The sequence below is a fragment of the Saccopteryx leptura genome, chromosome 1 (genome assembly GCF_036850995.1).
Source record: "Saccopteryx leptura isolate mSacLep1 chromosome 1, mSacLep1_pri_phased_curated, whole genome shotgun sequence".
Classification (NCBI taxonomy): Eukaryota; Metazoa; Chordata; class Mammalia; order Chiroptera; family Emballonuridae; genus Saccopteryx; species Saccopteryx leptura.
This window is the reverse complement of record NC_089503.1, coordinates 386,431,947-386,497,275: the sequence shown is the minus strand read 5'-3', so window position 1 is coordinate 386,497,275 and position 65,329 is coordinate 386,431,947. Positions and strand designations below refer to the sequence as shown.

The 65,329-nt window shown below is 60.9% G+C and overlaps 5 protein-coding genes and 1 non-coding gene across 16 annotated transcripts; 3 read left to right on the top strand and 3 right to left on the bottom strand.

Moving 5' to 3' along the window:
• Window positions 1–8,170: 8,170 nt before the first annotated feature.
• Window positions 8,171–43,999, bottom strand: COL11A2 (collagen type XI alpha 2 chain). 4 transcript variants are annotated; one of them, XM_066359681.1, is made up of 67 exons: window positions 43,964–43,999; window positions 42,615–42,761; window positions 39,036–39,185; window positions 38,689–38,899; window positions 38,088–38,250; window positions 35,422–35,613; window positions 34,355–34,432; window positions 33,684–33,746; window positions 32,826–33,005; window positions 30,355–30,414; window positions 30,207–30,248; window positions 29,908–29,970; window positions 29,518–29,592; window positions 28,972–29,058; window positions 28,677–28,733; window positions 28,455–28,508; window positions 28,312–28,365; window positions 28,136–28,189; window positions 27,929–27,982; window positions 27,710–27,763; window positions 26,664–26,708; window positions 26,472–26,525; window positions 26,032–26,076; window positions 25,790–25,843; window positions 25,557–25,601; window positions 25,371–25,424; window positions 25,083–25,127; window positions 24,845–24,898; window positions 24,679–24,723; window positions 24,492–24,545; window positions 24,058–24,165; window positions 23,014–23,067; window positions 22,685–22,738; window positions 22,478–22,522; window positions 22,336–22,389; window positions 22,178–22,222; window positions 21,984–22,037; window positions 21,829–21,882; window positions 21,028–21,081; window positions 20,524–20,631; window positions 20,312–20,401; window positions 19,943–19,996; window positions 19,602–19,709; window positions 19,377–19,484; window positions 19,184–19,237; window positions 19,020–19,073; window positions 18,724–18,831; window positions 18,176–18,229; window positions 17,906–17,959; window positions 17,657–17,710; window positions 17,456–17,509; window positions 16,632–16,739; window positions 16,203–16,256; window positions 15,881–15,934; window positions 15,693–15,746; window positions 15,200–15,253; window positions 14,859–14,966; window positions 14,713–14,766; window positions 14,162–14,215; window positions 13,812–13,919; window positions 13,372–13,425; window positions 13,031–13,066; window positions 12,808–12,861; window positions 12,446–12,713; window positions 11,868–11,980; window positions 10,411–10,617; window positions 8,171–9,280 (listed from the first exon to the last, which is right to left on the bottom strand). In XM_066359681.1, exons 2-67 carry the CDS (start codon window positions 42,694–42,696, stop codon window positions 9,140–9,142), a joined length of 5,211 nt encoding a protein of 1,736 aa, XP_066215778.1. In that variant the 5' UTR covers window positions 42,697–42,761; window positions 43,964–43,999; the 3' UTR covers window positions 8,171–9,139. The 4 variants fall into 4 exon arrangements, with proteins under 4 accessions (XP_066215778.1, XP_066215776.1, XP_066215779.1 ...); XM_066359679.1 differs by lacking the exon at window positions 43,964–43,999 and adding an exon at window positions 43,051–43,169; XM_066359682.1 differs by lacking the exons at window positions 32,826–33,005; window positions 33,684–33,746; window positions 43,964–43,999 and adding an exon at window positions 43,051–43,169.
• On the bottom strand, window positions 17,075–17,149 carry TRNAT-CGU (transfer RNA threonine (anticodon CGU)). Its single transcript has one exon. It is a non-coding gene; the product is annotated as a tRNA-Thr (tRNA).
• Window positions 44,000–44,095: 96 nt separating the features above from the next.
• Window positions 44,096–51,011, bottom strand: RXRB (retinoid X receptor beta). Of its 6 annotated transcripts, XR_010748148.1 has the most exons (12): window positions 50,575–51,011; window positions 49,634–49,875; window positions 48,975–49,131; window positions 48,449–48,628; window positions 47,986–48,063; window positions 46,942–47,114; window positions 46,421–46,550; window positions 46,101–46,233; window positions 45,895–45,998; window positions 45,445–45,550; window positions 44,274–45,340; window positions 44,096–44,207 (listed from the first exon to the last, which is right to left on the bottom strand). XR_010748148.1 is itself a non-coding variant. In XM_066359673.1 (11 exons), the coding sequence occupies exons 1-11, from the start codon at window positions 50,810–50,812 to the stop codon at window positions 45,193–45,195; spliced, it is 1,689 nt and encodes a 562-aa protein (XP_066215770.1). In that variant the 5' UTR covers window positions 50,813–51,011; the 3' UTR covers window positions 44,096–45,192. The 6 variants fall into 6 exon arrangements, 5 of the variants coding, with proteins under 5 accessions (XP_066215770.1, XP_066215771.1, XP_066215772.1 ...); XM_066359673.1 differs by having other exon boundaries at window positions 44,096–45,340; XM_066359674.1 differs by having other exon boundaries at window positions 44,096–45,340; window positions 45,895–45,986.
• A 126-nt stretch (window positions 51,012–51,137) lies between these two features.
• On the top strand, window positions 51,138–56,383 carry SLC39A7 (solute carrier family 39 member 7). Its single transcript, XM_066359678.1, has 8 exons — window positions 51,138–51,287; window positions 51,619–51,961; window positions 52,050–52,218; window positions 53,279–53,332; window positions 53,465–53,611; window positions 53,763–53,903; window positions 54,125–54,321; window positions 55,482–56,383. The coding sequence occupies exons 2-8, from the start codon at window positions 51,623–51,625 to the stop codon at window positions 55,752–55,754; spliced, it is 1,320 nt and encodes a 439-aa protein (XP_066215775.1). The 5' UTR covers window positions 51,138–51,287; window positions 51,619–51,622; the 3' UTR covers window positions 55,755–56,383.
• Window positions 56,384–56,576: 193 nt separating this feature from the next.
• HSD17B8 (hydroxysteroid 17-beta dehydrogenase 8) lies at window positions 56,577–58,808 on the top strand. 3 transcript variants are annotated; one of them, XM_066359672.1, is made up of 9 exons: window positions 56,577–56,652; window positions 56,842–57,059; window positions 57,161–57,277; window positions 57,392–57,484; window positions 57,566–57,651; window positions 57,765–57,849; window positions 58,086–58,128; window positions 58,359–58,424; window positions 58,624–58,808. In XM_066359672.1, exons 1-9 carry the CDS (start codon window positions 56,607–56,609, stop codon window positions 58,638–58,640), a joined length of 771 nt encoding a protein of 256 aa, XP_066215769.1. In that variant the 5' UTR covers window positions 56,577–56,606; the 3' UTR covers window positions 58,641–58,808. The 3 variants fall into 3 exon arrangements, with proteins under 3 accessions (XP_066215769.1, XP_066215768.1, XP_066215767.1); XM_066359671.1 differs by having other exon boundaries at window positions 58,350–58,424; XM_066359670.1 differs by lacking the exon at window positions 58,086–58,128 and having other exon boundaries at window positions 58,350–58,424.
• A 1,496-nt stretch (window positions 58,809–60,304) lies between these two features.
• RING1 (ring finger protein 1) lies at window positions 60,305–64,655 on the top strand. The gene is made up of 7 exons (XM_066359669.1): window positions 60,305–60,603; window positions 60,706–60,879; window positions 61,658–61,818; window positions 61,941–62,156; window positions 63,109–63,498; window positions 63,680–63,953; window positions 64,244–64,655. The coding sequence occupies exons 2-7, from the start codon at window positions 60,802–60,804 to the stop codon at window positions 64,343–64,345; spliced, it is 1,221 nt and encodes a 406-aa protein (XP_066215766.1). The 5' UTR covers window positions 60,305–60,603; window positions 60,706–60,801; the 3' UTR covers window positions 64,346–64,655.
• The last annotated feature ends 674 nt before the right edge of the window (window positions 64,656–65,329 follow it).

Below are 65,329 nucleotides of genomic sequence, written 5' to 3'. Positions count from 1 at the left end.
TACTCGACACATAGAAACAAACACAGGGAGGCACCTAAAGTGAGCAGAGAAGGACACATGTATCAAGTGAAAGGACAGATCAAACCTCAGGAGAAAGACCCGAACAAAATGGAGACAAGCAATCCATTAGATGCAGAGTTCCAAACGCTGGTGTAAGGCCTGACCTTTGTTGTGGAGAGAGGATAAAGCATCAACTTGGAACGCTGAGGTCACTGGCTCAAAACCCTGGGCTTGCCTGGTCAAGGCACATACGAGAAGCAACTACTATGAATTGATGCCTCCCACTCCTATCTCCCTTTCTCGCTCTACTTTCTTTAAAATCAATAAATGGCCTGACCTGTGGTGGTGCAGTGGGATAAAGCAACGACCTGAAACATTGAGGTCGCTTGTTCGAAAATCTGGGCTTGCCTGGTCAAGGCACACATGGGAGTTGATACTTCCTGCTCCTCCCCGCTTCTCTCTCTCTCTCTCTCTCTCTCTCTCTCTCTCTCTCCCTCCCTCCCTTTTTCCTTCCCTCTTTCTCTCTCTCTCCTCTCTGAAAATTGAATAAATAAATTCTTTTAAAAAATAAAATAAATGTAAAAAAAATCAATAAATGAAATCTTAAAAAAAACAACCCACTGGTGTAAGAATGCTAAGTGACCTTAGCAGAAGAATGGATGACATCAGTGAGAACTAAGAGAAAGAGATAGAAACCATAAGAAAGAACCAGTCAGAAATTAGGAATACAATAACTGAAAGGAGAAACACATTAGATTGAATCAACAGCAGATTAGAAGAAGCAGAGGATCAAATCAGATATTTGGAAGATAAAAAAGCAGAAAACACCCAATCAGAACAGCAAAAAAAAAAAAAATGCTTCTAAATTAATGAAGATAGTAGAAGGAACCTCTAGGACTACTTCAAGCATACCAACATTCACATCATTGGGGCACCAGATAGAGAAGGGAGAGGGAGAGCAAGGCATTGAAAACCTATTTGAAGAGATGAGGATTGAAAATTTTCCTAACCTGGAGAAGAAAATAGACATACAAGTCCAGAAGCACAAAGAATCCCAAACAAGATAAACTCAAAGAGGTCCACTCCAAGACACAGCACAGTTAAAATGCTGAAGGTTAACAATAAAGAAAAAAATCTTAAAAGCAGCAAGAGAGCCTGACCAGGCGGTGGTGCAGTGGATAGAGCATTGGACTGGGATGTGAAGGACCCACGTTCGAGACCCCGAGGTTGCCAGCTTGAGCGCGGGCTCATCTGGTTTGAGCAAGGCTCACCAGCTTGAGCCCAAGGTCGCTGGCTCGAGTAAGGGGTCACTCGGTCTGCTGTAGCCCCCCCCCACCCCCGTCAAGGCACATATGAGAAATCAGTCAATGAACAACTAAGGAACTGCAACAAAGAATTGATGTTTCTCATCTCTCTCCCTTTCTGTCTGTCTGTCCCTCTCTCTGACTCTGTCTCTGCCACACACACACACACACACACACACACACACACACACACACAAAAGCAGCAAGAGGAAAGCAGTTACTTACCTACAAGGAAGCTCCCATAAGAGTGTCAGCTTGTTTCTCAACAACTACTTTGCAGGCCAGAAAGGATTGGCATAAAAGAGTCAAAGTGATGAAAAGAAAGGACCTACAGCCAAGATTACTTGATCCAACAGAGCTATCATTAGACTCAAAGCACAGATCAAGAGCTTCCCAGGCAAGAAGCTAACAGAGTTCATCATCACCAAACCAGTGTTGCAAGAAATGTTAAAGAAACTTCTTTAAGAAAAAGAAAGACAAAGAACATAAATATGAATAATAAAATGACAATAACTACATACTTATCAATAATAACTTCAAATATAAGCTGATTAAATACTCCAATCAAAAGACATATGGTTCCTGACCAGGTGGTGGTGCAGTGGATAGAGCATCGAACTGGGATGCAGAGGACCCAGGATCGAAACCCCAAGGTCACCGGCTTGAGCACGGGCTCACCAGCTTGAGCGTGGGCTCATCTGTCTTGAGCGCAGGATCATAAACACGAGCCCAAAGTTGCTGGCTTGAGCCCAAGGTCGCTGGTTTGAGTAAGGGGTCACTCACTCTGCTGTAGCCCACCCCCTCTGGTCAAGGCATGTATATGAGAAAGCAATCAATGGACAACTAAGGTGTCGCAACAAAGAATTGATGCTTCTCATCTCTCTCCCTTCCTGTCTGTCTGTCCCTCTCTCTGTCTCTGTTGAAAAATAAAAGAAAGACATATGATAGCTGAATGGATAAGAAAATAAGATCCAAATATATGCTGTCTACAAAACACTCACTTCAGATAGAAAGACACACACTGAGACTGAAAGTAAAGAGGTGGAAAAAGATATTCCATGAAAATGAAAATGAAAAAAAAAAAAGCTGGAATAACAATACTTATACCAGACAAAATAGACTTTAAAACAAAGGCTATGACAAGAGACCAAGAAGGACCCTGCACTCCTCTTCTGGGTGCTTATCTGAAGAAACCCAAAACATTTAGTCAAAAAGACAATATGCATTCATATGTTCATTGCAGCATTATTTACATTTGCCAAGATGTAGAAACAGCCTAAGTGATTGTCAACAGATGAGTGGATAAAGAAGTGGTGCATATATACAATGAAATAAGACCCAGCCATAAAAAGAATAAAGTCTTGCCGTCTGCAGCCACACAGATGGCCCTAGGGAGTACTGTGCAGAGTGAAATAAGTCAAAGAACAAACAAGAAACCCAAACAGACAAAAGAAAGCCATAGATACAGAGAACATCTTGTTGTGAGAAGGGTGGGGATAGGATGAAAAAGGTGTAATGCAAATTGGCAGTTACAAAATAGCCATGAGGATGTCAAGTACAGCGTAGGGAATAGAGTCAATAATATTGTAGTAACTATGCATGATGCCAGGCTGATATTAGATTTATCTGGGCGATTGCTTTGTAAGTTATGTAAAATTCTAATTACTACGTTGAAACTAATATAATATTGTATAATAACTGTAACTGGAAAATAAAAAATAATTTAAAAAATAAAGAAAGGAGAAAGTAACTCATTCCCAGATGAATGAAATTGAGGAAGTTCATCTCTAGTGGTCCTTACCTACGTGTAATGCTACAAGGATCCCTTTAAGCTGAAATAAAAGGACACTAGGAAGTAATTTCAAGCTAGATGGAGAAATAAAGAATAGTACATGTAACTACATAAATAAATACAGAAGCCACTATTATTTTTTTTTGGTAGCTGGTACTCCTTATATGATTTAAAAGACAATATCATGTGCAATGTTCAGTTGATGAATGGATAAATAAGTGGTGGTATATCTCATGCAATGGAATATTATTTGGCCATAAAAAAGAAAGAATCAGTACATTTTTGTTTACATGAAGCCAATTTTTTTTTCTTAAGTGAGAAGCAGGAAGGCAGAGAGACAGATTCCCCCATGAGTCTGGACTAAAATCCACCCCACGAGACCCTTATGGGGTGGTGCTCTGCCCATCTGGGGTCACTGCACTGTTGCTCAGCAACTGAACTATTTTAGCACCTGAGGCCAACTTGCTCCAACTGAGCCATAGTTGAGGGAGGGGAAAACAGAGAAAGAGAGAAAGGAGAGGGGTGTCGGAAGCTGATCAACGACTGCTGGTTGACAAAGTCACAGCAGAGAAAAGGCGCAATGATACTTCCCCCTTAGACCTTTTGAATTAATTTGGTTTTTTATCGCCCCTTTTCTGGGTGAGTGTGATATAATTTATGGCACAGGGATAATAGCACCATGCTTTCCTTGTAGATTCATAGTAATTTCTTTGGAAATGAGACAGAGGGTATGAGTTCCACAGAAAAGCCTGTTATCCCCTTTGCCTGGGCTCATAGACATAAGAGGCTGGCTATGATATCCCTCGAAAAGGGTTAAGTTTGTAGGAGAATTCCTTCTTATTAATCATGTTAGAAAAAATAGATTGTGACTTATGAATAAGTAGGAAACAGTTACTATACACAGAGCACCTTTCAGCCTTCACTTAATTCATCACTTTACCTCCCTAGCCTTTTCATGTGGTAGAGAAACTTTCCTTTCTTCTTGCATACCTGACCTGCAGGTGGTGGAACACTCTGAGAAAAATAAAGTTAGAACTTAACTAGTGTATGAATATAGTAGATAAATAAACTTTGACTAGACAATAGGACATTAGGTAAGGTAGAGTTATTAATCAGTACTGACCTTTTAGAAGTTTGCGCCAATATTGTTATTGCTGTTCAAGTTATTGTATAACTGTACTTAGAGTGACTTATTACCTGATTTATAGCTTATAGAAACGAATTAACCGTTGCCTAGAAATATGTAACCATATTATGAAACAAAAACAATTATTAATCAATGTATTCGGAATACCATGTGATTGTAACTTAGTGTGTGTGTATAAAAATAAAGCTAGACCAACCATTGGCAGAGATGCCTGGCAGTAAATGCTAAAGAAAAAAGAATTCGGCTCTCTCACTCGATTCGCGCTGACACCATCTCTTCCTGTGGGACCCCTGGATTCCCCCCGGGGCTGGACCTTGGCAGAGGGGGACGGATGGAGAAGCAGATGGTTGCTTCTCCTGTGTGCACTGACCGGGAATCCATTTACATCAAATATTCAAAAGAGGCAAAGAGAGACAGAAAGCAGATCAGTGATTCCATGGGCTGGAGTAGAGGAGATGAAAGGGATGACTGATTATTGGGTAAGCAATTTCCTTCTTGGGTGACAAAATTTTCTGAGACTAGGTCTTCGTGATGGGCGCACAACATTGTATATGTACTAAGTGTCATTGAATTGTACACTTTACAATATGGTAAGTTGCATGTTATGCATATTATATATTAAATTTCTTTAAGGGCTTGGAAATACATTCCAAACACTTTTGCATGGTAAACCGAGGTGGCTTTAGCTCTGCCCGTCTGTCCTCTCCCATCAGGACTCATCTGCTCCTCAGAGCTGCCCTTGATCTTCTGCCTGTGGGACCCTGTCCTTCAGAACATCACTAGTCTGTGGCGCAGTGGATAGAGCGTCAGTCTGGGACACAGAGGACCCAGGTTCTAAACCCAAGGTCTCCCGCTTGACTGCAGGTTCACCAGCTAGAGCGCTAGTTGTTGGTTTGAGCGTGGCATCATAGACATGATTGCATGGTCGCTGGCTTGAGCAAGGGGTCACTGGCTCAGCTGGAGCTCCCTGGTCAAGGCACATATGAGAAATGAGAAAGAAATCAATGAACAACTAAAGTGCTACAACAAAGAGCATATGCTTCTCATCTCTTTCTGTCCCTGTCTGTCTCTGTCTCTCTCGCACTAAAAAAAATAATAAAATAAAAATAATAATATCATCTAGGTCAGCAAGGTCTAAACCCCAAACTGACTTCCTGCCTTGAATTCAAACCCTCAGGTGCAAGTCTGGGGATAATTTTCAGGGGGTGTTAGGAGATGGTCTTATTAATAAGATTCACTGGAGAGGACAGGGATTGGCCTTAATGTGAGCGGTGTCCTGCTCACACTGAACGTGTCATTTGGTTTGTGCAGGTGGGCTCAGCGGGGACCAGAGGCGGCTCTAGGAACACCGGGCACCTGCCCCTCGCTGGTGGCTGAGTGACCACCCAGCTGCCCCCACACTGAAGAAAGGTGGGTGCTCTCACCTAAGCCCCTCTTCAGCTGTGTCCCATTGATGGGGACACCCAGTGAGACCCACTGCTCCGCCCACTGCTGTGGAGCTTCCATCCACGTGGCTCACCCCCCAGGTGGGCTCCACAGGGGGCTGAGTGTCCTTGACTTCTCAAGGATAACATTCTCTGTGCCCCCAGGACCAGCAGGCGGAAATCTGTGCATTGAGGACATTCTCAGTATAGCCTGTGTCACTCCTCTGCACTCTCTAAGCCACGGAAGGATCACGGGTGATGGAGGAAGAGTTCATTTCTTCTTTCTGAGGAGCCAGAAGGGATTTCTGCCTGGAGTTTGTGTCAGGGTGACACTAAATATTTACGTCAAAGGTTTTATTTTTATTTTTATTTTATTTTATTTTATTTTATTGTAGCAGAGACAGAGAGAGGAACAGATAGGGACAGACAGACAGTAGAGAGATGAGAAGCATCAATTCTTTTTTGCGACTCCTTAGTTGTTCATTAATTGCTTTCTCATATATGCCTTGATGGGGGGGAGGGCTACAGCAGAGCAAGTGACCCTTTGCTCAAGCCAGCGACCTTTGAGCTCAAGCCAGTGACCATGGGGGGTCATGTCTATGATCCCACACTCAAGCCAGTGGCCCCGTGCTCAAGCCGGCTACCTCAGGGTTTCAAACCTGGGTCCTCTGCATCCCAGGCTGATGCTCTATCCACTGCGCCACCGCTTGGTCAGGCTTATTTTGAAATTCAAAATATGTTTTTCATATTAGGAAAATAAAAACCTTTCAACCACAGAAAACTTTAGACTGTACAGATGAAATATAGAAATATGGCTTCCCCTAAAAATTCAGTTTATTATATCGTTGAAATTTCATAGGCTCCGTGTGAATGGTGCTCCCTGGAGCTGCCCTCTGCCAGGGTCCTGATGTCACGCAGTGGTTTTCCACGTGTGTAAAGTACAGCACAGGGAATGCCGTCAATCATACTGTAATAACTGTGTGTGGAACCCGGTGGAACTCAAAATATCAGGGAAACACTTTGTGATATGTGATTGTCTAACCGACCCCAAACAGCAGAGATCGGGGGCTTCCCCTCCGTTGGCCGCCTCTTCGGCTGGGCAGAGAGAGAGTGTGGGTTCAGTGGGTGACCAAGGAGGGGGGCAGGGGTGTCGGTACGAGCTAGGGAACAGAACCTCCCGCTGGCCGCTAGAGGGCGGGGCCTGGGTGCGGGCGCCAGGGGGCAGCAGAGAGGAGGACGCGCGCGGGGTGGCGGTGCGGGCGCCAAGGGGCAGCTGAGACTGAGACGCGCGTGGGATTGGAGTAGCGGGCGCCAGGAGGCAACAGAAAGGAAGACACGCGCGAGATCGGAGGCGCGGACGCCAAGGGGCGGCAGAGACTGAGACGCGCGCGAGGTCAGAGGCGCGGGCGCATGGGGGGGGGGGGGGGGTTTCACCCGCGACCTGTTTCCCTGCCCGGCATTTAGACCCGCGTGGGAGAGCTTCCTGCGGAGAGAAGGAGTTAGCTCCAGCCCTCCAGGGTCTCAGGGATGCGGGGCTGTCCCGTGCCGTGGGAGATCCACGGGGGGAAGAAGTAGGAGCGTGTTTGTGTGTGTAGATGTGGGAGTGCCTACTCCGGGTTGGGGGTGCAAGGCAACCCGAGTGTTTCGGACGCGAAACCGGAACACACAGCCGTGCACACGGGTTGACCCCTCCTGCCCCCGCCGCCAGGCGTCCAGCACCGAGAGGGGCGTCCCGACGGGGATGAGACCCTGGACTAAATGTCCATCTGCCAGGACCGGCTGGAGGCAGGACGCGCTGTGTGAGAATGGGAAGACCCAGAGAGCGCGGAGAAGCCGGCTCGGGATGCCGGGCGGGTGACCGCCCTGAACAGAAGGGACTGCCCGGACCTCGGGCCCCGCACTGAGCTGCGGGCCCAATAAACCCCGGGAGGGCCGGCTGGGGTACGGGCAGTGGGGGGTGGCGCAGGCAGGAGCAGGCCCTGAGGACTGTGCAGCCTGACCCAGCAACTCCTGGGGTGACTCTAGATGCCGGTACCCACAGGGACACAGCATGGGGACCGCACTGCCCCCCCCCCCGCCTTTTTAGGACGGGACAGGGCAAGCCTAGGGGGGGAGGGATGAGGTGACCAGCGCCACAGGTGCAGGGAACGTTGTCATGGAAGTGAGCCTCTGTCTCATTTGCACGAAGTGTAGGTCAGGCCACCGGAAGGCTCCTTCCAGGCCTGCCGTCCCTAAGGATGGGGGAGGAGTGTTGAAGGCGCACCCTTCCCCAGAACCGGTCCAGCACCGGTGTCAGACAGGACTGCTGGGTCCCGGGGAGGAGAGGGGATTCTGTATGTTGGCCAGGCTTTCTGACACCCAGAGGGACAGACCCTCCAGGGAACAGGGATTAGCCATCCATTTCTGCAAACAGCTCAGCCAGGAAGAAGGGGTGTGGGATGGGGGTTGCGTGGGGGTTGAAGTCACAACACAAGCATCTCACACATACACCCTAAGAGGACACAATCACATTTTTTAACCATCATTCAGAATGGACACTGGTCATAGGGCTAGACAAGGTCTTGGGAGTCCCTTCCATCCATACGCCGCACACTGTCCCTTCAACTTCAGGGTCAGGGAAAGAGAGGGGTGCCCCAGGGGAGGGACTGGGTGGCCAGGACACAATGGGATACTCGGGGGGGAGGACGACTCAGGGCTGCGATGACTCCCCAGCTAATACAGATTCCGATGTTTCAGCAGTCCACTGAACAGCCCGCACTATCCCATGGCTCCCGGGGCAGTGGCCTGGTCCCCGAGTAGCCGGCCCTTCAGGCCAGGCCAGACCAAGTGTAGGAGAGTGGCCGCGTGGGCGGGGAGCCAGCAGGGATGTGGAGAGGAGTCGGAGCCCTGAGGCAGACGACACTGTATATTCCGTGTCCACAGTGGGCGCTGCGCCTGGGGTGGGAGGGAGCTGGGCTTCGGCCCCCACACGCCAGCTCCCAACAGTCAGTGAGGAAAGCCCTGAGGCCAGGACGAGGGTCCCAGTGGGGGGCTCCGCCCTGGAGAGCCCTGTCTCCCAAGTTCTCCGATGTTCCTCGGCCTTTCTCTCTTTATCTTATGTTGTTACTTAGTTTTCCGCTCTTTAAATAATTAATATAATTACTTTTAAATACAAAATACACAGTGTCCTTTCTCTTCTCTTCCTCTTGCTTGGGGTGATTGGGAGGTGAGTTTTAAATAAGAGTGTCAGCTGTCTACCAGGTCACAGGCTCCAGGGGGATGCCACGAGCCCCAGATGCCACCCCCTTCCCCTGGGGGGTCCCAACACCGCTGCACCCCTCCCCTGGTCTACCCCCCGACTGGGGGCTCCCGGTGTCCTGGTCCGAGGCCCCCAGATGGTGAGGAGTCCTCTCGGGAGGTGGCACGGAGCTGACGCTGTGGGATCCCAGGTGGGCCTGGTTCCGACTGCCAGGGTCAGACAGAGGAGAAGGTCCTAGCCCATGAAGCAGACGGGCCCCAGCAGCACCCCTCCCCGCCGCGGGGGTGCCCCCAGGTCCGAGAAGGAGGCGTCCAGCACCGGCAGCTGATCCAGCACCGGTGTCCGCACCTCCAGCACCGTCCGGCCTTGCTGCATCTGGATGGGGACACAGGACAGAAGGGTGGTCAGCATGGTGGACGGGCCACACCCCACAGCGCCCCATCCTCGGGCCCGGGCTGCATCACGTCTTCAGGTGCTACATTTTCTTACAGAGAGTCAGGGCTGGGAAAGCCGGAAAGGTTGTATGTGCCTGTGTGCATGCGGTGTGTGCGTGGGGGTGTGTGCATGTGGGGTGTGTGTGTGTGTGTGCACAGTGTGTGTGGGCATGCGGGGGTGTGTGTGTGTGCACAGTGTGTGTGCATGTGGGGGGTGTGCACAGTGTGTGTGTGCATGCGGGTGTGTGTGTGCACGATGTGTGTGCATGCGGGGGTGTGTGCGTGTGCACGATGTGTGTGTGCATGCGGGGGTGTGTGCACGCGCACGATGTGTGTGTGCATGCGGGGTGTGTGTGTGTGTGCACAGTGTGTGTGTGTGCATGCGGGGGGGTGTGCGTGTGCACGATGTGTGTGTGCATGCGGGTGTGTGTGCACGCGCACGATGTGTGTGTGCATGCGGGGGGTGTGTGTGTGTGCACAGTGTGTGCATGAGGGGTGTGTGTGCGCACGATGTGTGTATATGAGGGGGGGGTGTGCACGCACGTGGTGTGTGTGCACATGGTGTGTGTGTATGTGTGTGCACACGGTGTGTGTGTGTGCGCACGCTCACAAGCCAGTCTGTGCGGCTTTGGGTTTGTCTTTGTGTTATCCGCCCGTGATAAGGTGAGTCAGTGTGACTCCACAGGAACGTGTGTACGTGTGTCTGTGGGGGGGCCTGTGTGCTTATCAGCCAACATGACTCCACGTGTCCCCATGTGACCCTGCCAGGTGACTCTGGGACGTCTGTGCAGACTGGAGGTGTCTGCGCCCCTCTGCCTCCGTGGGGGTGTTGCCCCCCACTCCATGTGTGCCCCTGCAGGGCGACCTGTGTAAATGTGTGCACTCAGGGGACACTGCTCTCTGCACACAAGGGAGCCCCACCTCCCTGCTCCCCACCCCTCACCCATCCGAACCCCCTCGGCCATATCTGAGCAGGAAGCCACACTCCTGCTCTCCCTGCTGCCCCTACCCAAAGGGGCTTCCCGCAGCCCCGGCCTGGGACCCGCCCTACTGGGCTCCTGCTACGCCCACCTGGCAGCCCTCCCTGAACTCCTTGACGTAGGGGCTGGTGTCCGGGCTCAGCTCATCCTCATTGGCCCCCCTGAGCTTCAGGGGGCCTTCCCGGGCCACCCCGGAGCAGGGGTAGGAGATGTCCTGGTGGGCGGAGACGCTGAGCAGCCTCAGGAAGGTGAGCTGGACCACACCCACCGGGGAGCCCTCCGAGTCCACGTAGGAGAACTGGCGGACGAGGGGCTGGGTCAGGGCGGCCGGAAGCAGGGCGCTGGGCCCGGTGGGAGCAGGGACTGGGCGGGAGGGAAGGGCTGGCGAGACGTGAGGGGCTGAGTGGGCACCGGGAGGCTGGGGGTGCAGGACAGGGGAGCCTGTGTGCCGGCTGCCCAGGGGAGGAGAGGAGTGAGCACCGGGAGGCTGGGGGTGCAGGACAGGGGAGCCTGTGTGCCGGCTGCCCAGGGAAGGAGAGGAGTGGGCACCGGGAGGCTGGGGGTGCAGGACAGGGGAGCCTGTGTGCCGGCTGCCCAGGGAAGGAGAGGAGTGGGCACCGGGAGGCTGGGGGTGCAGGACAGGGGAGCCTGTGCGCCGGCTGCCCAGGGGAGGAGAGGAGTGAGCACCGGGAGGCTGGGGGTGCAGGACAGGGGAGCCTGTGTGCCGGCTGCCCAGGGGAGGAGAGGAGTGGGCACCGGGAGGCTGGGGGTGCAGGACAGGGGAGCCTGTGTGCCGGCTGCCCAGGGAAGGAGAGGAGTGGGCACCGGGAGGCTGGGGGTGCAGGACAGGGGAGCCTGTGTGCCGGCTGCCCAGGGAAGGAGAGGAGTGAGCACCGGGAGGCTGGGGGTGCAGGACAGGGGAGCCTGTGTGCCGGCTGCCCAGGGAAGGAGAGGAGTGAGCACCGACAGCCGGCGAGGAGGGGAGGAAGAAGCCCAGGAATGGAGAAGGGCCGGCGGTCTCTGCAGGGGCAGCAGCCAGGGGCCGTCCCCGACGCCCATCACCACAGCACCCAGCGTGGGAGAGGGCAGCCAGGGGCCGTCACCGACGCCCATCACCACAGCACCCAGCGTGGGAGAGGGCAGCCAGGGGCCGGTCAGCACCCAGCGTGGGAGAGGGCAGCCCGGGGCCGTCACCGACACCCATCACCACAGCACCCAGCGTGGGAGAGGGCAGCCAGGGGCCGGTCAGCACCCAGCGTGGGAGAGGGCAGCCCGGGGCCGGAGAGCACCCAGCGTGGGAGAGGGCAGCCCGGGGCCGGAGAGCACCCAGCGTGGGAGAGGGCAGCCCGGGGCCGGAGAGCACCCAGCGTGGGAGAGGGCAGCCCGGGGCCGGAGAGCACCCAGCGTGGGAGAGGGCAGCCCAGGGCCGGTCAGCACCCAGCGTGGGAGAGGGCAGCCAGGGGCCGGTCAGCACCCAGCGTGGGAGAGGGCAGCCAGGGGCCGGTCAGCACCCAGCGTGGGAGAGGGCAGCCCGGGGCCGGCCCTCACCTGGGTGACATCATCCCGCGGCAGCACACAGGTCTCCCCGCCGGCTGTGAAGTTGCAGAACACCCGGAAGGCATCCCGAGCGCAGCCCTGGTTGGGGTCCACCCAGTATTCTCCTGCGGGGTGAGGACAGGGGAGGCTCGGGGCCTGGGCGCTGGGACCCAAGATGCTCTCTGCCCCACATGCCCACGCCCCCAGCCCCTGCTCCCCGCCCCCCAGCGCCCCTCACACAGCACCCGGTCTCCCTCATCACCGACACCCCACTCCCGGACACCCTGACCCAGCAGCACCCCGGCTCCGGATGGCCGTGTGGCTGCAGGTGTGCACATGTGTGCGTCTGTGCACACACCGGTCCGTGTGTGCCCGGGCGTGTTTATCGGTTCCCGTGGACGGGCTGACGGCAAGCAGGCTCACACTGGGAGGACCATGCTCGGTGTTAGCCCTGAGTTACTTCCGACCTGGACGGTGAGTGGCCGCTGCCCTCCAGTCCCCGCCACCCTCGCCACCACCCGACTCCCGGAGCTCCGTGCGCGTGCCCATGCCCACGCGGTTGTAGTTCTGCGCCCGAGGCTGGCACTGACCGTCGGGCAGCTCGGGGTGGCACAGCTTCAGGTCCTGACAGGTGCGAGCAGGGCTGTCCTGGGTCCCCGTCGGCCGCCTCATCTGCTCGATCTCCTCGCGCAGGGAGTCCAGGGAGCCGAAGATCTCCTCCAGGCCCCCGGGACTGCCCGGGGCGCCCCCGGTCGGCGCGGCCTCCTCGTCCTGCATCAGGCGGCCGCCGTCCACCGAGCGCCGGGTCTTCTTGGGCATCTGGATGGGCAGGGGCTGGATCACCTCGCCCGGGGGGCCCTGGGTGGAGGCACAGGTGGAGAGAGGGGGTGAAGCGGAGGCAGCAGGGCAGAGGGCCGGGCAGGGAGGCAGGCCAGGCCTCGGCGGCACTCACCGGGTGTCCCGGCGGGCCCTGCACGCCCTTCTCTCCCTTGGGTCCCGCTGGTCCCTGCCAGAGGAGGAAGTGAAGGTCATGGAGGGGTCAGAGGCACAGAGGGGTCCCCGAGAAGCCAGGCTGGGGTGAGGGCTCCCTGGGGGAAGCTCGTTTGCTCCGGAGAGACAGTGCCCAGCCCAGCCTGGGGGGAGGGGCGGGGGCGGGGCCGGCGGGGGTCACTCACGGTGGCCCCTTTGGCTCCCTTGGGCCCAGCAGGTCCCTGTGAAATGAAAACCAGAAAGAGACGGTCGCTACAGGGGAAGGGGGGACAGGGAGGAGTGGAGAGGCCGGGTCGTGAGTCCAGGGGATGTGGGACCACCAAGGAGAGGCAGGCGCGAGAGAACACGGGGACATCACGGAGCCCTTGGCCCGGTGGGGGAGGAAACACGTCAGGTTCAGGACGCACGGGGGAAACTGAGGCCTGTGTTTGTTAGGCTGGCTGTTGCCATGGGAGCCACTGGGAAATGACCGAAGGGGAAGCAGGGAGGGTTAGGGATTTAGTGGAGGAACAGAGGGGGTACTCACAGTGAGGCCGGGGGGCCCTCCTGGGCCAATGGGGCCAGAGGCTCCTGGGATACCCTAGGAAAGAGAGGGCCTCGTTCAACCGGGTCTCCCACCCCGCCCCCTCCCTCGCCTCACCCGGAGTTTCCACCGCAGCCCCTCCCACCCCCAGCAGAAGGCCCACCCTCATCCCCCAGACCCTCGGGACCACGCCCTCACCCCGAGTCTCCACCGCAGCCCCTCCCACCCCCAGCGGAACGCCCACCCTCATCCCCCGACCCTCGGGACCACGCCCTCACCCCGAGTCTCCACCGCAGCCCCTCCCACCCCCAGCGGAACGCCCACCCTCATCCCCCGACCCTCGGGACCACGCCCTCACCCCGAGTCTCCACCGCAGCCCCTCCCACCCCCAGCGGAACGCCCACCCTTATCCCCCCGACCCTCGGGACCACGCCCTCACTCACCGTCTCTCCCTTCTGTCCGGCGGAGCCCTGAGGCCCAGGCAGCCCCCGGTCACCCTTCTCCCCCTGCTCCCCAGGGGGCCCGATCAGGCCGATGAGCCCTGGGTGACCCTGGAGAAGAGGACAGGTGGTGGTCAGGGGGACGCAGAGGGTAGACATGGCTGCTAGACAAGGAGACCATGGGGTCGAAGCCCAGGAGACAAGAGAAACCCGGCACGGGGCTGTGAGCAGCCCGTACGGAGTGAGGACCCCGAGGGCTTGGGGCCAGAGTCTGGGAACTCCGGACCACAGGCTCCACGCTGAGGGTGAGGGGGAGGGGACAGACGCCTGGCTGCCCGGCTGCTGTCACTCACCTTCTCTCCCTTGGCTCCAGCATCACCACGGAGCCCAGGAAGCCCCGGGGGTCCCTGTGGGGAGAGACAGGAAGTCACTCTTTCCAGGGCCAGGTGAAGCCAGCTCTCTGCCCACCAGGTCCCACTTCCTCCAGCGCCCCAGCCAGGTGACCCCTGCCCTGGGGTGCCCCACGCCCTCTCTCCCCACGTCCCACTTCCTCCAGCGCCCCAGCCGGGTGCCCCCTGCCTTGGGGTGCCCCACCCCCTCTCTCACCAGGTCCCACTTCCTCCAGCGCTCCAGCCAGGTGCCCCCTGCCCTGGGGTGCCCCACCCCCTCTCTCACCAGGTCCCACTTCCTCCTGCGCTCCAGCCGGGTGCCCCCTGCCCTGGGGTGCCCCACCCCCTCTCTCACCAGGTCCCACTTCCTCCAGCGCTCCAGCCAGGTGCCCCCTGCCCTGGGGTGCCCCACCCCCTCTCTCACCAGGTCCCACTTCCTCCTGCGCCCCAGCCGGGTGCCCCCTGCCTTGGGGTGCCCCACCCCCTCTCTCCCCGATCAATCCACAGTCACTCACCACAGGGCCGGGAGGCCCAGCCTGGCCGGTGGCTCCAGGACGACCTTGCTGACCCTACAGATCGGAGGACACTCCAGAGGTCAGGAGAGTGACCCTCCCCTGGCATCTCACCCCGCCCAACCCAGCCAGCCCACGCCATGTCTCACCACTGAGCCGGGGAGCCCCCTCAGGCCGTCAGGACCGGGTTTACCCGCTGGGCCCGCAGGACCCACGGGGCCGGTCTTTCCCGGGGCGCCCACAGCACCGGGATCCCCCTGAAACACACAAGGAACGTGTCCTCAGGGGTGGAGGACGGGGGGCAGGTGGGCAGGGCGTCCGAGGTGGACAGGGTGAGGCAGGACGCAGGGCCTACACCCCAGGAGCCCTGGGGGGCAGGAGCAAGTGCAGGGACCCCCGCTCCCACCAGGGACCAGCGTGGGGGGTGGACAGAGGAGTGAGGAGTGGGAAGACGGAGGGAGTGCCCCAGCACCCGCAGTCTCTCCCTCACCTTGGCTCCCTTCTCCCCTTGGCGCCCCTCAGGACCAGGTGTGCCCGCAGGACCCTGCAGACGGGGGTGGGGAGGAAGAGGGTGAGGGCGCACAGGCCCATCCACAGCGGCCGAGAGCAGGGGGCCGGCGTAGAGGGACCAGGTGCTGAAACCCTGAGCAGTTCTGAGCACCCGGTGAAGAGCCGCTCGGTGCCCACCTCCCAGCCCAGCACCTGAGGGCGAACCCCGGCCCAGCAGGGCCTCCAGAGAGCCAGCCCTTCCTCCAGGGTCTGTTCCGACCGGTGGGTACTCACCACCCTCCTGGCAGGAACTCTCACACCAAACCCCAGGGACAAACATACCCAAACGTGCACAGCACACTTATCAATAAACACGTGTGCTCAGACACATGCACCGGCCCGGGACAGCCCAGACCCCAGGCCTCTCGCTGCTGGTCCCACCGGCCACTGCCCCAGGCTCCGCCCCCCCTGCCCAGACTGTCCACCTCACGTACCCGCTTTCCTAGTGGTCCAGGGGGTCCATTCTCCCCGGTGGGACCAGGGGATCCCTAGGGAGGGACGACAAAGGTGACTGAGTGTCCGGCCTCCAGCCAAGGTTACCCCCCCAGAGTGGGGCCCAGAAGAGGAGCCAGGGGTCAGCAGGCTTGGGCGCAGTGGGGGCGAAGGGGCCGCGGTCACTCACAGGCTGCCCTGCCTCGCCATCCTCTCCGCGGTCACCCTTCGCGCCATCCTGGCCCTGCGGGGGAGAAGCAGCGTCAGACGGGCCCCCCAACCTGGCTGTCGCCACCTGAAAACGGCTGACACAGGCCCCACCCCCAGCTGCCCCCCACGCCCCGGCTTCCAGCAGCCAAGCCTGTCAGCCGCACAGAGGCCCTGCGGAGAAGCCCGGGGTCCTCTGTCCTGCCCCCCACGCCCCGGCTTCCAGCAGCCAAGCCCGTCAGCCGCACAGAGGCCCCGTGGAGAAGCCCGGGGTCCTCTGTCCTGCCCCCCACGGGTAAACTCACCCGAGGGCCGCCTTCTCCAGGAGGGCCAGGGTCACCAGGAAAACCAACTGGGCCCTAAGGCAGAGGGAGGACAAAGGCCAGGCTCACACACACCCCCGGGGCCCACCCAGGGGCAATGCAGGTGCCCGGGGGCCATGCCACACTCTCCCTGTCTGCAGGCAGTGCCCACCCGCACCGCCCTAGGAGGGGCCCCTGCACCCCTCCCCCTAAGTGCCTTCTGACGCTCCCGGGTACTGACTAGAGGCCTCTCCCACGTTCTCACTCTCTGGGCCCCAGACTCCGTAGACCCCACCGGGGAGACCCTATTCCCAGAGTCTTCCTCCCAGGTGCCCCTGCTTCCGGGGTCCCCACGCCCCTCGATCCTCACACACACATTCCCAGGTCTCCCCATTGGCAGGACGGCCCTCTCGGCCCCTCCCCCAAACTCACAGGATTCCCTTTGGGGCCGTCATCCCCGGTGGGGCCTTTAGGCCCTGGTGGTCCCGCCTCTCCCGGCTGCCCGGACTCTCCTTTCTCTCCACGCTCCCCGCGTGGACCCTGGAGGACAAGTGGAGGGTACAGATGGTCTCAAGGGAATCTTTTTTTTTTTTTTTCTATTTTTCTGAAGTGAGAAGCAGGGAGGCAGAGAGACTCCCGCATGCACCCAACAGGGATCCACCCGGCATGCCCACCAGGGGGCGATGCTCTGCCCATCTGGGCCATTGCTCCATTGCAACAGGAGCCATTCTAGTGCCTGAGGCAGAGGCCATGGAGCCATCCTCAGCGCCCGGGCCAACTTTGCTCCAATGGAGCCTTGGCTGCGGGAGGGGAAGAGAGAGATAGAGAGAAAGGAGAGGGGAAGGGAAGAGAAGCAGATGGGCCCTTCTCCTGTGTGCCCTGGCCGGGAATCGAACCCGGGACTTCCACACGCGGGCCGACGCTCTACCACTGAGCCAACCGGCCAGGGCCCCAAGGGAATCCTGAAGGTCAAGAATGCAGCCTCTGCCTCTAAGACGCCTTCATCTCCTCCCAGCCCCTCGGCGACAGCAGGATGCACCCAGAAAGCCAAGCCCTCGGGGGTCCCCGGGACCTCCTCCCTGGGAGGGCAGGGTGGCAGGGCTCACTCAGACCCAGGGACCAGGCCCCACAGAGGATGGCTGAGGGCACAGAGTCCTGGGCATGGAGGAGGCCCGGCTTCAGGAGGCCGCAGGGAAAGTGGGGGTGGTGCTGAGGGGTGAAAGGCACTGGGAGGGGGACTCAAAGCCCTCACTCACCTTGACGCCTGGCTCACCCTGGACCCCGGGAGATCCCGACTCGCCTGGCTCCCCCTGCAGGGAGACTGGCGTCAAAATCCTCCTTCCCCCAAAATCCTGGGATTGCCCACACCTCATTCTCTTTTGACCCCCAACCAGAAGAGGCGGAAGTCCCACCCCCACGCCCTCCCAGACCAGGCCATTCTCCCCCTTCCTAGTTACCTTCTCTCCAGGGGGACCCAGGTTCCCAACACCTCCTGGGGGACCTTGGGGACCCTGGAAAAGGAACAGAAATAGGGATCACCGCTCAGGGGAGGTGTCATTCCAGGGGCGGGGCCTGAGTGAGGGCACCAAGGTCACAGCGTGGGACAGCAGGAGGCCTTGGGAGGGAGGCGTGGCTTCTCCTGGCACCTGAGATGAGACTGGACTTTATAGTCTGACCCAAAGGGACAACAGGCCGAGAGGACTCACATCAGCTCCATTGGGTCCAGCTGGGCCTCGAGGTCCTGGTGGTCCGGGGGGTCCCTGCGGAGAAACAGACACAGCAGAGATGGGGCAGGGATGCCAGGGACACAGCGATGGGTGCCCATGAGTGGTGGAGGGTCGGGCGGGCAGAGGCCCTGGGCAGAGAGGAGGGGCGGGGCAGCCAGGCGGGGGAGCACAGGGTCAGTGGCAGTGGGGTGCCGGATGGGTAGGGGTGACTGGTAGGCGGGTCTGGGGTCAGCTGGGGGTCACACTCACCATGGGGCCCACATCTCCTGTTTCTCCCTTCTCCCCCGAGGGGCCTGGCAAACCCTGTACAGGTACACACAGCAGAGACCCGGTGGGCCACCTGTACTAGGCCCCCGGCCCCCCCTCCGGCCCCACACGCCGGCCCCCGGCCCCCCCTCCGGCCCCACACGCCGGCCCCCGGCCCCCCCTCCGGCCCCACACGCCGGCCCCCGGCCCCCCCTCCGGCCCCACACGCCGGCCCCCGGCCCCCCCTCCGGCCCCCCCTCCGGCCCCACACGCCGGCCCCCGGCCCCCCCTCCGGCCCCCCGTCCGGCCCCACACGCTGACCCCGGCCCCCCCTCCGGCCCCACACGCCGCCCCCGGTCCCCCCTCCGGCCCCACACGCGGCCCCCGGTCCCCCCTCCGGCCCCACACGCGGCCCCGGCCCCCACCACCACCACCTCCACTCCCCTCATCAGATGGGGCTGGCAGTCTCCAGGGCAGACTTCAGCTCCTGAGCCCGATCTCGCCCCTGTCCCCACCCCCCCTACCCCACCACCACCCCACCCCCGTCTCACCTGTAAACCAATGGGTCCTGGGGGCCCGTTGAATCCTCTGGTTCCTTCATCACCTTTGGCTCCAAAGTGACCCTGGGGTCCCCGGGCTCCAGGCTCCCCGTCTGCCCCCTGCGGTGAGGGAAGGGTTGGGACAAGGACACAGAGGTGGTCATGGTCAGGTGCTCTCTGCCCGGAAACCCCACAGAGAGCGGGGCGGTAGGCCCGGAGCCCCCTGCTCCCGTCCCCACCCCAAGGCAGAGGGAACTGTGGGCCGACAGGGACTACAGGGCGGGGCCGGGCATCAGTCAGTCACTCACCGCTGCTCCCGGCTGCCCCACGGGGCCGATGGGGCCAGGCGGCCCAGGAGGACCCTGGGAAGGAAAGAGAATCAGAGACACCAAGACCCAAGACGCCAGAGAGAGAGCAGGTGGGCAGGAGGTCGAAGGCCAGAGGCCAGAAGCCAAGGGCCGGAGTCACTCACATGTTCACCCTTGTTCCCTTTCGTGCCCTTCTGTCCCGGGTCGCCCACCTCGCCCTGGGAGAAGGCAGACGGGGTGTCAGAGGGGGGAGGTGGGGACACTGGGGACAGTAGTGAGACAGAGATGGCGGGCCATGCCCACACCCGCAATCCCATCCGGGAAGAATGGGGGGCCGGGGGCCCGGGGGCCCCTCACCTTGTCTCCGTCCTCTCCAGCCATGCCCGGGGGGCCGGCAGGACCAGGAAGCCCCACCGGGCCCTGCACCCCGTCGCGGCCCGTCGGGCCAATGGGCCCCTTCTCGCCCTGCGGGAAGGGAAGACAGGAGTCACAGCCTGAAGGTGACCCTGACCCTCCAGCACCCACAGGGAACCCCCCCACCCCAGTCGCTCACAGACCCCGCCCCAGGCCCCCCACACTCACCGGGACACCTTTCTCTCCGGCAGCTCCTGGGGGGCCCTGAGGTCCTGGGCGCCCCGGGGGGCCGATGGGCCCCCCAGACCCTGCCGCACCTCGTTCCCCAGGGGAGCCCTAAGAGAGGAAATGAAGTCAGACCCCAAGGAGGGGACCACAGCCTCCGCACACCAGAGGGCCCCCCGAACGTGGTTCCAGGGAGAACAGCCCCAAAGCAGATGCACTACGGCTGCCGCCGCCTGGCGCCCAGTCCGCGCCCCGCCAGCCCAGGCCCAGGAGCCACGCTTCACCCTCTGCACCCGGCCCCTTCCCTGCCCCCGCCCTGCTGCCCCCAGGGACCCCGGACTCACCGCAGGGCCAGGCGGACCGGCCGGGCCTTCATTTCCCTTCAGACCGGGTCCACCCTGCGAACCGGAAATGTGGAGCCACAGAGGTGAGACGGGCAGGTGGGACATCACAGGAACAGGGGGACACGGCAGGTGGGACATCGCAGGAACAGGGGGACACGGCAGGTGGGACATCACAGGAACAGGGGGACACGGCAGGTGGGACATCGCAGGAACAGGGGGACACGGCAGGTGGGACATCACAGGAACAGGGGGACACGCAGGGTTTAGGGGCGGTGGGGACAGGCTCAGTGAGACGGGAGGGGGTGATTCCGCGGGAGGCCGGAATTCACGGGGACTCATCACGGGCAGTCCGGTGGGGGTCACACTCACCGCAGTGCCCGGCAGGCCTCTCTCTCCTGGGAAGCCCCTCAGCCCAGCGGGACCATCCTTCCCGGGGGCCCCAGAAGGACCAGGGTCGCCCTGAAAGGAAAGGAGAGGTGGTGAGCCACCGCCAGGCTCCCAAAGGATGCAGAGGTCTCCGACCCGCCCCCTCAAACCCCAACCCTGACCCCAAGCTCCCCGCTGCCCTGCCCCTTGCTCACCTTAGTCCCTTCTTTCCCCGATGTGCCCGTCAGCCCCTGCTCTCCGGGGGGCCCTGGGGGGCCGGGGTGACCTCTCTCCCCCATGGGCCCGGTCTCTCCGGCTGCTCCCTGGGGAAGGAAGAGGCAGAGAGACTCCAGGCTCAGGCCCTTTACCCCGCCGTCCGCCCAAAGCAACCACCTGCCACCCCAAAAGGCCCCTGTAGAACCCCTCTATCGCTGCCCCAAAGCTGCTGGGGATCCCTAGGGGCTCTGGTTTGCAGACCCCGTGTGGGGCACCCCCACACACCTCGTGTCCCCTTGGGGAACTGCCTTTCCTTGAGCCCAGAGGAGAACTGGCCCAGGAAACAGACTGAAGTTCGGCCTGGGAGCTCAACCCCGCGTTGACCCAGCCCCGGGGGCCCCGGGGGCCAGGGCGGGGCCTTTGATGGGGAAGAAGGGAGAAGAAGGGTAGGGAGACCAACTGCGGGCCTGGGGCCACTCTGTCCGGAGGGAGGGCAGACGTACCTGAGGCCCCACCACCCCTGGGGGACCGGGCGGGCCAGTCTTCCCTTGGAAACCCTGAGAGAGGAAGAGAGGAGAGGGCAGTCAGACACACAGGCAGGCAGGGGACACTGGGAGGGGCCCCAGGATCCTGGAGGAAGGGCAGGGCCACCACCAAGTCATGGTCATGGGTCTTAGGAGCAAGCGCCTGGATGCTCTCCGTCTGCCAGGAGAGCCTCCCTGTGGGCCTCCCGGTCAGCGCTGGGGTCGGGGGTCGGAGGGGCCAGTGTCTCCCGGACAGCGCTGGGGTCGGAGGGACCAGGGTATCCCGGACAGCGCTGGGGTCGGAGGGGCCAGTGTCTCCCGGACAGCGCTGGGGTCGGGGGTCGGAGGGGACAGGGCCTCCCGGACAGCGCTGGGGTCGGGGGTCGGAGGGGCCAGGGCCTCCCGGACAGCGCTGGGGTCGGAGGGGCCAGTGTCTCCCGGACAGCGCTGGGGTCGGGGGTCGGAGGGGACAGGGCCTCCCGGACAGCGCTGGGGTCGGGGGTCGGGGGTCAGGGCCTCCCGGACAGCGCTGGGGTCGGGGGTCGGAGGGACCAGGGCCTCACAGACAGCGCTGGGGTCGGGGGTCATAGGTCAGGGGTCGGGGGTCAGGGGACCAGGCCTCCTGGACGGCGCTGGGGTCGGGGGTCAGAGGGGCCAGGATCTCCCAGACAGCACTGGGGTCGGGGGTCATAGGTCAGGGGTCGGGGGTCAGGGGACCAGGCCTCCTGGACGGCGCTGGGGTCGGGGGTCGGGGGTCGGGGGGACCAGGACAGCACTCACCACTTCTCCTCTCTGGCCCGGGTGGCCTGGCAGCCCGTCCTTCCCGGGGGGGCCCTGGAAGGGGTTGAGATGTCAGCTGAATTCTAGGCAGGGAAGGAAACGGGGCAGAGGCAAACCAGGGAACCGGGCAGGCCACAGGGCAGAGGTCAGCTTACCGGAGGTCCTTTGGGGCCGGGAAATCCATTGGGGCCCTGAGGCCCAGGGAGACCCTAGACACAGAGGTGACTGAGTCAGGAGAATGGGGTGCACTGCTGCACGGGGGACACAGCCTCCTCCCGGGGGGCCAGAGGGGGCGCTCTGCTCGGACTCCCTGGGAGGACGGGGTCCCAGACACGCCCGTCACACTCACCCTTTCTCCTGGAGGCCCGTGGGGACCATCGCCGCCCGATGTTCCCTGGGGGGGAGACTGAGTCAGAGAGCTGCTCTCCGGCTTCCCCGAGGCCAGGGGGGCTTGCGGGGGAGCCTGGTCGAGGGGCAGACCGCCCTGTACCCCCCAGGACCACTGACCTTAGCTCCGGACTTCCCTGTGGCTCCTCGGGGTCCCCGCTGTCCCCGGGGGCCCTAGAAGAGGGGGGAGGAGGAGTCAGGAAAACCAACCAGCGCAGCCCTCTGGGTCCGGACCCACGGGCCCCCCTGCCCCTGCACTCACCGTGGGGCCCCGCTCGCCCCGGGGCCCGGACTTCCCCGACAGGCCCTGGGGGAAGGAAGCAGACAACAACGGTCACCCAGGGCCCCCCAACGGTCACCCAGGGCCCCCCAACGGTCACCCAGGGCTCCCCAACGGTCACCCAGGGCCCCCACGGGGCGGCCCGGCCCCACCCCCACCCCGCACCCCGCACCCTGAGCCCCGGCTCACCCGGGCTCCCTTCTCTCCACTGGCTCCCGGAAAACCAGGAAATCCCAGGGACCCCTAGTGAGAACAGAGAAGGAAAAATTGGGAAGTCAGGACAGGGGAGGGCCAGGCGGGGCTGAAGGGGTGAGGAGAGGAGATGGGGGGCTGGCGGGAGACCGGGCTTCGCCCACCAAACCCGGCTGCCCACCCCCCCCCCCCCGAACTCTGTTTCCTCCTCTGTGGACAGAGTGGGCTGCACTCTCTCTAGGAGCCACCACTCTGTCGGTCTGTTTCCTGCAGTCGGGTGTCAGGGGAGGGAGGAGGGTGGGGGTACGAACGGGGCATCACATCACCTTGGGGCCCTGGCGTCCGGGGTAGCCGGGCAGACCAGGAACGCCCAGCTTGCCCTGCGGAGGGACAGGGAACGGTCAGGGGCCAGAGCACCCACAGATCCAAAGACGGGGGCCCAGCCCCCTGCCGGCCGAGGCCTCACAGACCCCAGCCCTTCCTCCCCTCTGCCCCTGGCTGCCTGGCTTCTGGAAGTTCCTCCCCCGCCCCCACTGACAGTGGGTTTTCCCACGTCCCCCTCTGTCCGGGGACTAAAGTCAGCCTCTCCATCACAACCCCGTGGGGGCTGAGGTCTAGTCCCTGCCTGCCTGTCCACCACGGCTCCACCGTCCCCAGCACCCAGACCTGCCCGCCAAGGCCCCCACCCAGCTGGGGAACCCTCTGCCCTCTGCGCACGCTCTGCACCACCACCCCCCGGCGCCCCAGCGCGCACCCCCTCCTGATGCCGCAGGGCCCCTGGTGCCCAGGCAGCAGTCCAGCGGAGGTCAAAGCAGGATGCTGCAACCCCGCTGCCTGGGCGCAAACCCTGCTCCGCCCCTCACTGGCTGCGACTAATGAGTGTCCTTTCCTCCCCGGGGGGCCCCTGGGAAGCAGGACGGCAGGATGGCACGAGTGCCCAATCCCAGGGTGACAGGAAGCGTCAGCACAGCGCTGGCGCGGTGGGTGCCCGGAGGGCCAGCTCTGAGGACCTGAGCTCACCAGCCCCGCTCGCCCCCTCCTCAGAGCCCCTGGCTCTGCCTCTGGTCACAGGTGCGCTCTGCCTCGCACCCAGGGACCCTGTGACAGGCTCTGCGCCCGTCCCCACCAATCTGCCGTGAGCTCTCCGTGATGACAGGGACTTTCCCTTGACTTCTTCCCATCGCCCCTCAGTCCGTCAGTGTCCGGGGCGGGGGCACATACAGAGAGGGCATCATTAAGGCATGGGTGTCTCCCACTGACGCACTGACGACAGCTGTTGGCAAGCCCGTGCCCACCCTGACCCCAGTGCCCAGGCCCTCGCCCCCTCCCTCCCTGGCCCGAGAGAACGCCCGTCCCTCAACCCCCCTCACCTTATCGCCCATGAGCCCAGTGGGCCCCGGGTCTCCAGTGGGTCCGGTGCGACCCTTCGGCCCCTCGGGACCGTCCTCTCCCCTGGAACCAGGGACTCCAACCTCGCCCTGAGTGAGAGGGTGGGAGAGGTGAGTGTGGGGGACAGGGGCTGGGGGGGGCTGGGCCCCAAGGGGAGAGGCCGGCCCCAGAGAGGCTGAGGGGGGTGGGCAGGGTCCCAGAAGCTACTGCAGGAGCGGGAGCCCCCAGGCGGCAGGGAGACGGCCGTGACTGGAGGGACACAGGCCACGGGTTTGCTATCCTGCTGGGACCGGGCCCCAAAGGGTACAGGGCGCTGGAGATGGGACCCCGGGCTCTCACGAGGTCGGCTGGGGCGCCACCGTGGAGGGTCTTTAGGACTTGGAGTTGGGGGGTCAGTGTGGGGGTCTCTACTCACCCTGTCTCCTTTCACACCCATGTCACCTTTGAACCCAGGAAAGCCATCGTCACCCTGAAGAAATTGGGGGTGAGAGGACACCCCAGATGACCGAGGGTCGGGAGGTTGAAAGGAAAGGTTTCGGAGAATGTGGGTGGGGGTGGGTCCCAGGAGCTGAAGGACAGCACAGCGCTGGGACACGACTCACCTTCTCGCCCTTGTGACCCTTCAGACCCCGAATTCCATCCACGCCCTAGAAGTCATCAGGAGGAGAGACGGGGAGCAGGGATGGAGGGCGGGCCAGAAGGACCTAGCCCCGAAGAACCCAGGTTCCCCCAAGCTCAGCCCTGTCCCCCCAGCCTGACGGCCTGTACCTTGGCACCCCGAGGTCCCGGGTATCCTAGAGGACCCTGCGGTCCGGATGGACCCTGGAAGAAGAAAGAGAGGTGTCTATGAAGGGGTCCTCACAGGGTGCCGCTGTGGGGGCCTCCGGGGTCGGGGAGAATGAAGTGACCCGGGAATGTCCAGACGAGGGAATCCCAAGGACCCTGAGACCCCTGAGTCGGGGTGGAACCCGTTCTGGGGAACAAGAGGAGGTGTAGAAGGTCTCACCTGGTTTCCTTTGGTGCCAGGGGGACCTTCTTTCCCGGGGTGACCCTGGGAGTGGGGAGGAAGAATGTGACCACTGGGCCCGGTCCCCTGCCCTGAATCCCTCTGTATTACTTCATTCAACCCTAATTTCCCTGGGACCCAATGAGGCCAACGGACCGTGGATCAGCACCATCAGTGACCTCCCAGTGCAAGGGACACACGGTATGGATGGTCACTGGAGGTCCTTGGAGGTCATTCAGTGGGGTGGAGGGTCAGGGGTATTGGAATAAGAAGTGGGGGCCCACTCACCGGCAGTCCATCCGAGCCAGGCATGCCGGGGAGCCCTGGTTTCCCTCGGGGACCCTGCAGGGAGATGAGGAGGTTCAGGGGTCACCAGAGGGGTCAGGTCTGACCACAGCCCAAGCCCCAGCCAGACACGGAGGGCCCTCCCAACAACCCCTCCCCTGCACACCCCCTGACCCCTTAGCCACTCACCTTCTCTCCGTGAGGGCCGATGGCACCCTGAGGCCCAGGGAGACCCTGCACACAAGGAGAGAAAAGTCACAGGGACCCCCCCCAGAGGGCCTCCTGCCGGCACCCCACTATTCACAGCACAAGCAGGAAAGACTTGAGACCCTCAATGCCTGTCCCCATCATTCAGGTCCGACCCACTGCAGAAGCCCAGGGAGGTCGCTAAGGTTGGGCAGAGCGTGGACAGGACTACTCACCTGGGTCCCAGGGGTGCCCTGCTGTCCGGGAGGTCCTGGCTCTCCCTGGGGGCCCTGGAGACAGACAGGCCACCAGGCAGGGGTCAGAGGAGGCGGTGAGAAACAGACAGGGCGGAGAGCTGAGCCCCCGCAGGAGCAGCCCAGAGGGCATGAGCCCGGTGGGCAGGGCTCCCAGGAGGAACAGGCCCTGGCAGGGCCTCTGGGGCTCAGGGTCGGGTGGGGCCTCCACGCCCCTCACTCACCAAGCTGCCTTTGGGCCCGTGGGGGCCATCCATGCCTCGGACGCCCTGAAACACGAGAGGGGTGTGAGCAGGCTGGCAGGCCGGGGCAGCCCTGGAGGGACCTGCGGTTTCCGGGAGACCCCGCCATTCCCGAGGGGGGGGCAGGGCAGGGGCGCCTGGCCAGTCCTCCAGGTCACCCAGGCCTGAGCAAACAGCCGGCCCAGAGCCGCAGGGCGTGGGTCTGTGTGCCTGTGGTTTGTGGGTTGTTGTTTGTTTGCCTTGAACATTTTTGGGGGCGGGGGGGGGCACGCTCCGAGACTCTGGTGCCTGGCACCATAGGCCCTAACGGAGTGGGGGCAGCTGGGGCGGCCGGAGGGGAGGCAGGGCAGTGAGGGCCGCAGAGACTCGGGAAGTCAGGGGGAGGGGAAGATGCAGGTCAGCAGCCAGGGGCGGTCACTTACCGGGGGTCCGGGAACACCAGGTGGGCCTTTAGGGCCGAGGAGACCTCGAGGTCCCTGCACTCAGGTGACGGGAAGATCCGGCGGGCATGGGTGAGGGAAGAGGGTCCCTTTCATATCCAAGTCCCCCCTCGGGCATCCCCGGAGCCGCCCCCTCTGTCCCCGCCACCACCGGACCGACCTCGGGACACTCACCGACTCTCCCGGCAGCCCGCGGGGCCCGATCTCCCCGTCGTCGCCCTGGAGGAGGGGGACATGGCGCCGTGGCCTCACCACCCAGCCCCTGCCCCACCCGGCCCCTGCCCCACCCGGCCCCTGCCGCACCCGGCCCCTGCCGCACCCGGCCCCTGCCCCACCCGGCCCCTGCCCCTCCCGGCCCCTGCCGCACCCGGCCCCTGCCCCACCCGGCCCCTGCCGCACCCGGCCCCTGCCCCACCCGGCCCCTGCCCCACCCGGCCCCTGCCCCACCCGGCCCCTGCCGCACCCGGCCCCTGCCCCACCCGGCCCCTGCCGCACCCGGCCCCTGCCGCACCCGGCCCCTGCCCTACCCGGCCCCTGCCCCACCCGGCCCCTGCCCTACCCGGCCCCTGCCCTACCCGGCCCCTGCCGCACCCGGCCCCTGCCCTACCCGGCCCCTGCCGCACCCGGCCCCTGCCCTACCCGGCCCCTGTCCCACCCGGCCCCTGCCCTACCCGGCCCCTGTCCCACCCGGCCCCTGCCCTACCCGGCCCCTGCCGCACCCGGCCCCTGCCCTACCCGGCCCCTGCCCCACCCGGCCCCTGCCCTACCCGGCCCCTGCCCTACCCGGCCCCTGCCGCACCCGGCCCCTGCCCTACCCGGCCCCTGCCGCACCCGGCCCCTGCCCCACCCGGCCCCTGCCCTACCCGGCCCCTGCCCTACCCGGCCCCTGCCGCACCCGGCCCCTGCCCCACCCGGCCCCTGCCGCACCCGGCCCCTGCCGCACCCGGCCCCTGCCCCTCCCGGCCCCTGCCCTACCCGGCCCCTGCCCCTCCCGGCCCCTGCCCCACCCGGCCCCTGCCCTACCCGGCCCCTGCCCCACCCGGCCCCTGCCCCACCCGGCCCCTGCCCTACCCGGCCCCTGCCGCACCCGGCCCCTGCCCCACCCGGCCCCTGCCCTACCCGGCCCGGCCCCTGCCGCACCCGGCCCCTGCCCCACCCGGCCCCTGCCCCACCCGGCCCCTGCCCCACCCGGCCCCTGCCCTGGCCACAGCGCTGCTTACCCGCTCTCCGTCCTCACCAGGGGGCCCAGCAAGGCCCTGGCCACCAGTATCACCCTGGGAAACGGGCGAACAGGTCAGAGGGGCCTCAGAGCCCCCAACACAGGCAGACACTCCCTCTCTTCAATGAACCAACCCGTTTCATCACGGAGCCCCCGCGGGGACCCTCCCTCACCCTCCCTCCCTTTCCTGGAGATCCGACCCCTCCCCCCATAGACTCACCCGTTGGCCCTTCTCCCCAGGAAGCCCTGGAAGTCCATCAAAGCCTCGGTCACCCTGGGGGAAAAGAGGGGCGGCCCACGTGAAGTCCGGTCCTGTCCCCCGCCCCATCCCTCACCCCCCCTTTGTGTCCTGAGTGCAGAGGGGCCACCCGGGGAGAGACCCCCGGGGACTCAGTCATCCCCAGAAAGCAGGGCCCCAGCCTGTCACCTTGGTTCCGGGTTCTCCGGGCATCCCTCGGGCTCCGTCGGCCCCTGCTCGGCCCTGCGCAGGTGAGGGGAGTGTCAGAGCAGGCGGGGGACAGTCCTCCACGCCCGGCGCCCCACCTCCCACGCGCACGCACAGACACGCACGCGCACGCACGCACCCCGCACGCGGCCACTCACCCTGCGCCCGGTCTTGCCAGGAGGCCCTGTGAGGCCCTGAGGTCCCCGGGGGCCCTGGAGAGGGAAGACGGGTGCACAGGGTTAATGGGCCCGGATGGAGGGGAGGCGCTGGGCTGGGGGTCACACGGAAGGGGGGGTGTCACCTGAGGCCCTAGGTCTCCGGATTCTCCTTTCAGGCCAGGGCTCCCAGGTTGTCCCTGTGGGAGAGGAGAGGTTGGCTCTACATACCCCATGGACACCTCAAAGCCCTCCCCCCCAAAAAAGCAAAATAACTCTGGATCTGGTCCCTCTTCAGAAGTGTCCATACCGCCCCCCACACACACGCAGATAAAGACCCTCCTACCCCACACCCCTCACTCACTCACCAAGGGTCCAGGGCGGCCTGTGTAGCCCATGGGTCCAGGGGGTCCGCGGAGCGCCAGCTGGTGGAGCAGGGGACACAGCAGAGCTGAGAAGAGGCCACCAGGGCCCCCCCCAGCGCCTCCTCCAGCTTCGTCCTTCACTCCTGACCCCTGTGTCCTGCCCCAGGGGCTCCCCAACCTCCCCCTCGGCCCCACACCAACCCAGACCTCCCCTGCCCTACGCTCCCACCAACCTACCTCCCCACCCTTCCACCCTCCCACGCCTCCGCCCACCAAGACACCCTGGCGCCCTGCTCACCCGTGCCTGCTGCAGGATGGCCTGGGCCTGGGCCTCCTGGGCAGCCACCACGGGGCCCTTGTCACCCCCGCCACTGCCAAACCGGAACTGGTGGACAAGGAGAGAAGGTCCAGGTTCTCTTCCAGGAAATCCAGGTGGCCTTCCCAGCGGAGGTGTCACCCTGCATTTCTGACCCGTCTCCCAGGCTCAGGGGCACCCCTGAGCCCTCCTCCAGCATCTCCCACCAGGTTTCCAGAGTCACATTGACGTTCTCAGAAACTCAACTACTGGCCTTTCCCCTTGCTGTCCAGCCTCTTCCCTCCCCCCCCCCACCAAGACTCTCAGGATTTTCTGCTTGGTTCTAGATGACCCATGTTTGACTCTAGAAGATCCATGGTCTGGTTCTAGGTCATCTGATGAGGCCTTGGTCCCTCCTTCCCAAAGATCACTCTCTGTGGACTGAGGTCTTTAGAGACAGCTCCCCCCATCTCCTGGTTCTCGGTGACACAACGCAGTTTCCCTGCCTTCCCCGTATCACCCCGTCCCAGAGCCCAGACGACAACTCACGGGGAGCATGAGGGATGTGCCCGGAGGGCCAGGGGCCCCGTCTGATCCAGGGAGCCCTGCTCGGCCGGGGGGGCCCTGGAGCGGGGAGAGAACGAGGCGGAGAGATAACAGATAGGGCACATCAGCGTCCTCGCACCACTTGGAAACCCTCCTAAACGCAGACTCCCCTAGATCCTTCCTGAACCCCACCCGAACCCCACGGAGGAAAATGCCGGTAAGACACCAGACGCCTGTCCTCCTCCCCGACCAGCCTGCCCTCAGGTCTGCGTGCCGGGCGCCCGATCCCTCATCAGCCGCCGAGGAGGTACAGCTGAGCCGGTGCCACCCGCTGGGTGCCGGTGGTCCCTCGGCTGCCCTGCCCCTGTCCCCAGACAGAGGACACGCCCTCACCCTCTCGCCCGGGTCTCCGACTGGGCCTGGGTTGCCCTGGATACCAGGGGGGCCGGTCAGCCCCTGAGGAACAAAAGAGGAAGGGTCAGGGGTGGGTGTTCAGAGGTCAGAGGGGCGCGTGGCTCCTGGGGGCCGTCTTTCGGGAAGGGAGATAGGGGGGTCTGGGGGCTCCGGCTGGGAGGACGCCGCTCCGGGGTTCTGAGAAGGAGGCCTGGGCACGCGCGCAGAGGACACGGCCGAGTGCATAGGGGGGGCTTCTGGGAGAAGAACAGAGGTCCACGGGCGGCAGGCTGACTCACCGCAGGGCCTTCCGGCCCAGGCGGCCCCTCCACGAGCATGCCCTGCAGAGACAAAGGTCCCTGTCAGAGGCGACAGGACGAGCGCCCCCCTGCCTGTTCCGCCTCTGCCCTTCCCGCTGCCCCCAGCTCCAGGGCCGGCGCGACTTACGGGCTCCAGCACCGCCGGCTCCCCCTTCTCTCCCTTCAGCCCCCGGGCTCCACGGGCAGCCTGAGGGAGACACGCATGTAACCCCCAGCGGGGCCGTGAGCAGCCAGGACACCGGGACTGTCCCCGCCCCGACGCCCGCCTTCACCCACACACACGTCTTCCGGGAGACCTCCTTGACCCTCCCCCACAAATCCACCACCCCTCCCCCGAGACCAGCTTCACAGGCCCCCCCTGTCCGCCTCAGCAAAGACAGCCTCCTCTCCTCCGGGAGACCCTCTTTCAGACAGGTCCCCACACTCTTCCCGGGAGTCCAAACCCCTCCGCCTTCCCAAAGCCTCTTCTGGAAGACCCCATTCTATCCCCCCCCAAACTTCCTCCGACCCCAGGAATCCTTAGAACATTAAGAAACCATCAACTTTCTAACCCTTATTCCAACCCACCAAATAAGAATCTCTCCGAGGTTACGGACAGATTTTTATTTGGAGAGGGGGGGAGCATGGATCCGTATGAGAATCTGATATCACCTACAGAGTCTTCAGAAAAGAAAATGCTGTATACGCCTTTACGCATAAAATTTCTCTGAGAATTTCAAGGGGTTCGTAAGTTAAAAACTCACTGGAGGTTAAACATTCGTACTCGAAGCAGATGTGGAGGGCGGTCCCCGCTGACCTCCCGGACTCAGACCCCCCCCCATAGCTGATTCTTGAAAAAATACAGCTCTTGGGCTAAGTTACTCAAGTCTCAAAGCAAGCCCCCTCCGGTCAGCCCCCATGGTCCCTGTCCCAGTAAGGACACCGCGTGCCCCCTCTAGCCCTCACTCACACTCCAAGCCCACCCGCTGCCTCTCTGCCACGCCTCCTCTCCGATGCCCACCCCCCCAGCTCTAGGGCTAGAGCCAAGATGAGGACAGGGGGAACGGAGGACACTCACCACGACCCCCCACCCACCCCCACAGTGATTTTCCAGAATGCTCCCCTCTACCTCCACCCTGATCAAACAGAAATAACGATCAATATCCAAACCCTCCCATATGGCAGGTCAACCTCAAGTTCCCGGAAAGCAGCAGAAAGGGAGGCAGCAGAGGGTCCAGGTGGTGGTATTAGAGGAGGGAGGGGCGGGGGCGGGCAGCAGGGCAGAGAAGGCGGCTGTCACTGCAGGCAGGCGGAAGGTGACAGGAATACCCCCCCACCCCGCTCACAGGGAGGGTGAGGACACGGGACGCACTCAGGAGAGACAGAACAAAGAGACAGACACTCGGAAGCAGAAATGCTGCCAGGGCCAAGGAAGAGTCGACATGGCCCAACACGGCCAGTAAAAGGAACCGGACAAACAGGACACGGCGAACAGAACAGGAAGCAGCCAAGAAACGAGAATCCATCCAGAGAGTGGACCTTCCACAACAACCTGGCTAACCGTGACCAAGCAAAAGGAGGCATTCACCAAGCAGACAGAACGTGACTCCCAAGGGGCGAGGAAAGAAAATTCTTCCAGAAAACACAGACATCAAAGCGAGGACACACACACACACACACACACACACGCACAGGAAGTGACCAGGAGAAAAATCTAGGCCCACCATGGACACTGGATCGTTCATATGACCTGAGACACACACAGGAAGTAGCTCGTTTTCAAAGGACATTGTCACAGACAGCAGGAAACGCGAGAGCCCGCATAGGAATAGGAAGCCCCTTTCGGTCCAAGTGGCACAGTCACCGAGATGGACAGCATGTCTGCGGAAGACAGGGAGGGACAGACGAGCGGTGGCCTGTAGGGTAGAAGCCGTGACACAGGGAACTAGATCACTGAGCAGCAACATGGATAAGAAACGGTCTTGACTAAGAAGAAACGACAGAGACACAGAAAACGGACACAAGGTATGCGTTCATGGACCAAGAGCTTCGCGAAATCCAGCCTGACGGAGGTACGAAATGGCCAAAGAAGACAGGAAGTGGCCATAAGATTTTTAAAAAATAAAATAAAATCCCATTTCCCTGGGCTGAAGGATCCATAGTCACAAAGTAAGCCATTTGGCAAGGGAAGGCAAGAAATAATATTTCCAAGCAGCACAGACATCGCAGGTGGACAGATGATGGCGAATCACGGGTGGGAAGTAGCTCACAGCCGACAGACAGTAATGAAGAAGGACAGCAGGAAGCAGCCCTGGCCGGGCCGGGCCGCTCAGCGGACAGAGCGTCATCCCTGCACGCTGAGGCCGCTGAGGCCGCGGGTGCGAGCCTGGCCAGGGCAGGTGCAGGACGCAATCCACGAATACACAACTAACGGAACAGCTAAGTGGAACAACAAATTGATGCTTCTCTCTCTCTCTCTCTTTACCCTTCTCCTCTCTCTCTTTCAAATCAATGGAAAAATAAAATGAAATAACAATGGAAACAATGCTTGGAGCTCCCACGGCGGCGGGGGGGGGGGGGGGGTCAAGCACAGAAGAGGAGCTCCAGTTGGTCACTTACGGCTCCCGAGTGGGCTGTCTCCGCAGAAAGGGCAGGGCCAAGCTGCGTCTCCTCAGGGTAATCGTCCCCATAGCCATAGGTGTAATCGTAGGGCCCCGCGGGGGGGTCTGTGCCACCCTCCCCATAGTCCTCTGTCGGGAGCCTGTCGGCTGTGGAGGGGGCCTGGAGATCTGTCTGCTCCTTCCCGGGGGTGGGGGTGGGGAGGAGAGGGGTGGGCGGGGGCGTTAGGGCCCAGAGGAGTTTCTCCCTGGCCCCCAGGGGTGCCGACTTCTAGCCCAAAGGACTCCGAGGGCCACTGGGACCGGAGTTTCTCCTCCCAAGAAGAGCAAGGGGAGAGCACTGTATCGAAAGGTGACGGCCATCAGAGACCCCAACTCGGGGTGGCGGGGGGAGGCCCAGAAAATGGACTCGGTAGGAAGAAGTGGTGGATAACAAGAAGGGGTGGCCGGAGGGCTGGACACAGAGCGGACAGTCCAAGGACATCACGACAGACAACGGAGCCCAGGAAAGGGCCAAGGAGCCGGACGGAAAGAAGGGTGGGCGAGAAGGAAGGACAGCACGGGACAGAAAGCGGCTCCCAGGAGCAGGCACACGGCACACGGCACAGGGAGTAAAACCATTGGATGCCACCGACAGGAAGAGCGGGCGACTCCGGAGTCAAAGAGGAAGGACAGAAGGAGACGTGGACACCAGAGAAGACGGCTGGACTGAGAGAGACGGGCAGACCCGCTGGTCTGCAGTGACCAGAAGACAGAGGCCATAGATGGACACGACGAAGAGCCCTCCGGCCAGAGGGGCTGACTCCTCAGGAAGACACCCGCTGCCCCCGCCTGGGGTGCGCGTGGGGGACGGAGTTACCTCCTCGGGGCGTGGCGAGGGGCTGGACTCCAGAACGCCTTCCTCTTCGCCTGGGGTGGGGTACTAACCCCGAGGGGGGGGAGCGGCGTGTGGGGGGGGGAGAGAGGTTAGCCAGGTGGGCAGAGCAGCCGAAGCAGCGCGCGTCCCCCCCGAGGGCGGTGTCTGTCTGCGCTGGGGGCGGGCGGGGGGGGGGATCTCAGATCTTGCGGCCCCTCTGGAAGGGGGGACAGCTCAGGGAGAGCGAGACTCTCCGCGGTCCCAGAGGTTGGGGGGCAGAGATCTGGATGCCCCGGCTCTACCTGCCAGGAACCGCGGCCCCTGGTCCTGGGGGGGGCCCGGGCGGCTGGGGGAGCTGCCTGCCGCGCTGGGCGCCGGGGCCCAGAGCCTCCCGCGGGAGAGGGTCTCCGGCCCAGCGAGGGGGGCGCCTGCGGGCCGGCCGGCCTCTTGGCGGGCGGGGTCGGCGTTCGGGGCGGGGCGCGACGCCCCCTGGGGGGAGGGGGCGCCCTGTGGCCGGGGCGCCGCGGCCGCTGCAGCGAGAGACACGGGTGGGGGCCGTGAGGACACTGCCGTAATCTAAACGGATGGCGTCTCTCCTAGCACGCAGTGTCACCCACGTTTGCGGGGGGGCGGGGGGAGGAAGAGGAGAGAGGACGGGGGTCCCTCGAGTTTACCTGGTAATCGGGGGTCGTCCCCGCAGTCATCCCATCGTAATAGAGGGGCTCGTAGTCATAGTGGAGAGACTCCACGGGCTGGGGTTAGGGACAGGGCGGGATGGGGGGGGGGGGCGAGGAGGAAGGGGTGGGGGGAAGGGGGGCAGCGAAGGAGGGGAGAAGGCGTGGGGTTGGGGTGGGAAACAGAGCGTTGGGGTGAAAGGAGAGGTGGGGGGAGAGGAGGAGAGAGATGGGAAGAGGCCGGAAAGGGGGGGGGGTGCCCCACATGTGGGACAGAAGCAGACACAATTAAGAGATTGACATGCCCATCTTAGACAGACCCCCAGCCCAGATCTTATCTGTCACCTGACCTTCGGGAAGCCACCCACTGCAGAGGCCCCCTGCCCTTCTCTCCGCACAGCCAGCCCCTCAGCTGGCACGGCTGTGTGCAGGGGGCCGAGACGGCCCTGCTCCCACCTTCCACAGACACCTCTCTCTCGGGGTTCCCTCTCCCTTCCCCTCCCTCTCCCTCCTCCTCCTCCTCCTCCTCCTTCTCCTCCTCCTCCTCTCCTCCTCCTCCTCCTCCTCCTCCTCCTCCTCCTCCTCCTTCTCCTCAGCCTTACACGGTCAACGACTTTCTTCCGGTTTCTGTCTCTCCCCCTACTCTGCCCTCCCATCCTGGGTCCCTGAGTCTCACCCTCCACCCTCTCTCCCAATCTCTTAATTCGAGGAAAGGATGGGACCCCCAAGAACACAGGCCAGGAAGATTGGCAGAGGAGGCACAAGGAGGGGACACAGCTCCCAGCCACGAATTCTTCTCAATGACTCTTTTTATTTTTTGAATGAAAATAAAAAGTTCATTGAATGAGGACTGGGGTGTGCAGGCTGGGAATAGGGAGGTATGGCTGGGAAGGGGCTCTGGTGACAACAGGAGCGTAAAACAGGGTGCGGCGCTCTGGACACTGGGGGGTCCCCCCCGGGAGATGGCCGGCTGCTCTGGACACTGGGGGGTCCCCCCGGGGAGACGGCCGGCTGGCTTCCCTCCCTGGGGCGTGTGCTGCAGGGTGGGGTTGGCCCAGCTCCCTCACCTGCCGCTGGGGTTCCTGGTTCTGGGGCCTATGAAGTCTGGATGGTTGCTGCTTTGGGGACCTCTGGGCTCTGTGAGACTGCGGCTTCTGGGGCCTCTCCCTCCGGTCCCCCTCACACTCCTGCTCCTTCTGCTCACAGGATCCATAGGCAGCTTGCACCCCTGGGACAATGACCAGCTCCTGGACATCACCCTGCAAAGACACGAGGGAGGGACGCCCATGGAGGGAAGCAGAGACAGCTTCTTCGGAGAGAGACATAGGGTGTGATCTGGGACAAAGGGTCTGAGGAGGCCAATCCTAGATAAAACTATATCATGGGAGCCTGACCAGACGGTGGCGCAGTGGACAGAGCATCGGAACGGGACATAGGTTCGAAACCCGGAGGTCGCTGGCTTGAGCACGGGCTCATCCGACTTGAGCACAGGCTCACCAGCTTGCATGCGGGGTCACTGGCGGCTTGAGCGTGGGATCATAGACTTGACCCCATGGTCGCTGGCTTGAGCCCAAAGGTTGCTGGCTTGAGCCCAAAGGTCACTGGCTTGAGCAAGGGGTCACTTGCTCTGCTGGAGCCCCCCGGTCAAGGCACATATGAGAAAGCAATCAATGAACAACTAAGGAGCCACAAAGAAGAGTTGATGCTTCTTATCTCTCTCCTTCCTGTCTGTCTGTCCCTATCTTTCCCTCTCTCTGACTCTCTCTCTGTCTCTGTCACACACACACACACACACACACACACTATATATATAATGGGAGGTCATTATCAGCCCCCATGTGTCCTTTTCAATTTCCCATTGGACCCTCACAACTGGGAAAGTCATTAGTACAAGGATCTCTATGCCCACTTTTCAGATACATTTCATTCAGAAAAGCTCAGAGCCAATGACTGGCCTGAGGACACTCGTAGTGGTAGAATCAGGAGTAGAACTCACACCGTCCAACTCTAAATTCAATACTCTTTGCTAGTGCCCCCCGCCCCGTGGCAACGCTTGAGCCCTTTCATGGGGGCTTCTGGAGACAGTAGCCTGGGCTTAGTTGCTTTGACCTTCCACTGGCAGTAACGTTGAGGATTCTCAGAACTTTTAGGAAAGGGGAAACTACTTCAGAATGTCAATGGCTTTTACTTGTGCTCATAGGCGGTGCTTAACACACCCTGCCTTGTACTGTAATCCGGGGGTATTGTCCCACCTCCAGAGCAGAGAGGGAGCTCCTTGGAATGAGAGAACCCTTGTATTATTCTGTTCTCCCCCTTGGCATTGAGTAACGTGGATTCCAATAACAGCAACTGGCGGGGGGGGGGGGGGGGGCGCGTGGATGAGTGGATGGCTGAGCGGACAGACAGATGGGTGGACGGATGGACGGATAGTTGGGGTTAGGTGATGAATGGGATCTCAAGTGCAGGACTGAACGTGAAGGTTGATGAACGGTGCAATGAATGGAGGAACGAACGAACAGATTGGTGGTAGATAAATGAACGGGAGGTTCAGAGCAGGTAGAAACAGCCTGGCGGGTAGGCAGGCGTATGGGAGAGAGTAGGTGGGTGAACGAACGGGTGGATGGCGAGGGGGCAGGTGAGGAGAGGGGTGTGTGAATGGCTGGATGAACGGTTGCATGCATCCTTACGTGCTGAGGTAGGTGGGGTTGGTGGGTGGGTGAGTGAATAGATGGATGTATGCATTAGAGGATAGATGGATGGAAGGACAGATGAATAGATAAAGTGGTTCAAAGGAGGGAGTAGCTGCGCAGGGCAAGGGTGGGCAGATGAGTGGATACAAATCTGAACATTTGAGCAGGTGAGTGAGTGTGCAATTGGATGGGTGGAAAATAATGATGAGTGAGTGAATGGATGAGTAGATAGATTGGTTGGATGGAAGGATGGATGGATGGATGGATGGGTGGATGGATGGATGGGTGGATGGATGGATGGAAGGATGAGTGGGTGGATGGATGGATGGATGGATGGATGGATGGATGGATGGATGGATGGAAGGAAGGATGGGTGGATGGATGGATGGATGGATGGATGGGTGGATGGATGGATGGATGGATGGAAGGATGGGTGGATGGATGGATGGGTGGGTGGATGGAAGGATGGGTGGATGGATGGATGAGTGGATGGATGGATGGAAGGATAGGTGGATGGATGGGTGGATGGATGGATGGATGGGTGGATGGATGGAAGGGTGGGTGGGTGGATGGATGGATGGATGGATGGATGGATGGATGGATGGATGGAAGGAAGGATGGGTGGATGGATGGATGGATGGATGGATGGATGGATGGATGGATGGAAGGATGGAAGGATGGGTGGATGGATGGATGGATGGATGGAAGGAAGGATGGGTGGATGGATGGATGGATGGGTGGGTGGATGGAAGGATGGGTGGGTGGATGGACGGACGGCTGGATGGATTGGTGGGTGGACGGATGGGCAGAGTGAAGAAGACTGAATGACAAAGACTCAGTGACAGAATAAGTAGCTGTGGACAGTCCTGTCATATCAGTGGCCACCATCAAAGTGGACCTAGTTCTCCCACAGAGAAAATTAGCCCCAAGGATAGGACATGGGAACATGACTTCACAAAAGGAAGAGTGAGTGGCTGGGGCAGAGGGAAGCGGACACGAGAGAGGGGGCCCGAAATCACTCCGTGCTCTTATTGCTCCGTTACCTCGAAGACTTCCTCATCCAGGATCCGAGCACCAAAGATGATCACTCCCCGGGTGTCCAACGCCGGGCGGGCACTTCGGGGGAGGGGCCGGGTGACCCGCTTCTTGCAGTCAACAATGAGGGTGACAGACTGGCCCTTCACAGCCACTCCAACACGGTGCCACCTAGTCATGGCGGGAGAGGTTCCAGTGACTGACTGAAGGGGGACAGTCAACAGAGCTGGGAGCAGTGGATAGAGGGCGTAAGGCCAATGATAATAGTAACAGCGGTAGTCATCGCAGGAGTTATCATGTACTGAATGCGTACAGTGAGCCAGGCACCAGGAAATAAGGTTCTGACCCGAGGCTCTTGATTCTGTGATCCCTATTTTCACAAGCACAGAAACGGAGGCTCATTCAGTCACTTGCCCAAGGTGCAGGCTGGCACTACACGCGAGGACTGGAACTCTAAAGGCCACACTCTGCACTACAAGTGATGGACGTTTGGGCGGCGGTGAGGTGTGGTTTCCTAGTTTGGGGAGCGGGGGTTCTGAGGCAGGGGCCAGGGAGGAGCCCCTGGAAGGGCAGGCCGGCTGGGCGGGCCAGAGGGGCCAACTCACTCACTTGCCATCCGCTAGGTTGAGGCCTCTGAAGACGGGCTGGGCCGGAGGTCGAGGCCGGCCGGCCTGGTCCTCATACAGGAAGCGGACAGGGCGGCCAAGCTCCAGGCCCAGCTGGCGGACACCCTGGGCACTGTAGAGGGTCAGGAGGGGGGCCTGGAGGCCGGGCCGCGTCCGGACGACAGTCAACAGGGAGAAATCTTTGGGGAAGCCTCCTGGGACCCAAAGAGACACACGCAGGTGGAGTGAGTGGGTGGAGGAGAGGACCCTCACCCCTTCCTTCCCTCAGGGGGCTGATCTCGGGCCCCACCCATGACCTAGCCGGTGCTCCGACCCCGCCCGCATCTGTACCTGGGAAGAGCTGGCGGGTGGGCGCGCTGAGCTGTGCCGGCCGGGACACCCTGTAGGCCACATCCGCTGGGCAGATGCCCCTTGACCTCCGGACTCCATCGGGCAGGGAGGGGAACCTCAGGGCCCTGAGCACATCCACAGGGGGTGCACCTAGGAGAGCCGGGGGTCAGGGGGGAGACCCACCCTCAGGAGGGCCCGGGCAGGGGACAGCGTGGCCCAGAGCTCAGCCCCCGAGGGCTCATGCTCCCGGGAAGGCAGAGGCCACCTTTCCATTAGCTGCTCCTGGATGGACGGGAAACCAGAGTCCTGGGGAAAGACTGGGCCCGGCACACTCACACCCCCTCTGCCCAAGCGCCACCCTGCGCTGCCCACCTGCCACCATCCCCCTGCCCGCTCTGTCCCCAGCTCTGCCTTTCAGCCTATAAATCTCTATTCTCCTACGGCTCCCTCTGCTCCCCACCTGTCTCCTCTCCTCTCACAGCCTCTCTTCTTCCTTCTGTCCCTCTGTCTGTGGGTCTCCCTGTCTCCCCGTCTCCTCTCCTCTCGCAGCCTCTCTTCCTCCTTCTGTCCCTCTGTCTGTGGGTCTCCCTGTCTCCTCTCCTCTCACAGCCTCTCTTCCTCCTTCTGTCCCTCTGTCTGTGGGTCTCCCTGTCTCCCCGTCTCCTCTCCTCTCGCGGCCTCTCTTCCTCCTTCTGTCCCTCCGTCTGTGGGTCTCCCCGTCTCCTCTCCTCTCGCGGCCTCGCTTCCTCCTTCTGTCCCTCTGTCTGTGGGTCTCCCTGTCTCCCCGTCTCCTCTCCTCTCACAGCCTCTCTTCCTCCTTCTGTCCCTCTGTCTGTGGGTCTCCCTGTCTCCCCGTCTCCTCTCCTCTCGCGGCCTCTCTTCCTCCTTCTGTCCCTCTGTCTGTGGGTCTCCCTGTCTCCCCGTCTCCTCTCCTCTCGCGGCCTCGCTTCCTCCTTCTGTCCCTCTGTCTGTGGGTCTCCCCGTCTCCTCTCCTCTCCCGGCCTCGCTTCCTCCTTCTGTCCCTCTGTCTGTGGGTCTCCCCGTCTCCTCTCCTCTCGCGGCCTTGCTTCCTCCTTCTGTCCCTCTGTCTGTGGGTCTCCCTGTCTCCCCGTCTCCTCTCCTCTCGCGGCCTCTCTTCCTCCTTCTGTCCCTCCGTCTGTGGGTCTCCCTGTCTCCCCGTCTCCTGCCACGCCCCTCACACTCTGTCCACCTTGCTTTCCTTGTCTTTCTCTTGCTCCCTTTCTCATTCACTCCCTTTCTGTATCTCTTGGTCTCCGGGTCTCTGGCCTCTGGCCCAGGTCTCCAGCACAAACAACATCTGGGCAATCGATCACCCTGGGCCAGAGAGGGCCAGGGGCACTCAGGGAGGAAGCAGAGGGGCAGCTCTACGGGGCGGGGGGCGCTGCACACTGTGGCCATTGCTACGCGCACGCGTGTGTGTGTGTGTGTGTGTGTGTGTGTGTGTGTGGCGGGGGGCGGGGGGGTGCTGATACTTCGGACCAGGCGGAGGAAGGAGAGAGACAACAGAGAGCGGCTGGGGAGTCTGTGCCCCAGGTCTGGGGAGTCTGTGCCCCAGGGCTGGGGAGTCTGTGCCCCAGGTCTGGGGAGTCTGTGCCCCAGGGCTGGGGAGTCTGTGCCCCAGGGCTGGGGAGTCTGTGCCCCAGGGCTGGGGAGTCTGTGCCCCAGGTCGAGCCGGAGACGGGCTGGGGGCAGGGTGGGGAGGCTGAAGCTGCCACGCGGAGCCAGACCGGGCCCAGGGCCCTGAGCCACACTCACATCTGTGGATCCCATCAGAGTCCTTGCCCAAAGCTCAGGCGAGCTCCCCACACCTGGAATGTCCACCCTACCCCACCGCCCCCGCCACTCAGCGTCAAAGACTCCAGACCCGTGCCACCAGCCCTGTCCACCTAGAACTCGGCCTCCCGGGCTCAAAGTCCCGGGAAGACAGAGGCCATCGCTCCGGGTCTCCGCTCCCTGCTTCACACACGCCTCACACCATCAGCTCCAGGTTGGAAAAAGTCCCCAAGAAAGTTCCTGCGAAACCTGCCCAGAAGCCTGGGGCAGGGCAGGGGCCAGCGCGCTCGGGAGCAGCGCTGGGCGGGGCGGCCGAGGTGCGGCGGGCAGGCAGAGAAAAGGCCCTTTGAGTCCAGCAGCCGGGAAACCACGGCCTTGCCCCCCGCCCTAGCCTGGCCCCCGCGTGTGGCAGCTCCACAAACACCAACACACAAGGGCTGCTTTGAGAGACTGAGGGTGAGGGAGACAGAGACAGAGAGACTCACAGAGACCCCAGGCCAGGGAGACATGAGAGCCCCCCCCCCCCAAGCCCCGGAAAGTGCAGTTCCATCCTATGGATGACAACCACGTCCTGTGCGTCCCACTGGCTCCAGCCTCCATCGCCCCAGAGGCGCCCGCTGGCAGCCTAATGACCCCGCCACTCTACCTCTGGGCCCCCAAATGCCCCCTTCCTTACTTTTTTTAATTCCACAGTAACCCATCTCCCTACAGAGTCCCAGCTCTGCCCACTCAGCTCCAAAATGAGAGACAGTCACCTCTGCCCTGTCCTGGCCTCCGCGCGGGAGGGTCCCTTTTCTCAAGACTCCTAGTCTAGACATTGCACACTTGTTCTTGTCTCTGAGCTGCACACTGCTCACAACTGGATAGTCCTCCCTTCTGTAATCTAACCTAAATCCTTCATGCTGCTATTCTGACCACTTTCTCTTCCAAGCAGAGAAGAAATGAATAGTCAAGTTCTATGCAAATCAGACTCCAGCGCTCCCAGGAGCGGGCAGACTCGCTCCAGCCTGCCTAGGACCCAGGTGCTCTCTGCCCCCTGCTCTCTGACATCAAATCGCCTTCCCTACGAGCCAGGAATTCTGGGTCCTGGGAAAAAGAAGGGAAAAAAAAAGTTGGGGCTGTGGACACCGGGGTCCCAGGAGAGCCTGGCCGGCCGGAGGGGGAGGGGCGGGGCAGGAATGCGGAGAGTTGGCTCCCACCTCAGACACCTGATCCCGGCCTGTCCAGCGGCCGTCCTGTTGGCAGCGCGCCCCGCTGCTCCCCAGAGCCAGCCGCGTGGCAGCGTGGAGGGCACAGGGAGGGGGAAGCCAGTGGAACAAACAGTCCGGGCATCCCTTCTTTCTCTACGTGCTCGGCTCTGCGCGGACCCTCCGGGGCTCCGCTCAGCCCCGAGATGCAGACGGGAAAGCCCAGAAGAGGTCCCCGCACCACTCACCCACCCGCACTGGCATCTGCCCGTGGGCCCGCTCCGGGCTGGACCGCACCGCCAGGGCATCCCCCGCTCTCCCCAGCACCCCAGCCTCCAGCCCCACTCAGAGCGCTCTGCGGTGAGACCTCACCTGCGGGCCTTAGCTGCCCAACCCCCAGTCACTTTAAAGGAAGAAAAGAGGTCTCGAACCTGGCTCCAAGGGACCCAAGGTGTCCTGCCCTCCACCCTGGGCCTTGGGTCCCCCAAGCCCCCTTGTCAGATGCAGCAGCTCCGCCCCAGGCGACAGCGGCCCCCCGCCCCGGGTCCGCGGAGCTGCCGCCTGGCCCCGAGGACTCAGGCGACGGGACTCCTCTTACCTGCCCAGGCCGGGGCCCAGCTCAACCCCAGCACCAGCGGCACGAGCAGGAGGAGGCGCTGGCAGCGGCCGCACCGCTCCATGGTCGGCGACCGGAACGCCGGGTCCCGGGGACCCAAGGGCGCCGGAGGCACTGGACGCCCCGAGGCTGCCAGGGGACAGCAAGTGGTCTGTGAGGCTCGGGTGCGGGGGTCCCGGGGAGATCCGAGGCTGTCGGCTGGCGACAGCTCTTAGCCGCCCAGCTCCATGCAGCAAGGCGCCGTCGGGGATCGGGCGCTACTGACGCCTCGGTCGCCGCCGCTTGTGTGTGTCCCCGGCCACCCCGGCGGCCCGGAGCCCCCACCCCGCCCCCGGCCCCCGCCCCCGGCCCAGCCCCCGCCCCCAGCCCAACCGCCCGCCCACAGCCACCGAGATGAAATCCCACCCTCGGTCTCCACCTGGGCTGGGAGGGGGGGCAGGTAGCGCCGGACGGGAACGCTCCCTCCGACCCACCGACTGCTCTGCCCCGCTCCCGGCAGGGACTCAGTGGTCCGTACCCTCAGATGCTCCTTTCGCGAGCCCCGGTCTCTTCCCCAGCCCCTTCCTTTTCTAGGGCCCAGACCTCCAGTCGCAGCCCCCCGCCCAGAGTGCCCTCCCCCTTGGGGGCCCAGAGTCCCTTTCCAGCAGAGCCCGGGGCGGGCCTTAGGGTCCAGTGGGAGGGCAGAGGAGGGCCCGGGGGTCTCTACCCCCTCATCAGGTCTCCGTAATTACTGCCCCCGCCCCGCCCGGCATAATTACAGAGCGGCGGGAGCAGGGGTATTTATAGACTGGGCTATAGATAGCGGCTGCCGCAGGGGTCAGGGGGAGAGGCGAGGTTCAGGGAGCCGGCGTCGGGGCAGCCTGGACAGACGGACAGACGGGCTGATCAGATCCCCGGAGATGAAAGGGGGTGGGGAGGAGTGAGGTCAGGGAGTCCCGGCACGCAGGTGAAAGGGACCCAGTGGAGAGACGACGGGACAGTCTACGCTAGTTGGAAGAGTCTGGGGAAACGGGGTCACGCAGGGACGGGGCCGCCTCCGGGCCGGCAACGCCCGGGAAGGCCGCGGCGCCCTGCGCCCAGCGCGCCCCACGAGCGGGCACAGCGCCTGGTCTGCCCGGAGCCCGCGCGGCCGACGCGGAGACGGGAGCGAGGCGCGGCGCCGCCGCCCGCTGGCGCTGGGCGAGCGCGAGCGAACAAGGCGCCTTTGAGAATCTGCCGCCCCCCTCCCTCCGCGGCCGGCCCGCCCCGGCCTGGCACACCCTCTCCCCCCGCCCCGACAAAGCGCGCCTTGTGTCTCCCACTCTGCGCCCGCCCCTCGGGCCCCAGGGAACCTCCGCGGCGGTGTCGGCGTCAGGGGAGCGCGTCCGGAGGTCCCGACTGACCGGATACCCCCCTACACACACCCGGCCCGAGGCAGCCATGTCCATCCCCCGCACGAGTCAGCTCAGTCCAGAAAACGACGGTTTTGACTTGAAAGCGATTTTATACGTCAAAGAGGAGGGAAAGAAAACCCCGAGAGAATGGCAGGGCGAAAACCATGCAGCCCCAGCACCCTCTCCGCGGGCTGGCCGTCCCCTCAGTCCTCAGGCCAGGATCTGGGTCCCCGGCGACACTGTGTGTCAGGACTGGGGCGGGGGGGACAGCCCTGCCATCAGGCCAGGATCTCGGTCCCCAGCCGACACTGTGTGCCCAGGACTGGGGCAGGGGGCGGGACAGCCCTGCCATCACAGCCCAAACCCCTTCCCCAAGTTCGACAGGAAGAGACGAGGGGGGTTCGGAAGGCCAGTGCTTCAAGAGCCCCAGGACAGCCATGGTGGGGCCCTGCCTGTCCCACATACCACCTCCACCACCGGCATCTCTTAGTCAGCCTGGGTCAGTACAGTACTTCTTTGAGTCTAACTGTAAGTCTCTATCCTCAGAGGAAATTAAAAATAGCAGATGGGTTCCTGTATCTCCACCCATCCAGTAACCACTGCCACCTTTTCATTTTTCAGTCTGACTGCGGGGGGAGGGCAGTGTGAGGTGGCCCCCCACAGGAGGCAGTGATGGGCCCCCGCCTGCCAGGCTTGGTTGGAGGAAGGCCTGTCAGAGCCCTGTATTCCGTGTCTATAGGTATGGGAGGCCTGCCCCCCAATATCCATGTCTGGGGGAGTCCCCACATCCACTCTTCAGGAGGGGGCTACGTGAGGAAGATGAGGAGGAAGTCCAGGCCCAGGAGCCAGGCCAGTGCACTGTGCTGGGGGAAGGAGGTCATTCCAGGCAGGGGGAGAACTCATCCCATCCCCAAATCACGGCCAGCCCAGACAAATCCAGAGACTCAAGGCCACGGAAGGAAGAGGTCCAGCCCTCGCACAGGGGACTGGGGTCCCCTCTGACTTGGGTATCAGGCAAACCCCTTGGAGGGTGGATGAACCCCCTGAGGTCTCAGTTCCGGCCCACTGCCTTCACCCCAGCAAGACTCTAAGAACACAGCCCCGCCCCGCCCTGCCCCGGGCTCAGAGTTCCGCTCGGAAGCGCCGTCCTCCAATGTGGAAAGCACTGTGTCTGCCCCCCTCCGGGCTCAGGCCAGCTGGTGGGGTGCCTCCAGCATCTCCATGAGGAAGGTGTCGATGGGGGTGTCACCAATGAGCTTGAAGAAGAACAGATGTTCTAGACACTTAAGGCCGATGGACCTGAGAGCAGGAAGACGCAGCAGCAGCTTGGCAAACCTGAGGTGGGGGGGGGGGTGAGAGCAGGAACAGCTCGGACCCTGACCCACACCCTTGTGCCCCCCCCAGCGGTTCGCACCCCCCTCCCCTCAGCTCCGCCTCACCGTCCCTGCTGCTCGGGGTACTTCTGTTTGCAGTAGGTCTCCAGGGACGCGTACACCTTCTCCCGCAGGACCTCCACCTCGCTGGGGTTGGAGAGGCCCTTGGCATCTGGAACAGCAGAGCAGAGAGGAGGAAGAGGAAGGCAGGCAAAGCAAATCAGGACACACGGGGACGGGAGGCCGTGACGTCCCCTTCGGGTCCCATCTCCTTGCCCTTCCCCGGCAAGGGAAGCAGGGCACGCAGTGTGTGGGGTGGGGCCGGAGGGGACTGTGTCAGCGGACATGGGGGGTGGCCGGGCTGAGGGCCTCACTGAGGGGACCCAGGCTGGGGAACGCAGGAGTCGCTGGAGCAGAGGCAGCTCCAAGGTGGCCTTGCTCTGCAGACAGGACGCCCCCCTTACCTGGATTGAAGAGAATGATTGCCCGCAGGCAGCAGACAGGACGCCCCCTTACCTGGATTGAAGAGAATGATTGCCCGCAGGCAGCCAAGCTCTGTCTTGTCCATCCTCATGTCACGCATTTTGGACACTAGCTCTGTCAGCACCCTGGAGAGGGACCTGCAGGTCACTCAAAGGTCACAGCTCAGCCAGCCTTGGACACGGACCAGCCTATAGCCCCACCCCTCCACCCAGAAGCCAGCCCAGCGGAGGGCCACTGACCGATCAAAGATGGCTCCCACGCCCGCAGAATGGGCCGAGTTGCGGTGCACGTGAAGCCCCGTGGCCAGGAGGATGCCGTCTCGGACATCGATGGAGCGGTGCGAGAAGGAGGCGATGAGGAGCTCGTTCCAGCCTGGGTGGGGGCAGCACGGGTCAGGAGCCGGGGGTCAGGCCGTGGGAGGCCAGCACAGCAGGGGAAAAGAGGTGGTGAGGTCAGTGAGCTGGGTGTCCTGAGTATGCAGGTGTGCACTGGGGTCACCGAAGGTCATGTCTAAGAGGAGCCAAGTGTCAAGACGTCAGAGGGACCCCAGGCCACTGACCTGCCCGTAGCAGTATGACCTGGTCATCCAGAGGCAAGGAGGAGAAGTGTGGGATCCGCTTCGCCCACTCAACCAGCGTGAACAGCTGTTTGTCGGCTGCCTGACAGATGTTGGTCACAGGGTCGTTTGGCTGCAGGTGACAGGAGGTGAGTCACAGGAGAGGTGAAGGTATACTGGGAGACCCCCTGGTAGAGACTTTCGACGCCCCCTCCCACAATGTACCACCTCTCCGAGCCCCATCTGAACCAACCCCTGCACACCAAGCTTTCTCCTGGGATTCGTGAAAACGTTTATTTGGAACGTGCCTGCGGTTCTGCCAATCACTGGGCTGCTGGGGGGGCGGGACAAAGGACACTATCACACCCACCTCAATGGTTTCAGAGACCCTGTGTGACAGCACATCCAGTCCCAGACAGGGTCGGGAGGGTTGTGGGGGGAAGGGAGAGGAAGGGAAGACAGAACAGCCCCCACCCCTCCCAACCCCGACCAGGAAAGAGAGTTGGTTGGACCCCATCACTCACGCTGCTGCCGCTACCCCCGGTGCCCCCGGGACCCTCAACGCCCTGGTCGCTCTTCTGCTCCACAGCGAGCTCTGCCTCCAGGATCCTGTCCACGGGCATTTCCTCGGGGGCTCCCCCAGCGCCCTCCCCATCCCCGTCCTTGTCCTTCCCCCGCTGACGCTCCTCCTGTACCGCTGGGGGGGCGGGGAGAAAAAGTGGAAAGTCAGCAGCCAGCCTCCAGGGACTCCCTAAACGTCCTTAAGGCCTTATCAGGGTCTGATGGCCCCGAGGACATACTTATAGGAACTGAGGAAGTCCCTACAAATAACGGTGAGCCGGGGGCCATCTGGAAGCAGGGGTTATCAAAGGGCTCACAGTCAAAAAGGAAAGGCGAGAGAAAAGCAATTAGGGAGAAAGCTAACGTTTAAACTGAGGGCCAATGACACACTAGGCTTTAACATTCACTCCATCCCCGGGACCCTGTGAGCTCTTGTCTCCGTTTTTGAAGATGAAGGAGTTCTAGCTTGGAGAATATCAATAGCTCACCACATTCACGTAATCCGCAGTAAGCCATACATTTGAACCCAAATGCGCCTGATTGCAAAGCCTTGTACTCTTCCGACTCAACAGAGAAGCAGTAAAAGGAGCACTGGCCTGGGTCTTCTGAGACATGAGTTCCCATCCCAGCCCTGCCCCCCTTACTGCATGACCTTGGAAAAGCGACATCTCAGGCTCATCTCCTAAATAAAGGATTCCGGCAAGATATTCCCAGCCCTGGCCGGTGTGGCTCAGCAAATAGAGTGTCTGCCTGGCATCTGGATGTCCTGGGTTCAATTCCCGGCTAGGGCACACAGGAGAAGCAACCATCTGCTCTCTCTCCCTCCCTGTCCCCCTTTCCCTCCGTCTCCCCCTCCTGCAGCCACTGGCTGGACTGGTTTGAGCACGGCCCTGGGCGCTGAGGACAGACAGGACAGTGGTCGGGGTGCCTGTGAGAGTCTGCCTCACTATCTCCCCACTTCTCACCTAAAGAGAAATAAATAAAGATACTCCCTCAAGTTCTCTCACCGAATTCCAGAACCAGACTGAAGAAGATAGAATAAAGATGAGAGGAGGCAGCCCTGGGGTCTTCAGTCAAGTCTGCAGCTTTAAGAGTGGAATCCCAGGAGGAGAGACCACACGTAACAGGGAGACAGAGACCAAGAGGGAGCTCCAAATCAAAGAGAGGGGACACAGAGACACCCACATGGGTAAGGAACATTAGCCCACCCTCACACCGGACGAGGCAGGGGTCACGGGTGCAGGCCAGAGGCAGACCCATCCAGAAGGAAACTCAAGGGACAATATAATCAGGGAACCAGGGAGAACTGCTGAGGAGAGGAGACATCACATAGCGCCCTCTGGAGGAGAGAGCAGTCCAGCCGGATGCAGAGGCTTGTCAGAGGGTTCCTGGAATCTTCCCTGCTGCGTCTGCTCCGCTCCCAATGGGTAGACTACCGGGAAGCCGGGGCGGGGCAGGGCGGGCCCCTACCTTCCCTCTTCATGCCAGTGGCCAAGCACTTCTGATAGCGGCAGTACTGACAGCGGTTCCGCTGCCGCTTGTCCACCGTGCAGTCCTTGTTGTCACGGCAGGAGTACGTCAGGTCCTTCCGGATAGTGCGCTTGAAGAAGCCCTTGCAGCCCTCGCAGCTGTAAACCCCGTAGTGTTTGCCTGGGGGGGGGGGGGGGCAGAGCAGTGACAAGACTGCACGTAAGCCCCTCACCATGCAGTGATCTTGCCAACGTGCCTCCAGCCAACTTAGTTTCAGAGTCTCCTCTGTGTTTTCCAGACACAGAGCTGGGGAACAGGGACACCAGAGGGGTCCAGTCCCCCTCTTCCCTCTGACCTCCCCGCCTCATCCCACGTCTGAGCTTCAGGCTTTTAGCTTTCATTGCCCCCACCCCAGCTCACTTACTCTAAAGAAACCCCATGAGGCTCTGGGAATCCCACAGGGGATGGTAAATGGCTCTCTCTCTCTCTCTCTCCCCCTCTCTGTTGGTCCTCTGAACCCCCATACCTGAGCTTCGGTCCCCGCAGATAGCACAGAGCCGTTTGCCGGCCCCAGGGCCACCCGGAGGGGGTGGACAGTGCAGGCCCCGGACCCCTAAGACTGGTGGCTTCACATCTTCAGGGGTGCCAGACCCACCCCCAGGGAGCGACACTGTTGAGTTAATCTGGGACAGGGAAAACAGGGAAGTCACGGGGAGACTCACGGGGAAAGGGAATCTCTCAGAGGTGATGGAAAGCATGCTCTACCCCTAGGGAGGGCCCTGCATTGCACATCCCAGAAGGCATTACCACACTTCGGTCTGTGTGAGGGGCCACCCCTGGAGCACAGCCCAGATATCAGACACAGTGTCCCCTGAAACTGTGTAACACAGTGGCCCGGAGAGACATGTATCTCAGAAAAGCAGATGGGACCAAAAGGGCAGAAAATCACCGACAGAGGAAAGGGACATTAGGAATATCGGGGTTCCTTTATAGGGCTGGGGAGGTAGCATGCACTGCAAGATCAATCACCTCAAGAAGGGCAAGGGGTCTCACAATGACCACAAGCCTGCCAAGTTAGAGGTCTGGAGATCAATGGGTCATGGGGAAGTACACACAAGGATCTGAGGTCACAGGAAAACAAGGAAATGAAAGTGGAGAGGCAGAATGCGGGTCACAACCTCTCACCTGGGGACTGCTGACAGGCCCGGAGAATCCTGGGGGAGCTGGAGGGGGCAGGCCAGGGGACCCCATGGAAGAGCTGATGACTGGGAAGGGGGAGCCCAGTGGGGGTGGCGGCATCGGGGGTGGGGCCCCAGAGCCTCCAAGGGACGGAGCTGCGGAATGGGGGAGAGGGGGCCCGGGAGGAGAACGGGGAGGGGCGCCCTGGGGAAGGGGATTCGGGGAGGAACTGTCTGGGCTTCGGGAGTCTGAAAGAGGGGGACACAGAGACACACAGACAGAAGAGAGAAAAAGAGAAAATGAGTCTTTGATCAGCCAACTGAACACTGTTTCAAACCCTCAACTCCTCCCTCTCCCTGCCCCACCCCAAACCCCAACCCCCCCCCCAGTGCCCAAGCCCAGAGACACCCTGCTGTCACGTTAACAGCTTAATTCCTAATTGTGCTGACAGGAGAGGTGTCCCCAAAGGAGAGGAGGACAGACAGTTCAGGTGAGGAAACACTTCAAGCGATGTTATTTGGTCAACACAAGCCCGACGCCCAAGCCTGTCTCGTCTAGGTGGGGCAACACGTGGGATGAACCCTCCATTCCCAGCTTGTAGCCTGAGAATGCAGGGGGGGGAGAAGGACAGGCGGAGGAGACACCCCCCTCCTGGGACGCAGGACCTCTGCCTGCCTTCGAACGTGCGGGGTCCCCCCACTCGAGGACTCCCGGCCCACGCTGGGGAGCTGCAGGGTGCAGGGCCCAGGGCAGCCGCGGCTCCGGGGGCGGAAGCTTCCCCACCCCCGCCCCGCCCCGGGGGGAGGGCGCTAGGGCCCTCGCGAGGGAGGGGACGCGTGTTTACAAACAAGGGGGCGGGAGCGCCAGGCACGGAGCACCAAGTGGGGGAGGGGGGTTGCAGATAATGCGGTCACTTGGCTGGTAGGTCCCTCTGCTGGGACACTCACCCCGCCCGCTGTCGCCCATCCCGTCCCGTCCAGCCTCCCCCGGCTCCGGCTCCGGGCTTTGTTGCTCTCCGGCTGCCGCCGCCGCCTCCGCCGCCGCCGCCGCGGGATCCAGCCAGGGCCGTCGCCGCCGCCACCGGGACGCGACCCCACAATGCATTTCTTTTCGCACCCCCACCGGCCCACACTGCCCTGCGGCATGCCGCTGGGGGAGGAAGGGCGGGCGGGCGGCCCAAGACATGGTCCCCCCTGGCAGAGTGTACGGGCACCGGGGAGGTCCCAGCGAGTCCCGAAGGGGCCGCTGAGGGGCGAGCTGAGGACGAGGGAGCCCCAGAGGAAAAAGACTCTGGCCTGAACCCGGGTCGAATCAAGCGCTTCGCTCCGCTCTGTACCGAAATGACAGCGCCGCTGCGGCCGCCATCTTGGTACAGACGGGAAGTCTCCGTGCTAGTTCCGCCCCCTCACCTCGTTGGAAACGGAGGAGGCGGTCTGCTCCCGCCTGTTAGCCGGCCTCGCCCACCCTCCCCTCAAATAACCTCCACACCCCGCGCGTGCGCGCGCGCGCCAAGGCATGGCGGCTTCGCTGCTACCGGAGTGCCGCCATATTGGTAAAGGTATGGAGACCGAGGTAGAACGGGAACTTCCTGTTCTCGCGGGAGCTAGAGGCGGGACTGCCACGTCCGAGCAAACCGGGAAAGGCGAGGATCCCGGAGCCGGTGAGAATTCCTTGCTTTTTCCCTCCCGTCCTTTCCAGGCCTTCCCCCCACCTCACCACCACCACCACCTCGTCATAGAGACGAGGGCCCAGAGAGTCCGTAAACTGGGACGATCAAAGCTTAGAGCGCTGCCCCGGGGGCCCTACATCTGGGAGGAGGTTCGGAATAAAAAGAACGGGCCTTGGGAACAATGTGGGTGGGTGGAGGCAGAATGGAATGGGGGAGCAGCAACCCATAGAAGTGGATGGAGGCGCGAGCGGAGTAAAGGAGACTCCGCATAGGTAGAGAGTTGAGGACCAAGTGGAGTCACTGTCTCTGTCCCTCTGGTCAGCGTGATGGCCAGAGGCCTGGGGGCGCCCCACTGGGTGACCGTGGGACTGCTGACCTGCGCGGCCTTGGGGCTGCTAGTGGCCGGACACGGGGGCCATGGAGACCTGCACGAGGACTTCCATGGTCACAGCCACTCACATGAGGATTCCCACCATGGACACAGCCACGCCCACGGCCATGGCCACACTCACGAGAGCATCTGGCATGGGCATACCCACGGTCATGACCATGGACATTCACATGAGGATTTGCACCATGGACATGCCCATAAACACAGCCATGGAGGCCATGGGGAGGCTCCAGGAATCAAGCAGGAACTGGACACTGTCACTCTCTGGGCCTATGTGAGTCCCTAGGGTCTGGGGGAGAAAGGGACTGGGTCTGGATTGCTGGGAAACCATGCACAACTGACCCCTGACTCTCCCTCACTAGGCGCTGGGGGCCACAGTGCTGATCTCTGCAGCTCCATTTTTCGTCCTCTTCCTCATCCCTGTGGAGTCAAACTCCCCCCGGCACCGCTCTCTGCTCCAGATCTTGCTCAGTTTTGCTTCTGGTGGGCTCCTGGGAGATGCCTTCCTGCACCTCATCCCTCATGCTCTGGGTGAGTAGGCACAGATCTCTACTTCAAGTCTTTGTGTGTGTATATGTATGAGTCTGTGTGTGTCTATGTGTATATATATATATATATAATGTAGGTAGACTTTAGAGAGAGAGAGAAAGAAGCATTAATTTTTTGTTCCCCTTATTTTATGTATTGCTTGTTTCTTGTATGTGCCCTGACTGGGGATCAAACCTTGGCTTCTCGGGATCACACTAACCACTGAGCTACCTGGCCAGGGCTGAAACCACTTCTGAGGGGAGTGTGGAGGTCAAATCTTAATATATACTGCTCAGAAAAATGGGGGGATATTTCAAAATGAATATGAAGCAATAAAAAAAGAAGCATTTAATTTTTTTATATTAAACAAGAACATCAGGAAAGCAAACAAGTCAAAGGAAGTTGTTTGATTATGCAAATGAGATGCAAAACCAACTTTTATTTCATTGGTGAAAACGCAGTCTACAGAAGGCTAGAAGTACTGGAGTATCTGCACGTTCTCTGATCCCCTAGTTTTTGTGAGCAGTGTATTTTATTCTCTGGAGAAAAGGGCCTTTCTCCTCTGTGATCCCTGACCTTCCAATATTGCTTCAAATACATACCCCTTGGGTTGGCTCTTCTCTTTTTTTTTTTTTTTTTTTTTTTTTCATTTTTTCTGAAGCTGGAAACAGGGAGAGACAGTCTGACAGACTCCCGCATGCGCCCGACTGGGGCACGCCCACCAGGGGCGACGCTCTGCCCACCAGGGGGCGATGCTCTGCCCATCCTGGGCGTCGCCATATTGCGACCAGAGCCACTCTAGCGCCTGAGGCAGAGGCCACAGAGCCATCCCCAGCGCCCGGGCCATCTTTGCTCCAGTGGAGCCTTTGGCTGCGGGAGGGGAAGAGAGAGACAGAGAGGAAAGCGCGGCGGAGGGGTGGAGAAGCAAATGGGCGCTTCTCCTGTGTGCCCTGGCCGGGAATCGAACCCGGGTCCTCCGCACGCTAGGCCGACGCTCTACCGCTGAGCCAACCGGCCAGGGGCGGCTCTTCTCTTATCTGGCCTTTTCTTCCCCTTCTTCCAGAACCTCATTCTCACCAGCTTCAGGAGCAGCCGGGACATGGACACTCCCACAGTGGTGAGGCGGGGTCAGGTGGAGACAGGGTGGGGTGCTGGGGAAAGGCTGACTCTCCCACAGTTCTCCTCCTGCACTTGAGGGAGAGAACTCTGGAATCCACACCCCCCTTAATGTCGTTGCTTCCATTCCCAGGCCAGGGCCCCATTCTCTCGGTAGGACTGTGGGTCCTCAGTGGAATCGTCGCCTTTCTTGTGGTGGAGAAATTTGTGAGACATGCAAAAGGAGGAGATGGACACAGTCATGGCCACGGTCACACACACGGAAGTCATGGAAGACAGGGTAGGCCCGGGAGCAATTTTTCTGAAAGCCACTCCGCATGCCTCAGAAGCCCTTCATCTTATGGCTCTTAGGGGGGGGAGGGGACTTTCCTTTTGAGGATGTATCAGGCGGTCTCTGTTCCGCTCTCTTACCAACTCCTTTCTTCTCACAGAGCGTTCTTCAAAAGAGAAACAGAACTCAGAGGAAGAAGAAAAGGAAGCAGGGGGGTTGAGGAAGCGGAGAGGAGGGGGCCCAGGGCCCAGAGACGGTCCAGTGAGACCTCAGAACTCTGAAGAGGAGAAAGCAGGCTCAGGTGAGGGCAGGACTGGTAATAAGCTTGGGCAAGGGGAGTCCTCCTAAGCCATGGGGAATATGTGGGTGATAGCAGGTATGTGGAAGGCACTGGGGGCTGCGTGGGGAATGTCCCGGGAGGGGCGGCAGGAGAGGTGACAATGGCTGGCCAGGGCTGGGAGGGGGCTGACTGTTTGTTTTGTCTTCCTCTGATTGTTTTGTCTTCCTCTCCTCCTGTATAAGATCTGCGCGTGTCCGGATACTTGAATCTGGCTGCTGACCTGGCGCACAACTTCACAGATGGTCTGGCCATTGGTGCTTCATTTCGAGGGGGCCGGGGGTTGGGGATCCTGACCACATTGACTGTCCTGCTACATGAAGTGCCCCATGAAGTCGGGGACTTTGCCATCTTGGTCCAGTCTGGCTGCAGCAAAAAGCAGGTTGGTGATGATGTGCACCTGACATGGTTGCCTCTAACCCTTGACCCTCTGCTCATCCACTCCAAGCCCAAGACTGCCTCTCCTTAGTTTCAAATAAGTCATACTGATATTGACAATAAAGTTAGAAATGAGAGAGAGGGTCTATTTGTTTTTTTCTGAAGCTTAGTGCTTTTTTTTTTTTTTTTTTTTTTTTTTGTATTTTTCTGAAGTGAGGAGCAGGGAGGCAGAGAGACACACTCTTGCATATGCCGGACCGGATCCACCCCGCATGCCCACCAGGGGGCGATGCTGTGCTCATCTGGGGTGTTGCTCCATTGCAACCAGAGCTATTCTAGCACCTGAGGTGGAGGCCATGGAGCCGTCCTCAGCGCCCAGGCCAACTTTGCTCCAGTGGAGCCTTGGCTGTGGGAGAGGAAGAGAGAAATAGAAGGGAGAGGGAGAAGAGTGGAGAAGCAGATGGGTGCTTCTCCTTTGTGCCCTGACTGGGAATCAAACCCAGGACTTCCACACACCAGGCCGACATTCTACCACTGAGCCAACCGGCCAGGGCCAGTACGTTTTTGCTTTTTGTTAAGATTTTATTTATTGATTTTAGAGAAGAGAGAAAGGTTGGAGGGCCAGGAAGGGAAAGCACTGACTCAGTAGTTACTTCTCGTATGTGCCTTGACCAGGGTTTTGAACCAGGAACCTCAGCATTCCAGGCCAATGCTTTATCCACTGCACCACCACAGGTCAGGCAGCTCAGTACTTCTTGAACTGTGGTCCATAAACCATCTGAATGGTTTATGGAGGTCATTTACACCACAGTCCCCATCCTGGATTACTGAATCAGAAGGTCTGTGGAAAGGACCTTTTATATATCTAAGTTGTTTCTGAAAGTGTTTATTCCAGACCCCCCCCCTTTTTTTTTGCTATACTCTTTGTTTCCAAACACATGCACCTAGAGGGGAAAAAAAAGACATACATCCTACCCATACGTACCTATACCCTATATACATACCTATACCCTATATACATACCTATACCCTATATACATACCTATACCCTATATACATACCTATACCCTATATACATACCTATACCCTACCAGCCACATCCAAACCACTGGTAATCTGTAGGCGTTGATGAGTGCCTCTCTCTTTCTCTTTTCTGCCCGCCAGGCGATGCGTCTGCAACTACTCACGGCCATAGGGGCACTGGCAGGCACAGCCTGTGCCCTCCTGCCTGAAGGAGGAGCAGTGGGCAGTGAAGTTGCAGGTGGTGCAGGCCCTGGCTGGATCCTGCCGTTCACAGCAGGTGGCTTTATCTACATAGCCACGGTGTCCGTGCTGCCTGAGCTGCTGAGGGAGGCATCGCCAGTGCAGTCGCTTCTGGAGGTGCTGGGACTGCTGGGGGGAGTTGTCATGATGGTGCTGATTGCCCACCTCGAGTAAGAGGGGGGTCAACTGCCCCCAGCCCCAGACCTGTAGCCTCTTAAGTCCGCAGGGTCGGGGGTCTTTGGAGGTTGGGGACCCTGGCCAGGGACATCTGCCAAAAGAAGGAGCTGTATCCTAGGGAAGTGGTGATGTTAGCATGAGGTCAACAAGGTTTGGCAGTCATACAGGGGCTGTAGGGATGAGAATGAGAGGCCCGAGGGACCATCGTGCTGACCACGTGGTTGGGGTTGGGAGGGGTGCTAAATGCGGCTGTGTAGAAAGCTGGAAGAGACCCGTGATGGCATCCTCCCCCGCGTCTCCTATGGGACTTGTTCTTAGAGAACCGAGCTGCCACATACAGGTTTCTCCAAGGTCCTCCTCATCCTTCCCTCCCACCTGTTGGTGGAGGCTTCAGGGAAGACCGGAGCCCTGGACTGGACCGAGGGGGCAGCAGGAGTCGAGATAGGCATCTATTAAACATCAATCGTGTGTCCTGATTTGGAAATGATCTGGCGGGGGCGGGGAGCTTTAGTTGCTAATCTCATGGCCTGATTTGTATTTTGTCGCTAATTTTTTTAATTTCGCTGTTTGAATCGAAGGGTGATGGGGTGGTGACCGAAAATAAAGTCCTCGGATCTTCCGCCCCACATGCAGTCTTTTGTCTTTTTGGGGGGGGAATGGGGGCCCCTAGTCTCCACTCCTCAGGCCCGCGAGTGTCTGGCCACACCCCCGCGGTGGGAGGTCGGCCTGAGCGGGTGCCGCCGAAGCCTAACGCTGGTGGGGCTGTAACTGGCCGGGCTTTGCCCTGGCCACGCCCCCTCTGCGCCCGGATTGGCTCCGTGCTGGAGGTGCCCGCCTACACGGCCGGCCATGGCGACTCAGCTCCGGCTCTGTTCTGCGCTGGCCCTGGTCACAGGTTGAGGGGGTGCTCGCCCGGGCGGGTTGGGGTGCCGGAATGGTGTCGGGGGCACGCCCTCGGCCTCTGCAGCTGCTGTGGTGATCTCTGGCTACCGGTCCGAACTTGACTAACTTTGCGCCCCGTTAACCTCTGACTCCTTGCCCTTTTCTCCCCGCACCCCACCCCGCGTGTTCTCTCCCACCGCAGGTGCGGGTAGCGGCATCGGCCGAGCCGTCAGCGTGCGCCTGGCCCGAGAGGGGGCCGCCGTGGCCGCTTGCGACCTGGACCCGGCAGCGGCACAGGAGACTGTGCGGCTGCTGGGCGGGCCAGGGACCGACAAGGGGGCGCCCCGCGGGGCCCACGTCGCCTTCCAGACTGACGTGTCTGAGTCCGGGGCCGCCAGGAACCTGCTAGAACAAGTGCAGGTGAACATGAGCGGTCTCCCCCGCGGTTACAGCGCTCACACTGCCTCCACCGCCTCTGGCTCTTCATGGTTTCTTTGGTGGGTTATCTCCCTCTTCCATAGGCCTGCTTTTCTCGCCCGCCATCTGTCGTTGTGTCCTGTGCGGGTGTTACCAGGGATGAGTTTCTGCTCCACATGTCTGAGGATGACTGGGACAAAGTCATAGCTGTCAACCTCAAGGTGGTGACCCGAACCTGTGACCTCTGGCCCCTTGAGCCTGGGAAGAGAGTTGGAGGATGACCGTCAGTCCTGATCCTTTCTGCCTTGCTATATATACTCTCTCCTCTCTGCCAGGGCACCTTTCTAATCACTCAGGCAGCAGCCCAAGCCTTGGTGTCCAGTGCTTGTCACGGCTCCATCATCAACATCAGCAGCATCGTTGGGAAGGTCAGGCTGAGCTGGGATGAGATTAGGGCACAGACAGCAGAGGCCCTCCTGATTCATCCCAAATCTCTGACTCCCCTGTAGGTGGGGAACATGGGCCAGACAAACTACTCCGCATCCAAGGCTGGAGTGATCGGGCTGACCCAGACTGTAGCCCGGGAGCTCGGACGGTTGGTCAGATACTTGGGGGGTGCAGGGGGCTTTGCTGAGGCAGGTAGGAGCTGAGAGGGAGGGGTCTGTGTTCAATCTTTTCCCGAGTCAGCCAGCACTCTCCCCTTCACAGACATGGGATCCGCTGCAACTCTGTCCTTCCGGGGTTCATTACAACACCCATGACACAGAAACTGCCACAGAAAGTGCTGGACAAGGTAGGAGGCCTTGGAAGGAGGGCAGAGAGCAGAATCTGTCAGAGACCTCGCCTCCCTGGGCTTGAGAGAGTGGGAATGCTGGGCACCGTACCTAGCAAGAAGTAGGTAATCAGTTAAGTGTGCAAGAAATGAAGACAGGAGGAGAAGATCACAGACTCAGTATACAAACCAACCAACAAACAAAAAAAAAAAAAAACATGAGAAACTTTCAGCCACATTGAAGTGTTTCCTTACAGGTGACGGCAATGATCCCGATGGGACATTTTGGGAACCCTGAGGGTGAGCACTGAGTGAGGAGGAGACCCTCCCCCCAGGGAGGGCCCTGAATGAATAGATCCCAAAGTCCGTGGTATCCTGGTAGCCGAGAGGGTCTCACCAAGTTAATAGTTGGTGCGCGTGTTTTGGGGAGGGAGAGTGTCTCTGGTGGAGATGATGACTCCTTTGGGTCTATGGGGGTGAGTAGGATTCTGCCCTGTCCTCGCTCCTCGCTATTCCCATAGATGTGGCAGATGTGGTCGCATTCTTGGCATCTGAGGACAGTGGATACATCACCGGGGCCTCAGTGGAAGTCACTGGTATGAGGACATCCTGGGGAGGGAGAGGGCAGAGAAGTGGAACCCGGATGATAAGTGAAAGCAAGTGAGGGGAGTCTAGAGCCATTGAAGGAAGAAGGGCAGAGGTTCCCCAAGGCCAGGGACAGAAGAAGGTGGGCACCCCCCCTCCGCCCATTAGTCTCCACCTCCGCATCTGTCCAAATGTTTCTGCCCCTCCCAGGAGGTCTCTTCATGTAACTGCCTCCAGGACCCTGGACCGGCTCACCCCCCACCGCTCTGCCTGGCCTCCTGCTGATGAAGACTCTGAGTTCCCAGGCTACAAAAGGGGTGGCAGTGTATGGCTCAGGAATGCTGAATATGGGAGGCAGGGGTGATTGTGACCCTAATAAATTCCAAATCCTCTTCCCTGCCACCTCCGGTTCTTCTTGTGTCCAAGCCCACAGACCCTTCCCCCTCCTTTCCCTTTCCCCAAAGGATTGTTCCTTTTCACTGCCTCGTCTCCCAGGGCAACCCCTGCCACCGGGTGTGAGGCGAGATGTGTGTCACTGTGTATTCGTGACACTCTGGGCCTTTTTGGGTCTTAGCCCCACCCCCTACCAATAGTGCTGCGGCCCCAGCTTCCTCCCCCCAATACCCTGGTTCCCTTCTGGTCCCCAAGGGTGATTTGTTCATGGCCCCATCCCAGTGTCCAGTCTAGCCTTGGGAGGGGGTCTTGGAACAGGTGGCCCTCCCCCACCCCTCTCCTTTTCCTGAGTCCCCCTCTCCCTTTTCTCTCCACCTTACAATAGCTGCAGCCAGCCTGGGGTCCATTGGGGGGGGATTACAGAAGGGGGCCAGGATTAGGGGAATGGACCAGCCGATGAAAAGAGCTGAAGGAGAGTAGAGGGAGGGGGCTGGGAGGAGGAGGAAGAAGGGGAGGGGGTCTGCGCTAATCGACTCTGGAGCCCACATAAGGACTGGCCACGGACTGAAGGAGAGAAGACAGGGAAGTAGGGGGGAACTGAGGGAGGGGGCGAGGGGACCCATTACTGCCTTGTCCCAGAAACAGGCCACCCTCTGGCAGCTGCAGCCCAAAGCCGGGAGCCCCAGCTCAGGCTGGCATAGATTGGGATACCTATCACGGCCTCTTTTCCCTGTATCCCTCTCCATCCCCTGCCCTCAGCGGGGATCGCTCTGTGTCCTCTTCTTGCCTCTTGGTCCCCTTACTTTACTGCAAAGTCCTGGAGGAGTCCTCGGCCCGCTTCCCACTCCAGACATTAGGCCCCCTTGACCCCCATCCACCCACATGCGCATACCCCCTCCCCGACAGGGGCCCCATCTTGTGTGTGTGTCCCTGCTTCCGCGTGGTGTCTCCATTCCCCCGTTCCTCCTTGCGCGCCTCCCTCCCCCGCCCCGGGCCGCGGCTCCTGATTGTCCAAACGCAATTCTCGAGTCTCTGGCTCCGGCCGAGAGTTGAGTCTGGACGTCCCGAGCCGCCGCCCCCAGACCTCGAGGGGAGAGCAGCCCGGAGGGTCTCTAGGGAGAGCCCAAGCGGAGGGTGGAGCCAGTGCCCAGGGCGGCAAAGGGCATCCTGGGCCCTTGGGGACTGAGTGGCATTCACAGGACTGGAGAACTGACGCGGCAGAGGACCCTCCGCAGCTCTTGTCCCCGGAATCCCAGGGGCTGGGGTTCCGAGAGTCGTGGACGGGGATGGGGAGCCGTTCCCCAGAGCCGCTAGAGGACGCGGATGGGGGAGGTGGCCCTTGGCGATCCCCCCACCCGCCCCCTCCCGGGACCCGAGCGAGTCGGGGCCCGCCCTGCGGAGCGGAGGCCCGGCTGGGGGCCACGGGGGGAGCCGAGTGCCCAAGGCTGGCCGCGCGGCAGCGCTGGGCCGGGGCGGAGGCCGCGGTCCCCACGTGGCGCGGGACTCGAGGGACGCCGGCTCCCGGCTGGGGGTGGGCACCGCCCGAGGGCGGGGAGCCCGGGCGTCCACGTCGCGTCCCACCCGCGCCGCGAGCGGCGGGTGACGTCTCCGCCGGTGGGGGGAGCCGAGTGGAGGGGCCGGCGGAAGTGACGTAGGGCCCCAGCGCCCAGGCCATGGCGGCGGCGGCGGCGGGAGCTGCTGTCTGAGCAGCGGCTGGCGGCTCGAGCGAACTCGGCCCGGGCGTCGGGACCCCGGGCGCGGCGCTGCGGCGGCGGCGGCGCGGACGGAGGGAGCCGGGTGAGGGGCCGCGCAGGCGCGGGGCGGAGGGCGGGCGGCTCCGGAGGGGCGGGGTCTGCGCGAGGGGGACCTAACCCTGTCCCTCCCCTCCCCCTTTCCCAGCCCCCCTCCCCCTCCTCCCTCTCCTCCTGCTCCTCCCCCTCCTCCCCCTCCTCCTCCTCCTCGAGGAGCCCCGGCGGGGGTCTGTGCTCGGTCACCATGACGACGCCGGCAAATGCTCAGAATGCCAGCAAAACCTGGGAACTGAGTCTGTACGAGCTCCACCGGACCCCGCAGGTGACAGAATTCTCCCTTCACAGCTCACTCCCTCTCCCCAAGCCCCTCAATCCGCAGACCCGCTCTTACAGCCCTTTCCCCATTTTTTTGTCCCGTTCTACCGATCCTGCCCGATTTCGCAGACTCCCTTCACCGTACCTGAATCTCCTTAACCTTTTCAAACCACTTCCACGTTTATTTCATTTGATCCTCGTAACAGCCAGAGAGGTAGAGCAAAAATATTACTGCCTTCTTTTGAAAGGTAGTAAACAGAAATTACCTTTTCCCTGTTCCTCAGTTCAACGTCATAGATCAATGCCTATAAGACTCACCTTCGGAGCTAATTGAAAACTGGAGCTTTCTGGCCTGCCGCCAACTCACCCTCAACAACGTTCCGATACAATAATGGGATAGGGCCCCAGAGTCTGCTTTTAGGGGATTCCGATGTAGGTAGTACCAAGACCACACTTAAAGACATTCTGTTACATAAGTCTTCCCCAAACTGCAGATGATGTGTGTCGCCCTCAACCCCAGGTGTGTCTTCACACTTGAGATCCTCGTGTTGCAAAGCTCCTACTCTTAACTAAGGGACGTTAATTCTTTTTGTCCTCCATTCCCTCCAACTCAGTAGCCCCCTCTCTCTCTTGGAAGCCCCATCTTTCTCAAGTGGCCAATATAGGTTATTCAAATTCTGCTCTCAACATATTTCTCAAAATTCCGCTTGCATGGACCACTTGTTTCTAACCCCCCCCCCCCACCCACGACACACTGCCACCTTTCCATGCATCGCTGCCTCCAGGAAGCCATCATGGACGGCACGGAGATTGCAGTCTCCCCTCGGTCACTGCACTCGGAACTCATGTGCCCCATCTGCCTGGATATGCTGAAGAACACGATGACCACCAAGGAGTGCCTCCACCGATTCTGCTCTGACTGTATTGTCACGGCCCTGCGGAGCGGGTAATACAGGAGGGACACGTCTGAGATACGGGGCACAGGGTCCTGAGGGCACAGGGTTCCGAGTGGAGGCCTCCATGCCCTGCTGATCCACACTGCTCGAGCTTCCTCTCTCCCGCCGGCAGGAACAAGGAGTGCCCTACCTGCCGCAAGAAGCTGGTCTCCAAGCGGTCTCTGAGGCCAGACCCGAACTTTGACGCCCTGATCTCAAAGATCTACCCCAGCCGGGAGGAGTATGAGGCCCACCAAGACCGGGTGCTCATCCGTCTCAGCCGCCTGCACAACCAGCAGGCCCTGAGCTCCAGTATCGAGGAGGGGCTGCGCATGCAGGCCATGCACAGGTGCGGGGGACGGGAGAGGTGGCGGCAGGGCTGGGGAGAGGGAGGCACAGGTCGGACTCCTGCTGCTGTCGCTGCCTGCTGATGTCTTCTAAGCCTTGGCACCCAGAGAGCGCGGATGAGGGCCTGCCTGTCCGGGCTAGAAGTCATGGATGTGAACTGGAGCTTGTTAGCAACTGGCACCTTTTTTAAACACTCTTTTATTTTTTAGTTATCGGTTTTGTTTTTGTGTGTTTGGTTGTGTTTTTTTTTTTTTTTTTTTTTTTAAGAGAGAGAGGAAGGGAAAGAGAGAAACATTGGTTTGTTATGCCACTTATCTATGCATTGATTGGTTGATTCTTGTATGTGCCCTGACCGGGGATCAAACCCGCAACCTTGGTTTTTCGGGACGAGGCTCTAACCAGCCGAGCTACCCGGTCAGGGTGGCACTTACTATTCTTAAGAAGAAAACAGCTCACCTTCTTTCTGTAAGTCGGAGCAGTAGAGTTGATTTGGAGTATACACTCTGAATGTACACTGCTGGGAATGAAATGACTCTGGGCCAGCACCGCTCTGCCTTTCATGTGTATCCGGATCTCCTGAGGGTCTTGTTGGAAACGCACATTCTGACTCAGTAGGTCTGGAGTCTGAAATTCTGCTTTTCTAACAAGCCTGTGCTGCCGGTTCTTGGACCACACTTGGAAAGGCGAGCGACGGTGATCTCAGACAAGTTATTTAGCCTCGCTAAGCCTCAGTTTTCTCACCATAAAATAAAGATGATGCCTCATAAAACTTGTGCAATGGAAGGCGATCAGCGCAAGACACTTAGCAGCGTGCTTGGCACGTAGTCGGTATTGAATAAATATTAGGTGTAGGTGTCGTGGTTAAGGTTTCCCGAGCTCTTAAATCTCCTGAAGTGTAAAGTCTGAACCCCTCGTCCCTGATGCTTTCTAACCTCTACCGCTTGCCTCTACAGGGCCCAGCGTGTGAGGCGGCCGATGCCGGGGTCAGATCAGACCACTACGATGAGTGGAGGGGAAGGAGAACCCGGGGAGGGAGAGGGGGATGGAGAGGATGTGAGCTCTGACTCCGCCCCTGACTCCGCCCCAGGCCCTGCTCCCAAGCGACCCCGCGGCGGGGGCGCAGGGGGGAGCAGTGTAGGGACAGGAGGAGGAGGTCCTGGTGGGGTGGGTGGGGGCGCTGGTTCTGAAGACTCTGGCGACCGGGGAGGGACCTTGGGAGGGGGTACCCTGGGCCCCCCAAGCCCTCCTGGGGCCCCCAGTCCCCCGGAGCCAGGTGGAGAAATTGAGCTCGTGTTCCGGCCCCACCCACTGCTCGTGGAGAAGGGAGAATACTGCCAGACTAGGTGAGAGCCCTGTCCCTGCCCAGACCACTGAGAAACCAAAGATACTAGCCTGCCGTCAAAAGGGGACTTTGTCCGACTGAGAAAGGAGCCCTGTGCCAGAGGCTCTTTTGGAAAGCCCTCTACTTCCCTTTTGCATTAAAAGGCTTCCTGTGCCCTAAACGTGCCCTCTTTCCCACGCCAGGTATGTGAAGACCACGGGGAACGCCACGGTAGACCATCTCTCCAAGTACCTGGCCCTGCGCATCGCCCTTGAGCGGAGGCAGCAGCAAGAGGCTGGGGAGCCAGGAGGGCCTGGAGGGGGCGTCTCTGATGCTGGGGGACCTGATGGGGGTGGGGGGGAGGGTGGGGGGGCCGGAGGAGGTGACAGCCCTGAAGAGCCTGCCCTGCCCAGTCTGGAGGGTGTCAGCGAGAAGCAATACACCATCTACATCGCTCCTGGGGGTGGAGCTTTCACGGTGAGAGCCTCAGAGGGCTTCGGAGTGAGGGCAGAAGGACTGCTGGGGGGGAGGGGCCTGGGGCCACCCACAGCCAGGATCTCGGCTTCTAACTAACCAGTTCTCTTCCTCTGCATCTCCCTTCTCCTTCTCCATCCTTCTCCATCACTCCGTGTTCCCTTGCTCTGCCCCATCTCTTTGCTGTTCCTTTTTCTTGCCTCCTCCCTTGGTCCTCTCTCATTCATTCATTTCCTTGACTGTGTTCTCCAACTTTCTCTTCCCCTGGCCTCTTCCTCTCACCCCCTCTGTAGACACTAAATGGCTCTCTGACCCTGGAGCTGGTGAACGAGAAGTTTTGGAAGGTGTCCCGACCACTGGAGCTCTGCTACGCCCCCACCAAGGATCCAAAGTGACCGCACTAGGGGACAGCCAGAGGATGGGGACCATGGGGTATCCCCCCCCATGTCCTGGCCCACCACCGCAGCTTTTGTCTCCCCAGCCCAACCAGACAGCAAGAGAACAGAAATGAGGACATGTGGCTTTTATACAAAGTATAGCAGATTCTTCTATATTGTACAGAGGGGGGCATGCGCCCCCACCTACTGCCTTTTCTATTGCCCCAACCCTCCCAGCTGCACAAGATGTTGGTTGGGTAACGTGAAGAACCCTTCTTTCATGCCCTCCTACCAACAACAACAAATTTTCTTGTTTTCCTCTTTGAAACCTGCAGTTCTGTGTGTCTTTATCAGGGGTTTACTCAGAGCCTGGGGGTTGGGGGGAGATTGGGGAGGAAAGCCTAGAAGTCGTGTAGAATCAGCCCTGGAAATGGAGAGGAGATATCCAAGGTAATTCAAGGTGTGTAATTCCCATGTTCTTGAGCCTCTGAAGTAGCAAATAAGTAGGAAACGAGGGTGGGAGCGTCTGTGCAGCTGGAAGAGGCAGGCTGAAGAGCCCAGGGGTGTGTGAAGTCAGGCCCCAAACTCACCTCCTAAACCCTAATTCGCCCAGGCTGAAATCGAGAGTTTCAGTACCGAAGGGAAAGCAGGAAACTGGCTCAAGACCGTAAGGCATAAGTGTAGATACGACAGGACGTGATGTTTGCAGGAGGAGTAACTCCTTGTCATTGGAGAAGCTGGTTTCTATAGCTGGGGAAGGAAGGAGGGAGGGAGGAAGGTGGAGAGAGCTTCGAAAACCTCCCTGCTCCACTCCCTGGCCACCTGTTGCCTCCAAGGGGACTCCAGTTCTGTTCCCCGTGGTCTGGTTTCCGTGGGCAGGGCCAAGGACACGGGCGCAGGACTGAGCCACTGGTCTGGTCGGTAGGGAGGAGGAATCGCGTGTCCAGGAGTGGGGGCTTCCTCTCCTGGCCTCAGCCTTTCTGCCCTTCACTTCCTGTTTCC

Bases quoted from the DNA above. Each gene is read 5' to 3' on its own strand.
- HSD17B8 (XM_066359670.1), top strand. From the start codon at position 56,607: ATGGCGACTCAGCTCCGGCTCTGTTCTGCGCTGGCCCTGGTCACAG. The intron at 57,485-57,565 runs GTCAGGCTGAGC...ACTCCCCTGTAG, and splicing joins TCAGCAGCATCGTTGGGAAG to GTGGGGAACATGGGCCAGAC. The intron at 57,850-58,349 runs GTAGGAGGCCTT...CTATTCCCATAG, and splicing joins CACAGAAAGTGCTGGACAAG to ATGTGGCAGATGTGGTCGCA.
- RXRB (XM_066359673.1), bottom strand. From the start codon at position 50,812: ATGTCTTGGGCCGCCCGCCCGCCCTTCCTCCCCCAGCGGCATGCCGCA. The intron at 48,064-48,448 runs GTAGGGGCCCGC...CCACTCTTAAAG, and splicing joins CACTGGCATGAAGAGGGAAG to CTGCAGACTTGACTGAAGAC. The intron at 47,115-47,985 runs GTGAGAGAACTT...CCGCCCCCCCAG, and splicing joins CAGTCTGGTTCTGGAATTCG to CGGTACAGGAGGAGCGTCAG.
- RING1 (XM_066359669.1), top strand. From the start codon at position 60,802: ATGACGACGCCGGCAAATGCTCAGAATGCCAGCAAAACCTGGGAACTG. The intron at 61,819-61,940 runs GTAATACAGGAG...TCCCGCCGGCAG, and splicing joins GTCACGGCCCTGCGGAGCGG to GAACAAGGAGTGCCCTACCT. The intron at 62,157-63,108 runs GTGCGGGGGACG...TTGCCTCTACAG, and splicing joins CGCATGCAGGCCATGCACAG to GGCCCAGCGTGTGAGGCGGC.
- COL11A2 (XM_066359681.1), bottom strand. From the start codon at position 42,696: ATGGAGCGGTGCGGCCGCTGCCAGCGCCTCCTCCTGCTCGTGCCGCTG. The intron at 21,883-21,983 runs GTAAGCTGACCT...AACCCCTTCCAG, and splicing joins CCGGCCCCAAAGGACCTCCG to GGCCCCCCCGGGAAGGACGG. The intron at 17,711-17,905 runs GTGAGTCCTCTC...TTCCTTTTCCAG, and splicing joins CTGGACCCAATGGAGCTGAT to GGTCCCCAAGGTCCCCCAGG.
- SLC39A7 (XM_066359678.1), top strand. From the start codon at position 51,623: ATGGCCAGAGGCCTGGGGGCGCCCCACTGGGTGACCGTGGGACTGCTG. The intron at 52,219-53,278 runs GTGAGTAGGCAC...CCCTTCTTCCAG, and splicing joins CCTCATCCCTCATGCTCTGG to AACCTCATTCTCACCAGCTT. The intron at 53,333-53,464 runs GTGAGGCGGGGT...TTCCATTCCCAG, and splicing joins ACATGGACACTCCCACAGTG to GCCAGGGCCCCATTCTCTCG.